Source organism: Phyllobates terribilis, unplaced genomic scaffold, assembly GCF_046119375.1.
Source record: "Phyllobates terribilis strain yellow unplaced genomic scaffold, ASM4611937v1 Scaffold_11__3_contigs__length_659146591, whole genome shotgun sequence".
Lineage (NCBI taxonomy): Eukaryota > Metazoa > Chordata > Amphibia > Anura > Dendrobatidae > Phyllobates > Phyllobates terribilis.
This window is the reverse complement of record NW_027362771.1, coordinates 374,316,061-374,377,008: the sequence shown is the minus strand read 5'-3', so window position 1 is coordinate 374,377,008 and position 60,948 is coordinate 374,316,061. Positions and strand designations below refer to the sequence as shown.

Below are 60,948 nucleotides of genomic sequence, written 5' to 3'. Positions count from 1 at the left end.
TGAGGGGTGCCATGCATAGCAGGATTGGGGACGAGGGGTGCCATGTATACCAGGATTTGGGATGAGGGGTGCCATGCATACCACGATAGGGATGAAGGGTACCATGCATACCAGGATAGGGATGAGGGGTACCATGCATACCAAGATACGGATCTGGGGGGGGCATGCGTACCAGGATAGGGATGAGGGGTACCATGTATATCAGGATGAGGGATGGGGTGCCATGCATACCATGATAGGGATGAGGGGTACCATGCATACCAGGATGAGGGGTACCATATATACCAGGATAGGGATGAGGGATGGGGTATCATGCATATCAGGATTGGGTATGAGGGAGCCATGGATACCAGGATTGGGGATGAGGGGTGCCATGCATTTCAGGATTGGGGGTGAGGGGTGCCATGCATACCAGGATTGGGGGTGAGGGGTGCCATGCATACCAGGATTGGGGATGAGGGGTGCCATGCATACCAGGATAGGGATGAGGGGTGCCATGCATACCAGGATAGGGATCTGAGGGGGGGGGGGCATGCATACCAGGTTTCGGATGAGGGGCCATGTATACCAGGATAGGAATGAGGGGTACCATGTATATCAGGATGAGGGATGGGGTGCCATGCATACCAGGATAGGGATGAAGGGTACCATACATACCAGGATAGGGATGAGGGATGGGGTACCATGCATACCAGGATTGGGTAAGAGGGAGCCATGCATGTCAGGATTGGGGGTGAGGGGTGCCATGCATACCACGATTGGGGGTGAGGGGTGCCATGCATACCAGGATTGGGGATGAGGGGTGCCATGCATACCAGGATTTGGGATGAGGGGTGTCATGCATACCAGGATTAGTGGTGAGGGGTGCTATGCATACCAGGATGGGGATGAGGGGTGCCATGCATACCAGGATTTGGGATGAGGGGTGCCATGTATACCAGGATTGGGGGTGAGGGGTGCTATGCATACCAGGATGGGGATGAGGGGTGCCATGCATACCAGGATTAGTGGTGAGGGGTGCCATGAATACCAGGATAGGGATGAGGGCAACACATAACAGGATGGAGGAACACGATTGGGGAGCACAAATACTAGGATGGGGGCAGCACAAATACCAGGATGGGGGCAGCACATAAACCAGTTAAGCTAATGTGTGCCAGATAAAAACACAGAGGAGACCAATTCACTAAAATATATATAGATTTATCTCAAAGTAAATCTTTAAAAATAACTGCAGCCACTGAGCTGTATGTAATGGAATAAAAATAACATGTGCATTGTAGTACGTAGCCTGGAGATCAGTAGATGGACGCAGTCTCTGGACGGTTTAGGGAGAAGGACGTTACAGTCCCTGAGGCTTTGGCTCAGTCAGTGACAGGATCAGTGGATATTACTGCACATGTCTGAATACCTCTGGCTTCATCTGTGTCCACTTCTCCTTTAAGTTTAATTTGATATTTTCTGGAGCAAAGATGTAATCGATGGCTCGGTTTGACAGATCCCATATTTGATGCGGGGTCAGGTTAAACGTCTTAGCGGCTATTTCATACTCCAGCGACAGATCTGTAGCAAAGACGCCTTTATCATCAGTCTATAAAATAAATAAATAATTAAATCAAATATACTGGGGTGCATTTATCACTTTGTTTGCACCATTTCATAGTCATAAATGCATAATCCAAATATACCATTGTTTTATGCCATTTGTTACACCATTTTTAGTACCTTTTTAGTATCTGTGTCAAAACTTAAAATTGATGAGTAAAGGTGGGGTGGTTAACCTTGTGGTGTGAAGCGCAACATATTTATAAATGGATTTCTACATAAAATTTGTATATTCTAGATAGATCACAGCTGCATTAAAAAAGGCAGGAAAAATACATTTATGTTGCAACTATTGTCAAATGCATATAAAGTCGCAACTCACGCAAAATTCTACATCTTCATGCAACACATTAGAATCCCTATTTTTTCCAACAGTTGGAAGTGTACCCATTAACATGTATAAATCGCAAGTTGCATGAATACATTTTTGCACTGACATGTAAAGTTTGACAGTTTTTACTCAGACACTTATCTAATATTGGGAAGTGTATTACCATGCTTAAAAAGTTGCGCTTGTATAATGTGCAACAAATTTATCACTAAGGCGTGACACCTTAAGTGGCAGTGTAGAAGCGAGTACACTAAAGATGGGGTAATTTGCACCAAATCTTTAAAGAGAATCTGTCAGCATGACTTCACAACCCAGACTATTTATATGCGCATGTATTTCTTTAAAAGGCAAGTCCAGCAATACCTTTACATGGTGTGTCCTTTCCTCCATTATTGAAACACCAGTGTTTGAATTGATATGCAAATGGCTATGGGAGATCAGAAGCCTCTGTCACACCAGCTCTATTCCCAGCCCAGCACTGCCTCCTCCTGCTTGACTGATGTCAAACAGCAAAAAGGCTGGAGTGACAGAGGCTTCAGATCTACCATAGCCATTGCATATCAATTTAGACACTGATTTCTCAGTAATTGCTGCACTGTCGGCCGTGTACAGGTATTGCTGGACTTGTCTATTAAAGAGCTTCATCCGCATATAAATAATTTGTTGGGGTGACATACTGCTGACAGTTTTCTTTTAAAACCAACAACTTGGCCACAATATCTAAAGAAGCTAACAATGTGTCTACACTGTGTGCAGAATTATTAGGCAAATGAGTATTTTGATCACATGATACTTTTTATACATGTTGTCCTACTCCAAGCTGCATAGGCTTGAGAGCCAACTACCAATTAAGTAAATCTGGTGCTGTGCATCTCTGTAATGAGGAGGGGTGTTGACTAATGACAAAGGTGTGCTTAATTATTAGGCAACTTCCTTTCCTTTGGCAAAATGGGTCAGAAGAGAGATTTGACGGGCTCTGAAAAGTCCAAAATTGTGAGATGTCTTGCAGATGGATGCAGCAGTCTTGAAATTTCCAAACTTTTGAAGCGTGATCACCGAACAATCAAGCGTTTCATGGCAAATAGCCAACAGGGTCGCAAGAAGCGTGTTGGCCAAAATAGGCGCAAAATAACTGCCCACAAATTGAGGAAAATCAAGCGTGAAGCTGCCAAGATGCCATTCGCCACCAGTTTTGCCATATTTCAGAGCTACAACATTACTGGAGTATCAAAAAGCACAAGGTGTGCGATACTCAGGGACATGGCCAAGGTAAGGAAGGCTGAAAAACGACCACCTTTGAACAAGAAACATAACATAAAACGTCAAGAATGGGCCAAGAAATATCTTAAGACTGATTTTTCAAAGATTTTATGGACTGATGAAATGAGAGTGACTCTGGATGGGCCAGATGGATGGGCCAGAGGCTGGATTAGTAAAGGGCAGAGAGCTCCACTCCAACTCAGACGCCAGCAAGGTGGAGGTGGGGTACTGGTATGGGCTGGTATCATCAAAGATGAACTTGTGGGACCTTTTCGGGTTGAGGATGGAGTGAAGCTCAACTCCCAGACCTACTGCCAGTTTCTGGAAGACAACTTCTTCAAGCAGTGGTACAGGAAGAAGTCGGTATCATTCAAGAAAAACATGATTTTCATGCAGGACAATGCTCCATCACATGCATCCAACTGTTCCACAGCGTGGTTGGCCAGTAAAGGTCTAAAAGAAGAAAAAATAATGACATGGCCCCCTTGTTCACCTGATCTGAACCCCATAGAGAACCTGTGGTCCATCATAAAATGTGAGCTCTACAGGGAGGGAAAACAGTACACCTCTCAGAACAGTGTCTGGGAGGCTGTGGTGACTGCTGTACGCAATGTTGATCGAAAACAGATCAAGCAACTGACAGAATCTATGGATGGAAGGCTGTTGAGTGTCATCATAAAGAAAGGTGGCTATATTGATAACTAATTTTTTGGGTTTTTGTTTTTGCATGTCAGAAATGTTTATTTCTAAATTTTGTGCACGGATATTGGTTTACCTGGTGAAAAGTGAGATGGGATTATATTTGTTTTTTATTAAGTTGCCTAATAATTCTGCACAGTAATAGTTACCTGCACAAACAGATATCCTCCTAAGATAGCCAAATCTAAAAAAAAAAAACCACTCCAACTTCCAAAAATATTAAGCTTGGATATTTATGAGTCTTTTGGGTTGATTGAGAACATAGTTGTTGATCAATAATAAAAATAATCCTCTAAAATACAACTTGCCTAATAATTCTGCACACAGTGTATTATTTTCTCCAGGCAGACTATTTTTCCCAATCATTTACTTTTACTTATCTAATTTTCTATTCAATCAATAATAGTTGCACTAGTTGTTTTTGTTTTCTTGGCACCCAGTGAATAGGACATCAATATATTGTATGTGCAAAAAATGGTACTTAGGCTATGTGCCCATTTAGCGTTTTTGCAGGGTTTTTATGGCCACGAAAACGCAGAGAAAACGCTTGTAAAAAGGTTTGCCATGCAAAGCAATGTGAATTCGGATGTGCTGTGCACATGATGCGCTAATTAGCACGCCAAATTCGCATTGCGTTGTAAAACGCAGCATGACCATTTCTACCGCGATTACGCTGCAAATTCGCGGCCATTGAGGAACATGGAAACGCAGCAAACCCGCAGGTATATGTGGATTTGCTGCGTTTCAATTAAATTCAAGGCCGCGAGACTACAACTCCTCTTCATCCTGGCTTCCACGCGGTGAAAAAAAGAAATAAAAAAAAACTGTATACTCACCTCTCCGGTCTTCTCCCAGTTGCGTCCTCTCTCCTTGGCGTCCTGCGGTGTACTTGCAGGACCATCAGCTGACTAAATGACGTCACCGCAGGTCCTTCCAGTACACCGCGGGACGCCAAGGAGAGAGGACGCCGCTGGGAGAAGACCGGAGAGGTGAGTATACAGTTTTTTTTATTTTTAACTTTTTAATTCTTCTTTTTTTTTACTATAGATGCAGCATTTAAAGCATCTAAGTTACTCACACAATATAAATCCATGCTGGTTGCATGGATTTATATTGTGTGACCAACTTGTCAAGCACTTTTCCAAGTGATGCTCAAAATCGCTTGGAAAAGTGCTTGAAAAAACGCATGTAAATCTGCATGCGTTTTTTTCTGCCAGAGAAAGGCAAAAATGCTCTGCATCAAATCTGCTACGTGGGCACATAGCGTAAGTGCTATTCTGGTGCATACTGCTTAGTAAATCTCCGTGGTAGTAGTTCAGTAGTAAGACTGGACATTAGTCAATAGTATGGATCAAATACCGTACTATTAATATTCTGCCAATGGCGTGCAAAGGATGGAAGTTATCAGGAGATGAATCAATGCAAAAAGCTACATTATATGGCAGAATTGGGTCTAAAGGGAATTTAGCACCAGGTTTTTGCCACCTAACCCGTGAGCAGCATAATGTAGATACAGAGACCCTGACTGCAATGTGTCACTGTGCTGCTACTGTTTTATCAGTAGGAGATCATCACTAGAGGACTAGTAAACCTGCTGCCACGTAGTCCTCCATATTCATGTACTTTGTATAACTGCGTCCCCACCAATGATTGTCCACTTTCTGCCTATGCACAGTGTACACAGAAAGCTGTCAATCAGTGGTGTGGGCAGAGTTATATAGGGCTCAGTATTCAGAGATCTGGTAGATCTGCAACATATTGAACAGCGCTTAATCAAAACAGCACCAACTAGTCAAGTAAGTGATGCATCACTGGAATCAGGGTCTTTGCCCGTACATCATGCTGCTCTCAGGTGGAGTAGCAAAAACCTGCTGACCGATTCCCATTAGGAAGAAAAAAACGCATTGACAAATGATTTTTTTAAGTAGCAGGATTTACCTGTAAATTCTTCACTCGATGCAGCCATGTTGCATGATACGTACATGCACCTTATTATCATTCTCACCTAAATAATGCTGGTTTTTCATTATACAAGTTTTATGAAGGTGACAAATAAGTATCAGACTTACACATAATACAGACGGATGATCCAGGTTGTACCAAAATCCGAAATGATGCTTGTCATATGAAGAGACAGTCTGTCCTTTAACGTTTGAGGTCAAGCAGAGTTCTAGGCAGAGTAATAATTACTTAGATTATTATATTCCAGTAGTGTCTAACTATATTCATTTCATGCTATTATTTAACACCTAGCTGGTGGCAAGGTCAATAAAACATGAAGCGGAATAACAATGGCGTAGAACAAAATGTTATCGTCTAAAAATACCCGGCTGCTCAGAGTCCTGATCACTTATCATTCATAATACATACATAGAGGAGGACTTCATATTTAGCACAGCTAACAGCCATAATGTAAAACTGCACACGGTTAGTCACGGCAGAGATTAATGGGAATGAATCGCATGTGGCATCTGACTCATTGCTTCACATCCTAGCACGGCTGACTCATTTTTCAAGAGATTTTCAGGACAAAGCTGTATATATAAAATATTATATTTGGATGTTAATATTTTGCCAACTGATCTGCGTGATAATAGTTTCTTATAACGATTTGTTAAACTTAAAGAGGTCTTGTCACTTGCTCAACCAAATTGATTTTAGTAACTTCTTAAAAATCTCTAATCTCGCCTGATTTTGCTACTTTTTTTCCCCGTTTTGCGCAACGTCGCTTCATTGTTATTCACATTTGCTTTTGGAGAGTAATATGTGAAATCTCTGCTTGTAGTGCAAGTGGGCGGTTTTTCGGTTTTCTCTAGATACACGCACTTTTAACTGTCCCTCCCAGATGCCGAAAATTACAGCTTGGCAGCGTCAGAGAATGCTAGATTGGCTGCCAAGCTGTGATTGACTCCCAGAGAAGGCTCTGAAGAAACGCATAGGTGAACTACAAGCAGAAATTTCACATAATGCACTCCAAAAGTAAAAAATGTGAATGAGTGATGCAACATAGAACGAAAAAAGCTGCAGAATCAGGGATTTTTCAAGGTAGTTATTTACATTTTTTTTTAGCAAGTGACCGGTCCTCTTAAAATGAGTTTTACCAAGGCAATGAGTTAACCTGTATTCTTAAAATAGTTGATAACTACCTGATTACTGGAGGTCTGAACACTGGGACCCACAACAATCCCAAGTGCGGGGCTCTTCAGGGCCTCATCTGAATGGAGTGGAGGTCAAGAATACTCACAATCGCTCCATTCACTTTCTATGGGACAGCTGGAGAAAGCCGAGGTGCTCATGCTCAACCGATCAGTAAGTCCACCTCTGTCTTAATGTAACATACCTGGCGGCGTCCTTGCATGGTGGTCCATCTCCCACTGTGCAAGAGCGCGCACTTGATCTCCAGTCCAGAATGTCTCTCTGGCTTCCCTCCATGCTGTCTGTTTGTGTCAGTTTCTGCTGCTTAAGGGCGGCGCCCGATCACTTCCTGCTTTTTGTACCTGCTGTGGGTCACACCCCTTGTGCGTCCTCAGCCTATTGCTGTCTGTCACCTGGTATATAGCTCAGCTGCTCCCATCTATTCCTGCCTGAGCATAGTGTTTCATTCAGTGTGTGCTTGCACTCTGAAGGTGCCAGGTCCCGTTCTGTGTTCTCTTGTCTGCCTATCCTGGAGGCTGTATTTCCAGGCCTGTCTGAACACGCTCCTAGCCTGTTCCTCCTGCCTTCTAGGGGCCGATTACCTAGACCCGTTCCTGTATCTTGTCTGACCTGTCTGAACACGCTCCTAGCCTGTTCCTCCCGCCTTCTAGGGGCCGATTACCTAGACCCGCTCCTGTATCTTGTCTGTCCTGTCTGAACACGCTCCTTGCCTGTTCGTCCTGCCTCTCTGGGGGCCGTATTCCCAGACCCGCTCCTGTATTCCGCTGCAGTGTCGGTCTCCTCCGTACACTCAGTTCCAGTCTGAACTCTCTCCTATCCTTTACCTGTTTTGCCTCTATGTCCGTTCCCTTCCTTTTTCTGCAGAGTCTGAACTCGTACCTAACTCCTGCTTGTTGTCTCTGTACTCCCGTTTGTGAGTTTGTGGTCCACTCGCTACTTCTCTGCAAGTACCCTGTGGGTGTCTGGCTCTGCCTTTCCCTTCCTGTCTGTTCCGTGTGAACAGAGCCCTGTCCCCCCTACTCAGCCTTGCCTGCTCTGACTCCTTTGCTCACCGCTCCGGCGGTTCTAGCCTGCTCTGACTCCTTTGCTCACCGCTCCGGCGGTTCTAGCCTGCTGACTCCTTTGCTTACCGCTCCGGCGGTTCTAGCCTGCTCTGACTCCTTGCTCACTGCTCCGCAGCCTTGCTCCGCTCTGACCCTTTTGCTCACTGCTCCGGCAGCCTTGCTCCGCTCTGACCCTTTTGCTCACTGCTCCGGCAGTCCTGCCCTGCCCTGCTTCTGCCCGCTGCTCCGGCAGTCCTGTCCTGCCCTGCTTCTGCCCGCTGCTCCGGCAGTCCTGTCCTGCTCTGCTTCTGCCCGCTGCTCCGGCAGTCCTGTCCTGCCCTGCTTGTGCTCGCTGCTCCGGCAGCCCCGTCCTGCTCTGTTCTTGCCCACCGCTTCGGGCGTTCCCTCTCTGCTGTGGTTGTCTACCGCATCTGCGGTTCTGTGACCCAGTCTGTACTGGGTCTTAACCTTTCTGTGCTCCAGCCCGTCCTTTCGGCCAGTACCTCCCTGCCTGCATACTCGCCTGTATCCACCCATCTGCATACCTGCCGTGTTTGCTTACATCCACCAGTCTGTGCCAGCCTAACCTGCCTGTTCCAGTAATCCCAGTGTGGGTCAACCCCCGTGTCCGGAGTTTGACCTGGAGTAGCACCTGGTCCCTCTGCCCGGTTTCTCCCTGGTGCACTGGCGTCGTATGCCGTCGTGCCACCTTGGTCGGATCGGCCAGATACTTAGTCACGCCCCTCCAGGCACTCTCCGGTCCATGGTCCAGTGGAACCACAACACCCGCACACGCCAGTCAGTCCGGGCGTGTGCATAACACTTAATAATGTGGGGGAAGTGACTTACCAACTTTGTAAAACACCTTTGAAGAAAGGCTCCATTTAAAAGCTGCTTTAGTGTACATGGAAACTCATTTTTGCTGTGATATTTTGTGTCTATCTGCATTACAACCACTCAAAGTAGCAGGCCTAAATCCAGAGCTGCACTACTGAGAGTGTCTGATGCCGTACTTATTGGTTTCCTGCCCGATGCAGTGTACGCATGGAGACCACGTGCGGATACAAATCACCAGATACCACAATACTTCCCACCTGGCTTATATAGGCATAGATATGTGTGCTCATGGATGTATCACAAAGGCAAACTTCTTATACGTACAAACCCCAGATAAGGCGCAGACAGCTATCTGGATGAACATACTACATTGTATTTTACAAGGACGATATCTAGCCTTCTTTCTTATCTATCCGCACTTTCAGTTATAACCAATCCTCTTGTATGAATTATTGAATTATGTGTTACTCAGTAATGTCTGATATTGTCACCACAGAACTGTAAAGTGTTGTGGAATATGTTGTCGCTGTACAAATAAAGGTAATTATTATTCTACATCCACAAAAAAACAAACCAATTTCCATATTTTTGTTCCGTGTTTTCATTATTATCAAATGTCAAGAAAACGGTGATGTAAATAGCACACCAGGATGTAATGTCCCGGCATCTTCCTTACCTCAGGTTACCTTGGTGGCCCTTCTTTGTCTCTCTAGATCTCTGATATTTCTAGAACAATACCTTCCTCTAGATAACACACCTATACTAATGCAAGATATAGGGCAGATTTACTTAGCGGGGTGGTCCGGCACCTAAAATGTATTTTCTAAATACCTAGCCTTACACCCTAACCACTTTTGTCATTTGCTTTATTTGACAATGTTACTGAAGTCCAGACCCAACAGGCTGCAGCAGGGCCCACATGATAAAGGCAGGGGCAGCCCATGTGCAAAACACTACTGAAACAACCACTTACTACCCCACCAGACATCCGTGGGGCGGCTGCCTAGTATTCACACAGGCCTGCACAGGATGCCATTCACACAATACATGAGATACACAGTGATAGCAGCAGTGAGTGACACCTGCACCGCCTAAAAGCTTCTAGCACTGCCCTCAAACGAATAGTCAGCAGGGGGCGGTGATAGAAGCAGTGAGTGACACCTGCAATGTCCCCTGATGGCGACTCATTGTAGGGCAGGGCTAGAAGCTGTGGGGCGGTGCTGGTGTCCCTCACGGCTTCTACCTTCGCCCCCCACCAACGTATTTTTTCACAGAAGCTATGGTGGTGGAGTCAGAAGCAGAACACTGCACTCACATCTCCCAAAGCGTCCATCACCCAGGATCCAGGACGTCTTCAGAGGGGCAGCGATGCAAGAAAGTGTAGTAAGTAGCTGCAGTGCTGCCCCCTGTTGATGTCCTGCTCTAGGATGGGCGATGGATGCTGCAGGGAGTGATTGCAGCCCTAGCCTACTGTGACGTCACTTTTGAGACTCCTCTCAAACGCAGCGTCACAGAAAGTACAGTAATAAAAACACATTTAGGGTATGTGCACACGATGCAGAAATGAAGCAGAAAATTTCTGCAGCATTTCTGCATCTCCCTGGCAGAAAAAACGCATGCAGATTGTGCATGAGTTTTTCCTGCGGAATACATGCGGATTCACATGTGTTTCCGCATGTGGATTGACAAGCGCTTTCCAGGCGATTTTAGCATCACTTGGAAAGTGCTTGACAACTTGGTCACACTATATAAATCCATGCAAACGGCATGGATTTATATAGTGTGAGAAGAGAGTGTATATACTTACCTCCGATGGCCCGCGCTGTCCTGCTCAATCTATTCTCCCTCGCCGGCAACTTTGAATTGAAAGACCTGCCGACGTCAGCGTCACGTGACCCGTCACATGACTCTGACGTCAGCGCAGGTCCTACAACTCACTGCAAGTGCCGGGAACCAAGCAGGAGCGCTGCGCGGGCCGACAGATGGTAAGTATATATATATATATTTTTTATTTTATTCTTGTTTTACAGCTTTTTAATGGTACCTGGGTGTGGATGAGACTCTCCTCTCCTCCACACCCGGGTACCATCCGCATATTAGAACGCGCCAATAACGCAAGTACAAATGCAGTCTTGCGGAATTGGCGCGTTCTAATGCAAGTCAATGGCGGCGAAAACGCCGCGTTTACGCAAAATTAATTGACATGCTGCGGATTTTTGAGCGCAGCGTTTACGCTGCGGAAAAATCCGCATCATGGGCACAGCACATGCGGATTTCAATTGGGGAACATTGCTGCCCTTCTACCATGCGTTTTTAATGCGTTTCCGCAACTGAAAAAAACGCCGCGGAAACGCATTAAATACACATCGTGTGAACTCAGCCTTAAGGATTAGCAGGATAGGAAGACGTGTGGGATATTGTGTAATAAAGCAAATTACAAAAGTAGTTAACGTATAAGGATAGATATTTTGAAAATACATTTCAGGTCCCAGACCACCTTTTAAAAGGGGTTTTCCCATGAACAAAGTTCATTTTAACCCCTTCACGCCACAGCGCTTTTCTGTTTTTGCGCTTTCGTTTTTTGCTCCCCTTCTTCCCAGAGCCATAACTTTTTTATTTTGCCGTCAATACGGCCATGTGAGGGCTTGTTTTTTTGTGGGACAAGTTGTACTTTTGAACGACACCATTGGTTTTGCCATACTGTCTACTGGAAAACAGGAAAAAAAATTCCAAGTGCGGTGAAATTGCAAAAAAATTCCACAATCGTTTTTTGGCTTTTTTTTTACCATGTTCATTAAATGCTAAAACTGACCTGCCATCATGATTCTCCAGGTAATTACGAGTTCGTAGATATCAAACATGTATAGATTCAGTTTTGAGTGGTGAAAAAAAATCCGTTTGTTTAAAAAAAAAAAATAAAAATGGCGCCATTTTCCAAGACCCGTAGCGTCTCCATTTTTGGTATCTTGGGCCGGCTGAGGGCTTACTTTTTGCGCGCCATGCTGATGTTTGTATTGATACCATTTTGGTGCAGATACGATCTTTTGATCACCTGTTGATCACATTTTATTGCAATGCTGCAGCGACCAAAGAATAATTCTGGCATCTAGATTTTTTTTCTCGCTACGCCATTTAACAATTCGATTAATTATTTTTTTATATTGATAGATCGGGCTATTCTGAACGCGCCGATACCAAGTGTGTGTATATTTGATTTTTCATGGTTTTATTTTGAATGGGGCAAAAGGGGGGGGGGGTGAATTAAACTTTTATATTTAAAAAAAAATAAGAATATTTTTAAAAACATTTTTTTCCCCAAAATTTTTACTTGCTTCAATAGTCTTCTTAGAACACTTGAAGCTGCGATCTTCTGATTGCCTGTGTTACACATAGCAACTGTCATGTGCTCGGAAAGGTGCGGACTCTGCACCAGAGCCCGCATTAAAGGGGGAGACAACATGCGCCGTACATTTACTGCGCATGTCGTGAAGGTGTTAATCAATAGATCTTGGAATAATAATAATTTCCACAATTGGATTTGTTTAGAAAAAATGTTCCTGTGCTGAGATAATCTTATAAATGTGCCCCTGCTGTGTACTGTGTAATGGCCGTGTCTGACCGTGCAGGGACATGGTCTGATCATACCACATCTCCTGGCCGGGGGAAGAAGCAAAAGAGTATACAGACAGAACAGCATGGGATCGCAAATGATTTTTTCTTTGAAGTAAAACATTTTTTTTAAAAAAGGCAGTGAAATGCTTTATCTCACAAAAAGAACCAGCTGTGATCCCATGCTGTCCTGTCTGTATACTCTTTTTCTTCCTCCCTTGCCCAGGAGCTGTGGTATGATCAGACCATGTTCCTGCACGGTAAGACACAGTCATTACACAGTACATAGCCCAGGGGCACATTTATAAGATTATCTCAGCACAGGAACATTTTATTTAAACACATCCAATTGTGGAAGTTATTATTATTCCAAGATCTATTGATTGAAATCAACTTTAACATTGACTTTGTTTGTGGGAAAACCCCTTTAAACTCTCCAAAGCCTAGACAGTCTTAGAAAGCGTCAACTTCATCACAGTGGTCCATGCTAGATGAAAAATTTTGTTCGTATTTAGACAGTCTTGCCTAACACTGCATTTAAGCGTCCTCATTTTCGACAAACAATGCACGTTAATGAGCACCGAACAACTACATCAAAGTCATTCTGCGATCGTTTACTGGACTGTTTGCACAGGCCGAAGAACAGTCATGGGGACAGAACAATTGCTAATACCATCATTCTGCCCCCTTATACAGTATCATGTTATGGACAGCACATCACGTTCACATGGGGCGAGGTGCTGCCAAAAGCAATGAATTTTTTACCAGCATAAATCATCTGATCAGCTGGCGAACAAATGTTTTGCTTGCTTGTCAGGTGATCTTTGACATTTTTGTTTGGCTTACCTTGTCCAATTGTGCCACCACATTGAGCAAGGTGCAAAAAGTATCTAAACCATAAAATAAATACATTGCAAGGCATGTAAACAGGTTTTTGATTACTGCAAACTTCCACATTTAGCTTCGTAAATCTTCCCTAATGCCTGCTCTAATTTGGTGTATTATCAAAATTGTTTTCCTCGGCATTCTCCAGTTGAGCAGTACTAGGCTTTCAGCTTGTAATTTCAAATTCATATTTCTACATAAATATTACAAACTGAAACTGCAGACACCGCACCCCTGGTGATATAGAATATGTCTTTTCAATGAGCAGCGGAGATTATGTTGTTAGCTTAATGGTACTTTGGTGCAAGTTTTTTGAGCGAGGGAAAAATTTATAACTTCTCTAGATGACCATCTGATGTATGCATTACACTGACCATGGAAATCCTCATCTACATAGTAATATGATCACTGTCGATCTGTCATGAATAGTGTTGATCGAGCACTAAAATGCTCGGGTGCTCGAAGCTCGAGCCGAGCTCGCCGTGATACTCGGGTGCTCGACCCGAGCAACGAGCCCAATGTTAGTCTATGGGAGACCCGAGCATTTTTGCGGTGGCACCCTTGGCAGTCTTTTAGAAGCCTAACAAGTGCCCAAAACGATAGTGACAAATGACATGGGGACAGCATGGGGATCGCCCCAGGAAGCATTTCTGACCCCCAGGTCACTGCTGTCAACAACGTGGTCAGAGGTATTAAGCCACTTTTACGGGCTCACAATAAAACATTCAAAAACGAACCTGAAACTGCTTTCCTGTGAATTATGTCAAGGAATTTCTTTTCCAGGGTAAAGACTTGTGTATAAGGTAAAATAAATAACCAAAAACAAAAATACTCCTCCACACCTTGGGCTATGTTCACAAGTAGCATTTTTTAGGCGTTTTTGCACTTTTGTATTGCTTTCAACTGTGACAAATGCATTCACCGGGAAATGTCATTTTAACATTTTACAACCTTATCTGGCCATCTGCTGTGTGACACATGCATAAAGTGCTGAAAAGACATGGGAACAGCATGGGGAAGACCCCTGGAAGCATCTCTGACACCCAGGTCACTGTCTAAAAGTGTGCCCATCATAAGTGATCCTTGCCGCATCAGAAGAGGCAGACTTGCAACTATCCCCGTGCAAGTTCTAGTCCCAGGGCAGTGTTCAATTGTACCTCCCCCATTCCATGCAATACAAGCGCAAGTATGCAGCCTGCCACCCACCCACCCCCAGGCTGCAATACTATACTGCTTGCTTGCTTGCACTTGAAATTGGGCCTTTTAGGCATGTGGAAGCGGAATCTGGCCACCACGTCATGGCTGCGTTGGCGGCCTGGAATCCATACTCAGTCCCCAGCCGACCGGCGGTCGGGTGTCCATGCTCGGTCCCCTGCCGCCCCTATTTCTCCTTGGAACATCCCCCCACACACTTTTCTTAGCCCGGCCTGCTTTAGGGCAGCATTGGACGAGCCCACCAGAGAACCAGACTCCTCCGGTGGGCCCTGGCTTCTCCATCAGGGGAGTTGAGAGTGCCAAGGTAAGGAGCATGATGATGATGACAGAAGTTAGCATCTGCTTTGTTTTCTTTTAATGCAGTGTAAGTGTGCAGCCTGCCACCCACCCACCCCCAGACTGCAATGCCATACTGCTAGCTTGCACTTGAAATGGGGCCTTTTAGTTTGGAGGAGGCCGAAGCTGGCCACTACCTCATGGCTGCTTCGGCAGCGAGGTATCCATACTCAGTCCCCAGCCGCCCCTATTTGTCCTGGTGTGCCTTATACATAAGATTAAGCGCGTATACCAAAACATTACCTGTGCCCTCCCCAGTGCAGAGAGCCTATTCCGCTGTAGTGTGTGCATGCCAAACCCGTTCATGGTACATGCGAAAATGCCTCCCACCCTGCACCTGTCGTTGCAGAGTTGCAACTATTCCCGTTCAAGTCCTTGTCCCAGGGCAGTATTCAATTGTACCTCTCCCATTCATTGCAATGCAAGCGCAAGTATGTTTTCCTGCTACTATCCAAGTTCTATGACTCACGTTAAAACAAAGCTTCAGGTGATAAATGATGGATGAGGTAGTGGCAAAGGAGAAAGAGCAGGAGGAACAGGGACCATTCACATCAATATCAGGCCAGTCAACCAGATATGTCTTGTAGGATATGTTTCTGTAACAAAAGGAGCGGTTCGGCTACACAGTTATAGGGCATACAGTGAGTGCAATGCCTACCAAAAATTTCGAGGCACTCCAATGCCCCTTGGAAATGACATGGAGGTCAGAGGCCCTTAACTAAACCTTTTTTCCATTTATAGCAACTGGGTCTCCTGTGCACTGTTGGCCTAAGCAGTGAATGGAAGGCTTTCCAAAAATTATGAGGAACTGCAATGCCCCTTACAAGAGCCATGCAGTACAGCATATTACAAACATAAGTCCCATTATTGGGGAGTGGGTCTCCCATAGGATTTGCTTAAGCCTTACAAGCAAAAGCTTCCAAAAATTAGGACGGAGCAACTTGCAATGCCCCTTACAAGAACCATGCAGTACAGCATATTACAAACATAAGTCCCATTATTGGGGAGTGGGTCTCCCATAGGATTTGCTTATGCCTTCCAAGCAAAAGCTTCCAAAAATTAGGACGGAGCAACTTGCAATGCCCCTTACAAGAACCATGCAGTACAGCATATTACAAACATAAGTCCCATTATTGGGGAGTGGGTCTCCCATAGGATTTGCTTATGCCTTCCAAGCAAAAGCTTCCAAAAATTAGGACGGAGCAACTTGCAATGCCCCTTACAAGAGCCATGCAGTACAGCATATTACAAACATAAGTCCCATTATTGGGGAGTGGGTCTCCCACAGTCTTTGCTTATGCCTTCCAAGCAAAAGCTGACAAAAATAAGGATGGAGGAACTTGCAATGCTGGCACCCTGGTGGTATAGTGGTGGTGGAGGCTGAGGATAAGGAGAAGAACATAAAACAGCCGAAATGAGGAAGCGTATACCCATGTGTGGGTGTGAAGCGGTGCATGTGAATACATCTCCCGAAATAACACAGTGGATTTGACTTTATGCTACTCTGCTGTCATTTGGTGGTGATGAGAAGTCTGGCCCAATCCAGCCCTTGTTCATTTTGATAAGGGTCAGCTTGTCAGCCTTGTCAGTTGACAGGCGAGTGCGCTTATCAGTTATAATTCCCCCAGCGGCACTAAAAACACGCTCTGATAACACGCTAGCGGCAGGGCAGGCCAGGACCTCCAAGGCATACAGAGCGAGTTCATTCCAAGTGTCCAGCTTGGATACCCAATAATTAAAAGGCACAGAGGAATCACGGAGGACGCTGGTACGGTCGGCAAGGTACTCCCTCACCATCTTTTGAAACTTTCCACTCCTTGTGAGAGTACCCCGCGTCACAGGGCCTGTAAGTTGGGCGGGTGTCAGAAATCTGTCCCAGAACGTTGACAGTGTTCCCCTGCCTCTGCTGGATTGGAGTTGCATCTCTCTCGCCTGTACGCCTTGGTTGGGCAACGAACTGTGACCTCTGCCGCTAGCGTGTTCAGATGGGAATTTTTTTTAAGAGTTCTGCAGCAAGGGCCTTCTGGTACTGCCCCATTTTTGTAGACCTCTCCACCTCAGGAATAAGAGAGTGAAAGTTCTCCTTGTAGCGGGGGTCTAAAAGTGTCACCAACCAGTAATGACTGTCACCCAACATTTTGACAAAGCGAGGGTCATGGTTAAGGCAGCGTAACAAAGTCAGCCATGCGTGCCAGACTGGTAATGGGCAAGATTTCCGTGTCCTCACCAAGATGACGACTGACCATGCTCTTCTCCTCCTCCTCCCCCCTGTCCTCAGGCCACCCACGCTGAACCGACGGTATGACACTTGTACAGGTACTACCGTCTACAGCGCATGATAGCAGCTCTTGTTCTTCCTCCTGCTCCTCCTCCTCCTCCTCTCCCTTATTGTCCCCCAATGCACGTTGGGATGAGATGAGGCTGGGCTGTGTGTAATCGCCCACTACGGCTTCTTGATCCATCTCATCATACTCTGGCTGCAATGTCTCCTCTTTAATTCTCTGCAGAGAGCGTTGCAAAAGACAGACAAGTGGGATGCTGACACTAATGATGGCGTCATCGCCACTCACCATCTTGGTGGCCTACTCAAAGTTTGTCAGGATGGTACATATGTCAGACATCCAGGTCCACTCCTGAGGTCTTATGTGTGGAGTCTGACCTGAATATCGACGGCCTTGTTGCATCTGGTACTCCACAACTGCTCTCTTCTGCTCACAAATCCTTTGCAACATGTGGAGGGTAGAGTTCCAACGTGTGGGGACATCACACACCAGTCGGTGTGCCGGAAGCTGCAAACGCTGCTGCAACACAGCAAGGGCGGCGGAAGCTGTAGCCGACTTGCGAAAATGAGCTGACAGGCGGCGTACTTTCACGAGCAGATCTGGCAACTCGGGGTACGATTTAAGAAACCGCTGAACCACGAAGTTAAGCACATGAGCCAGGCATGGTACGTGTGTGATCTCACCTCGCCTCAGAGCCGCCACCCGGTTACGGCCATTGTCACACACGACCATGCCGGGATGTAGGTTCAGCGGTCTCAGCCACAGATCTGCCTGCTTTTTCACAGCTGTCCACAACTCACAAGCAGTGTGAGGTTTATCACCTAAGCTTAAGAGTTTCATCACAGCCTGTTTCCGCTTGGCGGAGGCAGTACTGCAGTGCTTCCAGCTTGTAATTGATGTGGTGATATCTGAGATGGAGGCTGAACATGAGGAGGAGGAGGAGGAGGATGATGCGCAGGAGCTATACACTGTGGGGGCAACTATGACTGACATAGGGCCCGCAATCCTCGGTGTGGGGAGGACGTGTTCCGTCCCAAGGTCCGACTGGGTCCCAGCTTCCACTATGTTTACCCAGTGTGCCGTCAGAGAGATGTACCGTCCCTGGCCACAAGCACTTGTCCACGTGTCTGTTGTCAGGTGGACTCTCTCCCAGTAACTGCGTTGTTGAGGGCACGGCAGATGCTTTGGGACACGTGCTTGTGTAGTGCGAGGATGGCACACCGGGCAAAATAGTGTCGGCTGGGGACCGAGTACCGAGGGACGGCCACCGCCATAAGATTGCGGAAGGATTCCGTCTCCACCAGCCTAAAAGGCAGCATTTCCAATGCAAGCAGTCGTGAAATGTGCGAATTTAGGACTGTGGCCTGTGGGGCGTTAGCTGCGAATTTCCGCTTTCGTTCAAAGGTCTGGGATATGGACAATTGAACGCTGCGGTGGGACGTGGACGTGGATGCTGTTTCTTGAGAAGCTGCCATAACAAGTGAAGACTGAGAGGAGGGGGCATCTTTACATGCAGTATGGACAGGTGATTGCCTTGCACACACAACAGGGGGTTCTATTGCATGCACAACAGTGGAAGAAGCAGTGGTGACACCCGCTGACACTGGTCGTGGACCCTGGGTTTCGCCCCACAAAGTCGGGTGCTTTGCTGCCATGTGCCTGATCATGCTGGTGGTGGTCAGGCTGGTAGTTTTGGTCACCCCTGCTGATGCTGGCATGGCAGGTGGAACATATGGCCTTTTTGGGGTTATCAGCAGAGTCTTTAAAAAAATTCCAGACTCTGGAAGACCTACCGCTTGTACTGGCAACGTCCCTCGTGTTGGTGTTACGGGGAACGGTTGCCCGCCTTCTGTCTGCAGCCACCACACTGCTTCTTCCTGCCTGTTGGGGTACTCTGCCTCCCTCTCCCTGTGTGCTGCTGTCCTCACTCTGCATGTCCTCCTGCCACGTTGGGTCAGTTACTAGATCATCCACCACCACCTCCTCTTCCCCTTGCGCACCACGATGCTCCTCCTCACTTCCTGGCAATTGTGTCTCGTCATCGTCCACCTCTTATGACAAATTGCCAGCGTCGACTTCCTGTGGCCGTGGCTGTTCAAATATTTGGGCATCGCTACATGGGATCTCCTCTTCCACCACTTCAAGCGTATCAGGAGAGGGGCACAAATATGGAAATGGACCAGTGAACAGCTCTTCAGAGTGTCCAAGTGTGGGATCAATTGCTGTCTGACGACACTCGGCATGGTGGGAGGAAGGAGCATCAGGTCGAGACTCACGGCTACTAAGAGTTGACCGTGTGGAAGACAGACCGGAGGGGATGGTGCCCAGGTAACTGGAAGTATTGTCTGCTATCCAATTAATAACCTGTTCACACTGATCAGTTCTCAATACTGGTGTTGTTCTGTGCTTCCCTAGTAATTCGGTCAAGAAGTGGGAGAGAGAAGATGTGGCTGTTGGTTGTGGCACATTTTCACCTTGGCCACGGCCCCGTCCTCTGCACGAACCATCACCAGAATGTCCACTTTCGCGTCCCTAGCCACGCGCCTTGCCCATTGTAAAGAAAGTAAAGTAGCTTACACTTGCACTATCAATGGAAAAAGGGTAATGAAAAGTAGATTAGAAACGTGGAAGAGGAAAACCACAGTTCTATTTCTCTGGCCTACACCCGACTCTTTTAAACAATCTGAACAATCAGGGAGAAACTATTACTGTTTTTCTTTACGTAAAAAATACCAAAACCTGAATAATAGAGATTTTTTACCGTGGGATGGCAAAACCACAGTTATTGTTTACTGGGGTATACCAGACTTTTTTAAATATATAGATTTGCGGCTGAACAGTGAGCGACACACTCAAACTGTGTTTTTTTAGATACCAAAGGCCCAAAACTGGATAGTACAGAGATTTGACCCGTGGAACTGCAAAACCACACTGGGATTTGTCTGGCCTACACCAGACTATTTTCAACAGATATATTTTTGTGTCACAACAGTCAGGAGACACTACTGTTTTTCTTTACGGAAAATATACCAAAACCTGAATAACAGAGATTTTTTTTAGCGTGGGATGGCAAAACCACAGTTATTGTTTACTGGGGTATACCAGACTTTTTTAAATAGATATATTTGCGGCTGAACAGTGAGCGACACACTCAAACAGTTTTTTTTTTTTTAGATACAAATGGCCCAAAAGTGGATAATACAGAGGTTTGAACCGTGGAAGTGCAAAACAACACTTCTGTTTCTCTAGCCTACACCAGACTATTTTCAACAGATATATTTGTGTCTGAAAAATCAGAGACATGCTTTTTTTTTTTGGGGGGGGGGGGGTGGGGGGACACCAAAAGGTTAATAAGACGGGTATTTGTACAGTGTGAGGAAAAAAAAAAAAAAGAGGATTTAGATGAAAAAAAAAAGGATTTTTCCTGTCCCCTGAGACCTGGAGCTAAGTCCAGCAATTTCAGCAACAGGAGCAGCACACAGGACTGTAATGCAGCGTTTGCTGGTATAACCACTGCGTCTCCTATACAGCCTGCCTGCCAGATATCTGGGATGGATATTAGTCCTGAGAAGGACTGTTTGTTTGATCTGGCAGCCTTTACAGACCCTACACTAACTATTTCGCAGTTTATATCTCTCCCTAAATCAGCAGCGCTGTCCCTACACTGTCTGATCCGGAGCGACTGTGTCAAAGATGGCAGCGCCCGGTTTTAAATACTCGAGGTGACGCTGTGCGGCCAGCCAATCACTGTAATGCCCACAAACAACATGGCTGCGGCATTACAGTGACTGGCTGGCAATCCCTGCATGTTCATTGGCTCTGTAAAGAGCGCCAAACATGCAGGGCGGAGACCCGAGCTCCCGCCCGAGTAACCCGGAAATGCTCGGTGCTCGCCGAACATCCCGAGTAGCGTGATGCTCGGGCGAGTACCGAGCAGTGTCGAGCATGTTCGCTCAACACTAGTCATGAAACATAAAATCCCTGCAGATTTATCTCAATGTATCATACAGTACTATTACTTGATCTACACAGCATATCATTAATGGCGCATAAAGCAATGATGTACTTTACTATCATACAACGGTATATGCCATTTAAATATACAAAAGCAGAAAGATAATACCTACCCATGGGTATGCGATGTTCCTTAACCACTTCAACAATATTTGGAGAGTTACAAAGGAAAGTTCCGTGTCCTATTCTGTCTGGTGGAAGTCCAAGTAGAAGCACAGTCTCCTCTTCTTGACTGGGCACCTATAATCATTAAGTTACCGATATATCAGGAATCAGCATCAATCATTCTACTGCAGTCCAATTACACACTTACAATTACAATGTTCCTGCCTATCATTTGGAAACATGAGTTATATGGCCTTGTTTTTGGGTGGAGGTTTACTTATTGAATGCTAGGACAAAGGCCTTTTTCATCTTTAGGAATGATACATTCTTAATTTATTATTTTATACTTTATCAAAATATTTTGTTTCCTTTTCTGCAACCAAGATTTTAGCAATAAACACTTAATTATGGTATCACAATGCAATTAGTGTCTTATATTTTTTTTGGTGAAAATGGGACAAAACTGCAATAGTGATACTTTTATAAAACTGGGTGGGGAAGAGGGATTTTCAAAAACAAGAAAATCCCTTCAATATATACATACAGTATATACAAATCTAAACTAAACATACACACATCTATCATATCTTGAATATATGAAATACCTCAGACAAGTGAAGAGCTAGTTTGAGGCCAGACCTTCTAGCTTCAGTGAGTGGACCCATGAAGTCTTTTCCATGTCCAACCTAAAGTCATTAAAGCCATCATTATCGTTCTACACCCATCCAGTCTACTCAGATACCAGTGACACAACAGAAACACCACTCAAATCAGAAAACTTTCCCACATTGATATATTCTTCTGAATTCAAAAAGATTTCCTATAGTTTTAGACAGTTTTATCATAAGAGGTTTCTCTTGTTTGTTTGTTTTTCTTTGTAAGGAAATGAGCCATACTTACCCCCTGCCGATCCAGTGCTGTCCCCTCAATCACTGGCGGTACCGTTCACGTGCTGGAGTTGTATTGTCACTGAGGCAGCAATGTAAAAATAAAAAAGTTAAGGGGCTCAAAATCTGGCGACCAAAAAAACCCTATTTTTTAAAGTTATTTTAAAAACAGTAAAAAAATATACACTGCTCAAAAAAATAAAGGGAACACTCAAATATCACATCCTAGATCTGAATGAATGAAATATTCTCATTGAATACTTTGTTCTGTACAAAGTTGAATGTGCTGACGTGGAGGCAACACACACACAATACTGAACCTCATTTTGCCTTGTTTTAAGGACATTACATCAAAGTTGGAGCAGAGTGTAGTGTGTTTTTCCACTTTAATTTTGGGGGTGACTCCAAATCCAGGCCTTCATTGGTTAATAAATTTGATTTCCATTGATGATTTTTGTGTGATTTTGTTGTCAGCACATTCAACTTTGTACAGAACAAAGTATTCAATGAGAATATTTCATTCATTCAGATCTAGGATGTGTTATTTGAGTGTTCCCTTTATTTTTTTGAGCAGTGTATATTTGATATAGAAAAAAATCATACTGAACTGCAGAATAAAATTAACAGGTCATTTTCATAAACACAAAAACTCAAGCAAGAATGGCGAAATGGTTCTTTCTTCACCATTCCACCATACACAGAAATTTTTTGGGGTGCTGCTATTTGAGAGATATTAACCAAATCCACATTATCACAAGGGTTCGAAGTTTAGATTCAACTTGGCTGATGGCAACTAAAGCCCCCACCCCCTATACACATTAGTTGGCTAGTTGGTTAGTTTGACCGGTGGCTCTCTAGCCCGACTGTCCCATATACAGTCATGGCCAAAAGTATTGAGAATGAGACAAATAGTAATTTTTCCAAAGTTTACTGCTTCATTTTTTGTAATGGCAATTTGCATATACTCCTGAATGTCAAAGAGTGATCAGCTTAACAGCAATTACTGTACTTGCAAAGTCAATATTTGCCCAGAAAATGAACTTTAACCCCCAAAACACATTTCAACATCATTGCAGTCCTGCCTTAAAAGGAGCAACTAACATCGTTTTAGTGATTGATCCATTAACACAGGTGTGGGTGTTGATGAGGACAGGGCTGGCGATCAATCGGTCATGATTAAGTAAGAATGACATCACTGGACACTTTAAAAGGAGGCTGTTTCTTGGTATCATTGTTTCTCTTCAGTTAACCATGGTTATCTCTAAAGAAACATGTGCAGCCATCATTGCAATGCACAAAAATGGACTAACAGGGAAGAGTATCGCAGCTACAAAGATTGCACCTCAGTCAACAATCTATCGCATCATCAAGAACTTCAAGGAGAGAGCTTCCATTGTTGTCAAAAAGGCTCCAGGGCGCCCAAGAAAGACCAGCAAGCGCCAGGACCGTATCTTAAAACTGTTTCAGCTGCGGGATCGGACTACCAGCAGGCTGGTGTGAGTGCTTCTGCACGCAGTGTGAGGCGGAGACTCTTTGAGCAAGGGCTAGTTTCAAGGAGGGCAGCAAAGAAGCCACTTCTCTCCAGAAAAAACATCAGGGACCGACTGATATTCTGCAAAAGGTACAGGGAGTGGACTGCTGAGGACTGGGGCAAAGTCATTTTCTCTGATGAATCCCCTTTTCGATTGTTTGGGACATCTGGAAAACAGCTTATTCGGAGAAGAAGAGGTGAGCGCTACCACCAGTCTTGTCTCATGCCAACTGTAAAGCATCCTGAAACCATTCATGTGTGGGGTTGCTTCTCAGCCAAGGGAATCGGCTCACTCACAGTCTTGCCTAAAAACACAGCCATGAATAAAGAATGGTACCAGAATGTCCTCCAAGAGAAACTACTCCCAACCGTCAAAGAGCAGTTTGGCGCCCAACAATGCCTTTTCCAGCATGATGGAGCACCTTGCCATAAAGCAAAGGTGATAACTAAATGGCTCATGGAACAAAACATAGAGATTTTGGGTCCATGGCCTGGAAACTCCCCAGATCTTAATCCCATTGAGAACTTGTGGTCAATCATCAAGAGACGGGTGGACAAACAAAAACCAACAAATTCTGGCAAAATGCAAGCATTGATTATGCAAGAATGGACTGCTATCAGTCAGGATTTGGTCCAAAAGTTGATTGAGAGCATGCCAGGGAGAATTACAGAGGTCTTGAAGAAGAAGGGGCAACACTGCAAATATTGACTTGCTGCATTAACTCATTCTAACTGTCAATATAACCTATTGGTACTCATAATATGATTGCAATTATATTTCTGTATGTGATATAAACATCAGACAAACACTAATAAAAACCAGAGGCCAGCAGATCATGTGAAAATATAATTTTGGTGTCATTCTCAAAACTTTTGGCCATGACTGTACAGTAGCGCTTACTCTGCGGAGCACTCCTGGGTTCTCTATAAGAGAGCTGCTGCCAGACGCGTGTGTATGCGGCTTATCTTAGGAAAAATAAAATAAACACCTTAACTTCCCTAACAATCAACTGTCTGAAGCGCAGACTGTCAGCTGATCCCATAGTCATCAGTGGGTTCAGCCAACATTACTCTAATATGTATGGGGGGCTTAAGTGTGATAAATAAGATAAGAAAATGAATTGTTACTTCCATTTATTCATGATTCTTCAGGTCAGTACGATTACAGCGATACCAAACGTGTATAGTTTTTTTTAACTTATTTTAGTGGCTTAAAAAATTTCTCAAAAAAAAAAAAATTGGTTTGTGCTGCCATTTTCACGAAACCCATCATTTTTTATTTTGATGCCAGTGAGCTTTACGAGAGCTTGTTTTTTAGTATGTGGAGCAGCAAGAAGTAATTTTTGTTGGTATCATTGTGGGGTACATAAGACTTTTTGATCACTCTGCATTACATTTTTTGGGAGAAGAGAGTTCACCGAAAAAAATGGAAATTCTGGCAATTAAATTTATTTCTTTCCTTCTGATGGTTGCCTTTTTGGTTACCTTATTAATTTAATAATTTTATACAGTACAGACCAAAAGTTTGGACACACCTTCTCATTTAAAGATTTTTCTGTATTTTCATGACTATGAAAATTGTACATTCACACTAAAGGCATCAAAACTATGAATTAACACATGTGGAATTATATACTTGACAAAAAAGTGTGAAACAACTGAAAATATGTCTTATATTCTAGGTTCTTCAAAGTAGCCACCTTTTGCTTTGATGACTACTTTGCACACTCTTGGCATTCTCTTGATGAGCTTCAAGAGGTAGTCACCGGAAATGGTCTTTCAACAATCTTGAAGGAGTTCCCAGAGATGCTTAGCACTTGTTGGCTTTGTCTTCACTCTGCGGTCCAGCTCACCCCAAACCATCTCGATTGGGTTCAGGTCTGGTGACTGTGGAGGCCAGGTCATCTGGTGTAGCACCCCATCACTCTCCTACTAGGTCAAATAGCCCTTACACAGCCTGGAGGTGTGTTTGGGGTCATTGTCCTGTTGAAAAATAAATGATGGTCCAACTAAACGCAAACTGGATGGAATAGCATGCCGCTGCAAGATGCTGTGGTAGCCATGCTGATTCAGTATGCCTTCAATTTTGAATAAATCCCTAACAGTGTCACCAGCAAAGCACCCCCACACCATCACACCTCCTCCTCCATGCTTCACGGTGGGAACCAGGCATGTAGAGTCCATCAGTTCACCTTTTGTGCGTCGCACAAAGACACGGTGGTTGGAAGCAAAGATCTCAAATTTGGACTCATCAGACTAAAGCTCAGATTTCCACTGGTCTAATGTTTGGGCTAAAGAATACAAGGAATGGACAAGTCTCTTCTGCTTGTTGCCTGTCCTTAGCAGTGGTTTCCTAGCAGCTATTTTACCGTGAAGGTCTGCTGCACAAAGTCTCCTCTTAACAGTTGTTGAAGAGATGTGTCTGCTGCTAGAACTCTGTGTGGCATTGACCTGGTCTCTAATCTGAGCTGCTATTAACCTGCGATTTCTGAGGCCGGTGACTCGGATAAACTTATCCTCAGAAGCAGAGGTGACTCTTGGTCTTCCTTTCCTTGGGCAGTCCTCATGTGAACCAGTTTCTTTGTAGCGCTTGAAGGTTTTTGCAACTGCACTTGGGGACACTTTCAAAGTTTGCCCAATTTTTCGGACTGACTGACCTTCATTTCTTAAAGTAATGATGGCCACTCGTTTTTCTTTACTTAGCGGCTTTTTTCTTGCCATAATACAAATTCTAACAGTCTATTCCATAGGACTATCAGCTGTGTATCCACCAGACTTATGCACAACACAACTGATGGTCCCAACCCCATTTATAAGGCAAGAAATCCCACTTATTAAACCTGACAGGGCACACCTGTGAAGTGAAAACCATTTCCGGTGACTACCTCTTGAAGCTCATCAAGAGAATGCCAAGAGTGTGCAAAGCAGTCATCAAAGCAAAAGGTGGCTACTTTGAAGAACCTAGAATATAAGACATATTTACAGTTGTTTCACACTTTTTTGTTAAGTATATAATTCCACATGTGTTAATTCATAGTTTTGATGCCTTCAGTGTGAATGTACAATTTTCATAGTCATGAAAATACAGAAAAATCTTTAAATGAGAAGGTGTGTCCAAACTTTTGGTCTGTACTGTATTTTGATAGATCGGACCTTTTCAAATGTTGTGATACCGAATATGCTTGTTTTTATTTTTTTTAAAGGGATTAACCAGATCAAGCAATTGATGACCTATTCACACCCATCACAACCACAGCTCTGCTGAAATGTTCTGCAATAGCCGGATGTCCCATTTACTTAAATCGGAGATAAGGTGCATTCCTCAGCGGAGGCCACTAAACAGTTTACATTGCATGTAGCCGCTACCGGAAAAGATTTCAGCTTACTGGTGTCGGTGCCGAGTGTGAGACCCCTACCAGTCTTATATGGTTGACCTATCCTGCAGATATGAATTGTTTAGTCCGGCACAGCCCCTTTTATTATTTTTTAGTATTACTTTTCACTTTATTTTTTAGTCTTTAGTGTCAGTCAGTGTCTGATACATGTTGCCTGCTAATCGGACAGTATGTATCAGACGTCAGGTTCCCTTTAAGTTGTTAAACAGCAACTTATGTTAGTTCCATACATACTGGTGTTAAAACATACATATAGTTATGACCAAAAGTGTTGGCACCCTTGAAATTGTTCCATAAAATGAAGTATTTCTGACACAAAATTATTACAATTACACGTTTTGTTATACACGTTTATTCTTTGTATGTATTGGAACAACACAAAAAAAAAAAAAAGAGAAAAAAAGCAAAACGGGACCTAACGTAAAGATTGGACCTACAGACACACAATGCAAAGATTGAGTCAAGTTCTTCCCTTTTTATCTGGTGTCAGGTGTGATTTTCATATTACTCACACCTGTTACTTGCCACAGGTGAGTTTGAACAAGCTTCACATGCTTGAAACAAAGTGGTTTACCCAAAATTTCGGAAAGGTGCCAACAATTTTGTCTGGCCCATTTTTGGGGTTGTGTTCGAAATGATGTCCAATTCGCCTTTTTTTCCTCTGTTGTTTTGTGTTGTTCCAATACAATATTGCAATAATTTTCCGGCAGAAATACTTCATTTTCTGGAACAATTTCAAGGGTGCCAACACTTTCGGCCAGGACTGTATGTCTGGAACCACGAAGCTGTATTTTTATGTCTGAATAATGAAGAATAGGTGCTGGACATTAGACTTTTGATCTATCTTTTTCTGCCTTGTTTTTTTCTATTTAGCCACACTTGTATTTAGAACCATAGATATGATTTCACACCAGGGTCGGACCTACCGCCGATGTAGCTGGTGCAACTGCACCGGGGCCCGGCGGTGCAGAGGGGCCCTTGCCAGGCAGCTAATATTGAGGGCAATCTGGCCTGCTTCTCGGAGCCTCAGGCTCCGGGGGGCCCATGGCCAGACTGCCCTCATCATATGCGGCGGGCAGGGAGCGATCCCTCCAGCTCCGCTGCTGACAGGAGAAAAATGGCAGTGGAACTGGAGGGATCCGTCCTCACCTCTGCTTCATGCCCGACACAGGCCCGCACTGCTTGATGACGTCATCATGTAGCGCGCGACTGACTGGGTCAGAGAGAAAGTTTCCAGCAACGAGGAGGATGCTGCATGGGAGCGGGCTGAGAGGTAAGTTGTGTTTTTTTTGTTTTTTTTTTATACTGAAACACTGGGGAGAGGAACAGGAGCATGTGGGGGAGAGCAATGGTGGCAATAGGGAGAGCAATGGTGGCGATGGGGAGAGCAATGACGGGGCCGGGGAGAGCAATGACGGGGCCAGGGAGATCAATGACGGGGCCGGAGAGAGCAATGACGGGACCGGAGAGAGCAATGACTGGGCCGGAGAGAGCAATGACGGGGGTTGCTGGGAGAGAGCAATGATGGGGATGGGGAAAGCAAAGATGAGGATGGGGAGAGCAAAGATGGGGATGGGGAGAGCAATGATGGGGATGGTGAGGATGGGTAGAGCAATGATGGGGATGGTGAGAGCAATGATGGGGATAGCAATGACGGGGTTGCTGGGAGAGAGCAATGATGGGGAAAGCAAAGATGGGGATGGGGAGAGCAAATATGGGGATGGGGAGAGCAATTATGGGGATGGGGAGAGCAATGTTGGAGGTTGCTGGGAGAGAGCAATGATGGAGCTGGGGAGAGCAATGATGGGGCCATCCTTAGCAATATAGTTTCATCATCTTCGATACTATATAACACCGTACCTTATTATGCACCATCCTCTCTAGCTATATATGGTGCCGTCTCTTATTATATAGCTTCCTCTGCTTTTATGTACAGTGCTGTCCCTTACATAGCGCATTCTTGTTATTTTTGTTATTCACAGCGCCCTCTTTCATTAAAGTCGTCTCTTGTTAGATTTAAAATGACGGCTGATGGAGCAGCCGGTGACCAGAAGACCAGTCCATCAGCTCCTCCATCAGAAAAGAAGCTTTCCCATGCTCCATCAGCCGTCATTGCATTATATATCTAACAAAAGAGGACGGTGTGTAATAAAGAACAGGGGGCTATAGATAATCCAATATGTAAGGGACGGTGCTGTACATAACAAGAGAGGGCAGTGTGTAATAAGGGGCAGCAATATACATAATAAAGGAGACTATGTAAGAGGTATATATGTGTGTGTGGCTATATATACTCATCTGTAGCTTTGTCACCATAAAAGTTGGGGGGCCCAGACACATTTCTTGCACAGGGGCCCCAAGCAGTCAGTTTCCGCCCTTGTTTCACACGTATGTACCTTCACATGATGCTGATAAAATAGCTTGTGTTTTACGCACATTCTTGGATGCAAGACATAGTATACAGAAAACAAACATCGGTTCTATCTCCCTCACCCTACATTCTAGGAACAGATGGTACATATGAGATAAGGCCACTTTTGTCATGAAGTTCTTCTATGACACTAGGCAACAAGCTCAGGGGCCTCCACAAGGATAAGAGCTCAGGAATACATTTTGTCTCTGTTCTGCAGGAAGGTACAACGTTGCTACATGGGCTATTATCTACCATAAACATCTCAAACTTAGCATTTCAAAACAAAAAATGTATTCCTATAAAAGCTCTTCTGTGTTCAGGTCAACATCGAAAACAGAGTACATGGCTCTGGCCTTGATCGGTTTCAGGTTCGTAGAATTTTTCGCTTGCTGTTAGGAAATAGAAACAATAACTGTTTATACAAAGAGGCTGAAAACTGTCTAAGTCTCCTTAGGTGATTTATGGTTAACCCTTTAATTAACATTTAAAAGGGGTTTTGCTGGGATTTAAAAAAAAAAAATCTAAAAAGGATATTACATTATAAATAAATTCCTAAATACTTATCATTAATAAATCACAATCAATTTACATAGGGAGGTAATATAGAATTTAAATATTTGCCTGTTACACTGACAGAAGCCTGTCTGAGAATGTAAGGACAGGTGCCTGTGGAGTAGAAAGCTCCACTGCTGTGACCTGGAGATAATGTATTGTCATTCAGAAAGAGAGCAGCCTCTTTTTACTTCAGCAGCCATGGTATTTACAGAACTGTATCAGAAAAACAGGTTGGACAGCATTGTGAGCAGCCTGTTCTTACCTCAGTACCCCTGGTATCTGCAGTGTTAAATCAGATAGACAGGGTGGACAGCAGTGTGAGCTGCCTCTTCTTACCTCAGCATCCACGGTATCTACAGTATTAGATCTGATAGGCAGGGTGGATAGTAGTGTGAGCAGCCTCTTCTTACCTCAGCATCCACGGTATCTACAGTATTAGATCTGATAGGCAGGGTGGAGAGCAGTGTGAGCAGCCTCTTCTTACCTCAGCATCCACGGTATCTGCAGTATTAGATCTGATAGGCAGGGTGGAGAGCAGTGTGAGCAGCCTCTTCTTACCTCAGCATCCACGGTATCTACAGTATTAGTTCTGATAGGCAGGGTGGAGAGCAGTGTGAGCAGCCTCTTCTTACCTCAGCATCCACGGTATCTACAGTATTAGATCTGATAGGCAGGGTGGAGAGCAGTGTGAGCAGCCTCTTCTTACCTCAGCATCCACGGTATCTACAGTATTAGATCTGATAGGCAGGGTGGAGAGCAGTGTGAGCAGCCTGTTTTTACCTCAGTACCCCTGATACCTGCAGTATTAAATCAGATAGACAGGGTAGACGGCAGTGTGAGCAGCCTCTTCGTACCTCAGCATTCATGGTACCTACAGTATTAGATCAGATAGACAGGGTGGATAGTAGTGTGAGCAGCCTCTTCTTACCCCCATTATTAGATTAAAATATTCACTGGGAGTATGCCTTCCTACACATGAATGGAGGGATGGATCCTTTACCACACATGGTCATTGACACCTGTTTTGTTAACATTCTAGAACAGGTTTCTATCAGTGTAACAAGAGAGTAATCATGTTAATTTTATATTGCTTACCTTTTTGGAAAAAAGGATTGTTATTTGCTAATTAAATGTATTCAGGAAATTATTTATAATGACAATTTAATGACCGGCAAGTCCCTAGTAACATCACTGCATGAAAACAGGCGCAGGTAAGTTTCCTTACCATCATAAAAAGACAGGGATCCTGCAGAGAAAATAAAGGTGGTTTATACACAACTTCTGTCTTCTCTTTTTCATCTTATATAGTACTTGATGAGTGACATGTAGTGAATAGTAGCATGGGAAATGTCACTCATGATCGTCAGCTTCCTACATGGCACAGCAGAGCTGCTGGTTCTTAGCAGACGCAGATCAGCTCTACCAGTGACAAAAAATTTCAACTGCTCAAATGAAAAAATGACAAAAAAAAATTGTTTGTCATTTTCATTAAGGTCTGGCCATTAGAAGGTCATGTACCTGTGTCAAGGTCAGTATCCTATAACTCAGGCAGGATTTCAGGCCCTAAAAACACATACTTGATGTGTGTTTTTTTTCACACATTTTCCTTCGTAAAAATAATCGCATTGTACAGTGGCAGAAAAATGGACGACATTGCTAAAATCTCATGTTGCATACTTTTTCCTTGTGATTTATAGCTTTCGGTGCATTTCAAAACACAGTATATAAATTCTTTCAGCCTATTTGCAACGCTTGTGCTGAATTTTTTACCCATTTAAATCAACAAGGGTCTTAAAAAATGCAATTGAAAGTTTACATGCTTTTTTGTTGTTGCCTTTCCACCTATAAAAACACAAGTATATTTTTGAGATAGAATGATATTGGATGTCACGCCGGTGACTCGTCGCCTTACTCCCTGCGGTCACCACTCTGCTCAGCATATACAGGATGGGAGAAATATGGCTAAGCAACAGCACGTGAAAAAGACTTGGGTATCCTGATAGATCACAGACTGAACATGAGTCAACAGTGTGATGCAGCAGCAAAAAGGCAAATACAATTCTGAGTTGCATTAACAGAAGCATAGAGTCTGGATCACATGAAGTAATTATCCCCGTCTACTCCTCTTTGGTCAGACCTCATCTGGAATACCGTGGCCAGTTCTGGGCACCACATCTTAAAAAAGACATAAAGAAACTGGAGCAAGTTCAGAGAAGAGTGACCAAAATGATGACCGGTCTTCTAACAATGTCCTATGAGGAACGGTTAAAGGATCTGGGAATGTTTAGCTTGCAAAAAAGAAGACGGAGAGGAGACTTAATAGCTGTCTACAAATATCTCAAGGGCTGTCACACTGTAGAGGGATCAGCTTTATTGTTATTTGCACAAAGAAAGACTAGAAGCAATGGGATGAAACTGTTTGCAAGATACAGATTACCGTATTTTTCGGACTATAAGACACACCGGACCATAAGACGCACCTAGGTTTTAGAGGAGGAAAATTAAAAAAAAAAATTTAAGCAAAAAATGTGGTCATGATGCACTTTTAAGGGGGAGGGGGTCTTCTGCTGACACTGGTATAGGGGTAATGTGCCCCAATTCTGACAATATCCCCCATCCTGGTATATATGCCCCCCCCTTCCTTTTATATGTGGTCCCCATCCCCATCCTGGTATGCCTGGCATCCCTCCATCCTGGTATGCATGGAACCCCTCCATCCTGGTATGCATGGCACCCCTCATCCTTATCCTAGTATGCATGGCACCCCTCATCCCTGTCCTGGCATGCATGGCAACCCTCATCCCTATCCTGGTATGCATGGCACCCCTCATCCCTGTCCTGGTATGCATGGCACCCCTCATCCCTGTCCTGGTATGCATGGCACCCCTCATCCCTGTCCTGGTATGCATGGCACCCCTCATCCCTGTCCTGGTATGCATGGCACCCCTCATCCCTGTCCTGGTATGCATGGAACCCCTCATCCCTGTCCTGGTATGCATGGCAACCCTCATCCCTATCCTGGTATGCATGGCACCCCTAATCCATATCCTGGTATGCATGGCACAGCAATCCCCATCCTGGTATGCATGGCACCCCTCATCCCTGTTCTGGTATGCATGGCACCCCTCATCCTTGTCCTGGTATGCATGGCACCCCTCATCCCAGTCCAGGTATGCATGGCACCCCTCATCCTTGTCCTGGTATGCATGGCACCCCTCATCCCTATCCTGGTATGCATGGTCCCCCTAATCCCCATCCTGGTATGCATGGCACCCCTAATCCCCATCATGCTGCACATAAAAAAAAAATAAACACTCCTACTCACCTTTCTTCTCTCCACCAGCGCTGCGTCCTGTCTGTCTGCACTGATCTCTCCATGTGAGCCGCGCATGACGTCACTGCCATGCGTGGCTCACAAGGAGAGATCAGCTGCCGGAAGTCACTGCTCCCCACGCCGGGTCTGTGTGCGCGGGGAGCAGTGACTTCACTCTCCTTCATAGCCAGCACACAGCGAGCTGCGCTGCGGGTCCTGCTGCTGCTATCTCGTGTGCCCGCTTATTAAAGGGCATGAATATTCACCCCTCCCCACGCCCATGGGTGTGGAGAGAGGTTGAATATTCATGCCCTTTAACAGCGGGCACAGGCGATTCCGGCAGCAGCAGGGTCCGCAGCGCGGCTACACTGTGTGCCGCTATTAAGGAGCATGAATATTCAGTGCTCCCCACACCCCATGGGCGTGGGGAGCAGTGAATATTCATTTTCTTTAGCAGCGGGGACAGTGTAGGCTGCAGCCTCTTGTGCCCCGCTCCTCCACTGCTACCGCTCCCCCCCACACCCCACATATATATATACCCCAGCCCCCAACATTCGGACTATAAGACGCACCCCCCATTTTCCTCCAATATTTTGGAGGGAAAAAGTGCATCTTATAGTCCGAAAAATACGGTAGATATCAGAAAAAACTTTTTGACAGTGAGGGTGATCAGTGAGTGAAACAGGCTGCAACGAGAGGTGGTGAGTTCTCCTTCAATGGACGTCTTCAAACAGAAGCTGGACAGACATCTGTCTGAGATGGTTTAGTGAATCCTGCATTGAGCAGGGAGTTGGACACGATTACCCCGGAGGTCCCTTCCAATTCTAACATTCTATGAATTCATATTGCCTGCCCTGACCTCGAATTGTCTGACCACGTCTTTGCCTCCGTCCACCTGTACCACATACCCATGTCTCTGAGCCTCTGGTCAGCTGCTGCCAACTAGGGAACTGCCATGGAGTGGTACTTGGTGACTACCAGCGGCCAAGCTTATCCTCACCATAAAAGGCTCTAGTGAACACCCAGTAGTCACGCACCTAGAGGGTAAGCCTGGCCCGTGCGCAGTGGGTCCACACCCACCAGTGTTACTCCTCCTCCTCTGGGTGATACAATGTAAATCATTGGCACTTGAAGAAAGCATCAAAAACCTCATCAATAAGAAACGTATGCAGTGTTTTTCCTACCAATACTCCACTTATTTCATGTGGGGAAAAAAAGCAGCAAAAAAGATACGTGTGAACAAACCCTAACTGTAAATAAAAATGTTTGAGCTAACTGACTGCAAGGATAGATCATGAACACTTTAAATGGATTGAAACATCAATTACATTAGTTGCATAACTAGAAAAAGTTAGAAAACACCTTTAGTCAAGCACAAAGTAGGGATAAATATCATCTGTAAAACTGGTCAACAACATTAGTCATGAGGTATAGCAAATGTCAGCACATGGAGTACACAGAACTCACAGTTGGGTCGCCGCTGAGGTCCAGGCCTAGAACAAGGTCACTGGTAGAATGGAAAAATTCTTCAGCTAGTTTTACAGTTTCTTTTGCAACTGTTGGACCACCTCTTCTGTCAATTGCGAGTAAGAATCTGAAAAAAGTGAGAAACAGAGAAATAACAAGGTTATATAGAAATTTATATGATGAAAACATACAAGGCCCTTTGCATTAAAATACGCCCTGGCTTTCTTTAAGTAACAGAACAAAGTGAGTACTCTTAATAAGTGAAAATACCCACAAAGAGTTGTAATAGAGCGAAACCGCTGAGCGAGGCGTACCTAACATCGATGTCCACTTCCTCAGCCTTACACTGCTTTATCCCTTCAAGAACAGTCTCCACATATGTTCGCTTTGTCATCCCTGCAAGGAGATTAAGTAATTGCATGAATTCATCCATCCGGTGAACACACGGGCCAGACAACATATCAATTGTCTGTTGCTTTGATCATAAGGTGATCACAACATTTATGTAATTCTTCCTAAAAATACCTACAATGAAATAGACAAAAGATGGTACCTGTGGAAGACTCTCTTGGTGTGCTCCGTAACTCCAGGTATTTGACACCATCTGCAGCAAACTCTTTAATAACATCCTTTGTAACCTAAATCAATAACAGGTAAAACCAGGAAAACTTCATTTTAAAGGGAATCAGAAAATAATATACTGCTCATAATCAGGTGTTTATTATTAATATATTTTGAAAGCATATTTAATATATATATTTTTTTTCATATCATGATTTATATTTAAAAAAAAATAAAAATATTCCAACTTTCATTGTGGCCACTGGGGCTTTTCCAGACTCATGCTTCTGGTTCTTTCATGAAATTCACATGCACATTAGCAGCAACAGGCTGACTCAGACATTTTTTGTATCAAAGCATCTAATAAGCGTGTGCAACGATCATTGTGAAAAAACTGAGAGCAGGAGTTGTGACATCATCTATTGTGAATGGTAGATCCTGTATCATCAGCTGTGTATACAGCTATTTTCAGTCATTGTAATCCTGCCTCTGACGATTATGAGGCTTCTGAAAAGTCTTTTCTAAAGAACAGGAAGTCAGAGTCTAAAATGTCCTGTGTGAAAATTGAACGATTTGTAAGGCTATGTGCCCACGATGCAGAAATGCTCTGGATTTTTCCTGAGCATTTCTGCATCTCCCTGGCAGAAAAAACGCATGCGGATTGTACATGCATTTTTCCTGCCAGGGACAAGCGTTTGTCAAGCGATTTGCACATGCGATTTCGCATGCGGGTTGACAAGGGCTTTCCAAGTGATTTTAGCATCACTTGGAAAGTGCTTGACAACTTGGTCACACTATATAAATCCATGCAACCGGCATGGATTTTATATAGTGTGACCAAGTTAGTTAAAAAAAAATGGAAAAAATAAAAAATAAACATTATACTCACCTTCCGATGGCCCCCAGTCTCCTTATCCGATGCATCCGGTCGCCCCGGTGTCTCGCGGTGGTGTAAAAGGACCTTCCATTACGTCATTTAGTCATGTGACAGGTCACGCGACAGCTGACGTCAGAGGTTGCATCACCCATCACATGACTAAATGACGTCATGGAAGGTCCTTTTAGACCATCGCGAGCCGCTGGGGAGCCAGGACGCATCACTAAGGAGACCGGGGGACATCGGAAGGTGAGTATAATGTATTTTTTTATTTTAAATTCTTTTTTTTACAGGTACTATGGTACCCGGGTTTGGATGAGAGTCTCCTCTTCTCCAGATCCGGGTACCATCCGCACATTGAATCGCTTAATATCTGCATGTGCTCATGTAGTCATGCGGATATTAAGCCATTCAATGCAAGTCAATGGCGGCGAAAACGTCGCAATTACGCAAAATAATTGGTTTTGCTCCGGATTTTTCCGCAATGATAATCCGCAGCGGAAATTTCCGCAGCGTCTGCACAGCACATGTGGATTATCATTGGGGAACATAGCAGACCTTCTACCAAGCGTTTTTAAGCGTTTCTGCGGCAGAATTGCCGCTGCGGCACACAGCCTAATATGATAAACATTATACCAATATGTGTGTTTAATTGAGCAGGACTGCATTGAATATTAATATGTTAAAGAAGTTATGCAGTTACATAAAGTTTTTTTTTAATGTGTGTCAAAGCTACAATAAACTACTAATATAATCTAATTAAAAAAGTGCAGTGCCCTGATGTAAAGAATACAGCACTAGTCCTGAGGGGTAGTTCAGGCTCATTTCAAAAAGCTAAGCCAGGTCCTTTTCTGTCTATGCATCAGCAGTGATGGAAATATGAAGATGGGTGTTGGTGTAACATACCTGGCGGCGTCCTTGCATGGTGGTCCATCTCCCACTGTGCAAGAGCGCGCACTTGATCTCCTGTCCAGAATGTCTCTCTGGCTTCCCTCCATGCTGTCTGTTTGTGTCTGTTTCTGCTGCTTAAGGGCGGCGCCCGATCACTTCCTGCTTTTTGTACCTGCTGTGGGTCACACCCCTTGTGCGTCCTCAGCCTATTGCTGTCTGTCACCTGGTATATAGCTCAGCTGCGCCCATCTATTCCTGCCTGAGCATAGTGTTTCATTCAGTGTGTGCTCGCACTCTGAAGGTGCCAGGTCCCGTTCTGTGTTCTCTTGTCTGCCTATCCTGGAGGCTGTATTTCCAGGCCTGTCTGAACACGCTCCTAGCCTGTTCCTCCTGCCTTCTAGGGGCTGATTACCTAGACCCGCTCCTGTATCTTGTCTGTCCTGTCTGAACACGCTCCTAGCCTGTTCCTCCCGCCTTCTAGGGGCCGATTACCTAGACCCGCTCCTGTATCCTGTCTGTCCTGTCTGAACACGCTCCTTGCCTGTTCGTCCCGCCTCTCTGGGGGCTGTATTCCCAGACCCGCTCCTGTATCCCGCTGCAGTGTCGGTCTCCTCCGTACGCTCAGTTCCAGTCTGAACTCTCTCCTATCCTTTACCTGTTTTGCCTCTATGTCCGTTCCTTTCCTTTTTCTGCAGAGTCTGAACTTGTACCTAACTCCTGTTTGTTGTCTCTGTACTCCCGTTTGTGAGTTTGTGGTCCACTCGTTACTTCACTGCAAGTACCCTGTGGGTATCTGGCTCTGCCTTTCTCTTCCTGTCTGTTCCGTGTGAACAGAGCCCTGTCCCCCCTACTCAGCCTTGCCTGCTCTGACTCCTTTGCTCACCGCTCCGGCGGTTCTAGCCTGCTCTGACTCCTTTGCTCACCGCTCCGGCGGTTCTAGCCTGCTCTGACTCCTTTGCTCACCGCTCCGGCGGTTGTAGCCTGCTCTGACTCCTTTGCTCACCGCTCCGGCGGTTGTAGCCTGCTCTGACTCCTTTGCTCACCGCTCCGGCGGTTGTAGCCTGCTCTGACTCCTTTGCTCACCGCTCCGGCGGTTGTAGCCTGCTCTGACTCCTTTGCTCACCGCTCCGGCGGTTGTAGCCTGCTCTGACTCCTTTGCTCACCGCTCCGGCGGTTCTAGCCTGCTCTGACTCCTTTGCTCACCGCTCCGGCGGTTCTAGCCTGCTCTGACTCCTTTGCTCACCGCTCCGGCAGCCTTGCTCCGCTCTGACCCTTTTTGCTCACTGCTCCGGCAGTCTCGCTCCACTCTTATCCTTTTGCTCACTGCTCCGGCAGTCTTGCTCCACTCTTGCTCACCGCTCCAGGCGGTCTCGTCCTGCTTTACTCTTGCTCACTGCTCCGGCAGTCTCGCTCAGCTCTGATCCTTTGCTCACCGCTCCAGGCGGCCTTGTCCTGCCCTGTTCTCGCTCACCTCTCTGGGCGGCCTCACTCTGCTGTGTTTGTCCGCCACATCTGTGGTTCTGTTCCTGAGTCTCAGTGTGTACTGGGTCCTATCCCGCCAGTGTCCCTACCTGCTAGTGCCTCCCTGTCTGCACTCTAGCTGTGCTTGCCTGTACCCCTCTGCCTGTATTGTTCCTGAGTCCCAGTGTGTACTGGGTCCTATCCCGCCTGTGTTCCTACCTGCTAGTGCCTCCCTGTCTGCACTCTAGCTGTGCTTGCCTGTACCCCCCGGCCTGCATACCCGCCTGCCTGCATACCAGTCGTGCCTGCCTATACCCACCAGTCTGTGTGCCAGCCTACCAGTCTGTTCCTGTATTCCCCTGTGTGGGTCAACAGCCGTGTCCGGGGTCTGTCCTGGAGTAGCACCTGGTCCCTCTGCTCGGTTCCTCCTTGGTGCACTGGCGTCGTATGCCGTCGTGCGACCCTGGTCGGATCGGGTGAATACCTAGTTACGCCCCTCCAGGCATTCACTCTCCGGCACGGTCCAGTGGAATCACTACAATCACACGCACACGCCGCTCAGCCCGGGCGTGTGCATAACAGCTGGCTTCGCTACTGTAAGAAGCCAGACAGTCAGACCCCTTTAAACACTTGACAAATTGACAAGGAGGAAGCTCGTTACATGTTGAAACAAGTCAAACTGCAGCTAAATGGACCACTGGACATTTCTTTTTTTAAAGTATAGTAGGAAGATTAAAAGTATGTTCACATTTAGTTTTTGTGATGCATGTTTTTTTATACATGTTTGCAACTAATCCATTTTAATCTCAAGAAGGAAAAACTGCAGTAAAAAGGCTGAAAAAATTGATATGTTGCATTTTTATTTTTTTAAAACACACTACAGGTCTAAAAACGCAACTTATGAATGAGATTTCAGAAATCTCATTCATTTTGATGTTATTGTAAAACACTGTTTTTTTCTGCAACAGCATAAAAAAACACGTGTACGGGCATTCATTTTCAGTTTTAATTTAAAACGCATTACAACCATTTCTCTTAGCTGCACAACCCCAGAGCTCAGCACTCATCCTTGGCTTGCTCTCTCCATCTCCCTTTCTTGGTTGCTTCAAGCCACTATGTCGTGTCCATGAACCCAATTCTCCCTATATGTGGTAACCCCAGATGTGACTTTCCCACCCATCTGTACCCTACCCAGCAGTGATTGCTTATATAAATCATGGTGCCCTAGAACTATAAATGAATGAGCAATCCTGGAACGTTATGTATAACAAGCTTGGGTCACTTACATCCCTGCATGATTATAAAGGAAGTTTCCTAATCCCTGTGTGTAACAGACAAAGGCAAATTGCCGAAACGCACATTGGGGCAGGCGCCATTCCAGCAGGAGAGGACCTTTGATGGGTTTGTGCTTAATATGCTTATACTTCATTGTTATACTTGTGTATTGTAATCTTATTGTACTTTTATTGCAGGAGCAGCGCTCCACAGTGAGAGGCCGCAGGGCTCCACAATGAGAGGCCGCAGCGCTCCTGTAACATTCCTGGCGGCGTGCTTGCATGGTGCACCACCTCCCACCATGCAAGACCGCAATCTTACTTGTCAGTCCATGCTGCACTCTTTGTTTCAGTTCCTGCTGTGTCCATGTCTCTTGTCTGATTGCTTAGGGCGTCGGCGCGGCTTTCTGCTTGTTTCTTATAGCTACCGTGTGCACAGTCCTAATGCGTCCCCAGCCTATTGCTGTGAGTCACTGGATACTTAAACCCCCTCCACGCAGTAGGAGGTGCCTGAGCAACACTTTCACTCAGTTTGTCTTTTTCAACTGAGGTGCCAGGTCCTGACCTGACTGTAGCCTGTCCGCCATCCTGAGGGCTGAGTACCCAGGGCCTTTTCCTGTACCTGTGACTTCTAGTCTGTTTCCGCCACCATGGGGGCCGAGTACCCAGGGCCGCTACCTGTATCTCTGACTTCTAGTCTGTTTCCGCCACCCTGGGGGCTGAGTTCCCAGGCTCGTTCCTGTATCTTATTCCCGGTTCAGTTCCTGTCTGAACAGTGTCCTAGCCCGTTACTTGTTTCTCTCTATGTCCGTACCTTCCCTTTGCCTGCAGTGTCTGAACTTGCACCTAACTCCAACTCGTTGTCTCTGTACTTCTGTTTGTGAGTTTTGTGTCCACTCGCTACTTCATTGTAAGTACTTTGTGTGTATCTGCTTCTGCTTGTCCCCTTTTCCTGCCTCCGTATCTACCTCTTGTGACTTAACCATCCTCCTGTATTCTCCGGTCTGTTCCATGTGAACAGAGCCCTGTCCTGTCCGCCTTCACCTTATGCTCTGATTGTTCACCGCTCCGGCGGTTCCGCTCTGCTCAGCTCGTCTACCGCATCTGCGGGTTTTGCTCTGCTCAGCTCGTCTACCGCATCTGCGGGTTTTGCTCTGCTCAGCTCGTCTACCGCATCTGCGGGTTTTGCTCTGCTCAGCTCGTCTACCGCATCTGCGGGTTTTGCTCTGCTCAGCTCGTCTACCGCATCTGCGGGTTTTGCTCTGCTCAGCTCGTCTACCGCATCTGCGGGTTTTGCTCTGCTCAGCTCGTCTACCGCATCTGCGGGTTTTGCTCTGCTCAGCTCGTCTACCGCATCTGCCGGTTTTGCTCTGCTCAGCTCATCTACCGCATCTGCCGGTTTTGCTCTGCTCAGCTCGTCTACCGCATCTGCCGGTTTTGCTCTGCTCAGCTCGTCTACCGCATCTGCCGGTTTTGCTCTGCTCAGCTCGTCTACCGCATCTGCGGGTTTTGCTCTGCTCAGCTCGTCTACCGCATCTGCGGGTTTTGCTCTGCTCAGCTCGTCTACCGCATCTGCAGGTTTTGCTCTGCTTAGCTTGTCTACAGCATCTGCGGGTTTTGCTCTGCTCAGCCTGTCTGTCTGCATACTGTCTGCATACCAGCCGTGTTTGCCAGTACCCACCTGTCTACATGCCAGTCTAACCTGCCTGTTCCTGCATTCCCCGGTGTGGGTCAACAGCTGTGACCGGGGTCTGACCTGCAGTAGCACCTGGTCCCTCTGCTCGGTTCCGCCTTGGTTCACGGAGTCGACTGAGCCGCCGTGCGACCTTGGTCGGATCGGGTTGATACTTAGTTACGCCCCTCCAGGCACTCCTCGGTTCATGGTACAGTGGGATCACTAATCACGCTCACGCCAGTCAGTCCGGGCGAAAGCGTAACAGCTCCACAGTGAGAGGCCGCAGCGCTCCACAGTGAGAGGCCGCAGCGCTCCACAGTGAGAGGCCGCAGCGCTCCACAGTGAGAGGCCGCAGCGCTCCACAGTGAGAGGCCGCAGCGCTCCACTAAGCTTCCAATGGGGAAAAAAAGTATTTAGTCAGCCACTAATTGTGCAAGTTCTCCCACTTAAGATGAGAGGCCTGTAATTTACATCATAGGTAGACCTCAACTATGAGACACAAAATGAGAAAAGAAATCCTGAAAATCACATTATCTGATTTGGAAAGAAATTTTTTTCAAATTTTGGTGGAAAAGAAGTATTTGGTCAATTACAAACAAGCAAGATTTCTGACTCTCACAGACCTGTAACTTCTTCTTTAAGAGGCTCCTCTGTCCTCCACTCATTAGCTGTAGTACTGGCACCTGTTTGAGCTTGTTATCAGTATAAAACACACCTGTCCGCAACCTCAAACAGTCGCACTCCAAACTCCACAATGGTGAAGACCAAAGAGCTGTCGAAGGACACCAGAAACAAAATTGCAGCCCTGCACCAGGCTGTGATGACTGAATCTGCAATAAGCAAGCAGCTTGGTGTGAAGAAATCAACTGTGGGAGCAATAATTAGAAAATGGAAGACATACAAGACCACTGATAACCTCCCTCGATCTGGGGCTCCATACAAGATCTCACCCCGTGGGGTCAAAATGATCTCGAACGGTGAGCAAAAATCCCAGAACCACACGGAGGGACCTAGTAAATGACCTGCAGAGAGCTGGGACCAAAGTTACACAAGCTACCATCAGTAACACACTACGCCGCCAGGGACTCAGATCCTGCAGTGCCAGATGTGTCCCCCTGCTTAAGCCATTACATGTCCGGGCCAGTCTGAAGTTTGCTAGAGAGCATTTGGATGATCCAGAAGAGTATTTGAAGAATGTCATATGGTCAGATGAAACCAAAGTAGAACTCTTTGGTAGAAACACAACTCTGTGTGTTTGGAGGAGAAAGAATGCTGAGTTGCATCCAAAGAACACCATACCTACTGTGAATCATGGGGGGTGGCAACATCATGTTTTGGGGCTGTTTCTCTGCTAAGGGACAAGGACGGCTGATCCGTGTACATGAAAGAACGAATGGGGCCATGTATCATGAGATTTTGAGTGCAAACCTCCTTCCATCAGCAAGGGCATTGAAGATGGGTCTTTCAGCATGACAATGATCCCAAGCACAGCGCCAGGGCAACGAAGGAGTGGCTTCGTAAGAAGCATTTCAAGGTCCTGGAGTGGCCTAGCCAGTCTCCAGATCTAAACCCTATAGAAAAACTTTGGAGGGAGTTGAAAGTCTGTGTTGCCCAGCGACAGCCCCAAAACATCACTGCTCTAGAGGAGATCTGCATGGAGGAATGGGCCAACATACCTGCAAGTGTGTGCCAACCTTGTGAAGACTTACAGAAAATGTTTGACCTGTCATTGCCAACAAAGGATATATAACAAAGTATTGAGATGTACTTTTGTAATTGACCAAATACTTATTTTCCACCAAAATTTGAAAAAAATTTCTTTCCAAATCAGACAATGTGATTTTCAGGATTTGTTTTCTCATTTTGTCTCTCATAGTTGAGGTCTACCTATGATGTCAATTACAGGCCTCTCTCATCATTTTAAGTGGGAGAACTTGCACAATTGGTGGCTGACTAAATACTTTTTTTTTCCCACTGTAAGTGGTGAATATCAGCCAGATGGCAGAAACTAATACCCAGCCTGGTAGGGTAATGTACAATTTACGTAATAACAATGAACCTATTAACAATAATGGTACATACCAGTAATATGTCTTCTGCTGTATCTGTAATCTGGTGAATTATTCGGAAAATTTGAAAACATCTAGAAGTAATGAGATGAGATTAGGAACAGAAGACTGATGATCAATTGTAGTAATATATCTGTAATAGGTATGAAAACAATGCTATACAATAGAAGCTAAAAATACCAGAAACCACTGAAAAATGAAAAACAAAATTGCCACCATGGTGAAGACATAGTTTAAACCTAGATTTCAGTAGAAAATTAAATATAAACTGATGTAGACATATTGACAAAGGCCATGTTCACACGTTCAGTGTTTGTAAGCCAAAATCAGAAGTGGAACAGTCAGAGGAAAAGTATAATAGAAACAGGGCTGTGGAGTCGGTAAGCCAAACCTCCGACTCCAACTCCTCAATTTCTATGACACCGACTCCGACTCCCTCATACATGGCTCATGTCTAAATGATAAATTTACTGTAGCACGGATTCATCTCAGCTAAAAGTCTAGACCCTTAGATCAGGAATAGGACAGATATTTATAGGACATTTCATAATTTCTCAAATTCTTATGAAAAAAATATTCCCCAGAAACTGCATTAAACTACTGTACCCAATTTATTATATATTTTAGGAGTCGGAGTTGGTCCATTTTATACTCCACCAAAAGGGGCTCCGACTCAGACTCCACAGCCCTGAATAGAAACACGTCACCACTTTTGCATTTCTTACCCACTCCTGGGTTTAGCTTACAAATACCGATGTGAAATACTGACCAAATACTGAACATGTGAGCGTGGCCTTATACTGATACTGGGCCTCATTTATCAAAAGTGTCAAAAAGAGAAGATATTTTTTAAACTGCTTTGGTAAAATGAAAGCTGTGAAGTGATTAGTTTCTATGGATCAAAAAACAAAAACTCTTTCAGACACTTTTGATAAATCTGCCTCATTGTACATCATCTAGTATACAGTGGGTACGGAAAGTATTCAGACTCCTTAAAATTTTTCACTCTTTGTTTCATTGCAGCCATTTGGTAAATTCTAGAAAGTTCATTTTTTTTCTCATTAAAGTACACTCTGCACCCCATCTTGACTGAAAAAAAAACAGAAATGTAGAAATTTTTGCAAATTTATTAAAAAAGAAAAACTGAAATACCACATAGTCATAAGTATTCAGACCGCTTGCTCAGTATTGAGTAGAAGCACCCTTTTGAGCTAGTACAGCTGTGAGTCTTCTTGGGAATGATGCAACACATTTTTCACACCTGGATTTGGGGATCCTCTGCCATTCTTCCTTGCAGATCCTCTCCAGTTACGTAAGGTTGGATGGAGAACGTTGGTGGACAGCCATTTTCAGGTCTCTCCAGAGATGCTCAATTGGGTTTAGGTCAGGGCTCTGGCTGGGCCAGTCAAGAATGTTCACAGAGTTGTTCTGAAGCCACTCTTTTGTTATTTTAGCTGTGTGCTTAGGGTCATTGTCTTGTTAGAAGGTGAACCTTGGGCCAAGTCTGAGGTTCAGAGCACTCTGGAAGAGGTTTTCATCCAGGATATCTCTGTACTTAGCATGCATTCATGTTTCCTTCAATTGCAACCTGTCGTCCTGTCCCTGCAGCTGAAAAACATCCCCATAGCATGATGCTGCCACCACCATGTTTTACTGTTGGGATTGTATTGGGCAGGTGATGAGCAGTGCCTGGTTTTCTCCACACATAGGTCTTAGAATTATCACCAAAAAGTTCTATCTTCGTCTCATCAGACCAGAGAATCTTATTTCTCAGTCTGGGAGTCCTTCAAGTGTTTTTGAGCAAACTCTATGCGGGCTTTCATATGTCTTGAACTGAGGAGAGGCTTCAGTCGGGCCACTCTGCCATAAAGGCCCAACTGGTGGAGGGCTGCAGTGATAGTTGACTTTGTGGAACCTTCTCCCTTTTGCATCTGTGGAGCTCAGTCACACTGACCTCGCTCACCAAGGCTCTTGTCCCACGATTGCTCAGTTTGGCTGGATGGCCACGTCTAGGAAGACTCCTGGTGGTCCCAAACTTATTCCATTTAAGGATTATGGAGGCCACTGTGCTCTTAGGAACCTTGAGTAATGCAGAAATTCTTTTGTAACCTTGGCCAGATCTGTGCCTTGCCACAATTCTGTCTCTGCACTCCTTGGGCAATTCCTTTGAGCTCATGATTCTCATTTGGTCTGAAATGCACTGTGAGCTGTGAGGTCTTATATAGACAGGTGTGTGCCTTTCCAAATCAAGTCCTACCAGTTTAATTAAACACAGCTGGACTCCAATGAAGGAGTAGAACCATCTCAAGGAGGATCACAAGGAAATGGACTGCATGTGACTTAAATATGAGTGTCTGAGCAAATGGTCTGAATACTTATGACCATGGGATATTTCAGTTTTTCTTTTTTAATAAATTTGCAAAAATTTCTACATTTCTGTTTTTTTCAGTCAAGGTGGGGTGCAGAGTGTACTTTAATGAGAAAAAAAATGAACTTTTTAGAATTTACCAAATGGCTGCAATGAAACAAAGAGTGAAAAATTTAAAGGGGTCTGAATATTTTCCATACCCGCTGTATGCAGGTTTGATATGTCCTGCACATAGGCTGTTCTTATTCTTCTAGACATATACAACATTATCCAGCTCATCAAACAGGATTTTGTAAACAAGTTACACAATCGCATTAAGCAGATAATTACTTAGGACATGTTCAGCTTTAACCCACATGCTGCGTTTTTTTTTTCTAGCTGTTCTTTATCTGGGAGTTTTCTGCATGAGTCTGCGCCAAAATATACAATAACAATCTTCTCTGATTATTGTGGCTTTTTGATGCATAATTTCTTTCAATTGATGCGGTTTGGGTGCACATTTAAAGCTACATTTTTATGCATTTTTTAGTGCAGAAATGTTGAGATTCTGCACTTAGAAAGACAAATGTGTATTCTTATATGTGTTTATTTGCTTGGGTTCCCCACAGAAGCCTATAGATAAAAAATGCATAGTTCATAGCATCATTAAACATACTGAACGTACGTGCGCTTTCAAGTAATCACATCCCCTTTTGTTGAGTTAAATGCAGCAGATTTTCTTTAACAAAGTATTTATGCTACATGGGAACATGGCCTTATATGCACTCAGACATACAAGTATTTAAACCTATATATTGGCAATATACTCTAGACAAACATAGAATTAAAGGGGTTGTACAATATCTTATTCTAATTTCCTATCAAATAAAACTAAGTATTCCTCTAATTTACATCAGAATTGCCCTGTCTGTTTCTTCTTTTTTTACACTTCCAATGAGGTTTTGTTTGAAACTCCATGGGCTAGTCCTCCTGTCCCTTCCTCTGGCTCATTCCCCTTCACTGCCCCTCTACCCTTAGAACAGAAGCTCATCAATGACATCTGCTCCAGGGGCTGGACTTGCCTTACCTTGTACTGAGCATGTGTCGGCTGTTTGTTCTGACACATGCTCAGTGTGTTCTCACTCTCGCTCATTCATCCATTCCCCCCTCTTTACTACTAATATATGAGGCCTCGCTTTGTATCCAACGACCATAGAGCGCTTCTCTTTACTGTGCATGTAGCGATGTCTTTTAGACAGACCCACATGCCCTGTGAAGTGCAGGAAGAAAGCTGGCCATCATCTACTTGCCTGGCTCGCTGGTATATAAAAAGTCCACGGTTCCATTCACTCAGTATATACCCTTCCTGAGGAAGCATTGATGCGAAATGCGCATCAGAGGGTCTATTTTGGTAACTATTATGTATTTACTTACCTTCTAATGTGTTTTCCCTGACTATATTTCCCCAGACCACTGGGGTGTATCTGACATTTGTGTGCTTTTGTATTTACTGTCTCAGTAGTGTTATAGTATTGGAGCACTAGCACTTTATTCATTTTTACTATGTGACATTCCTGGGGCGGTTTAGCATTTGCACACAAAAATGCCAGTTCAAAACTTTTATTGATTATTCACTTTGTACTTTATTTATTTCATTTTGGTTTGTTTTTTGCATTTTGTATAAAATCTTGTATTAGGTGTGTTCAGCATTACACCACTAGGGGGAGATATTATATGATCTTTGACAGCACTTAGCTCCTGGTCATAGGTTATGCATTTCTCCATGTGGGCTATAATACCCTTTATTTATGCAGGATTCTTATTCGACACAAATATGTTCTTCTGAGCACATTATTTGAAGGGCACAGAAACTTGTTGTAGATTTACCATTCTTATCAGTCTCTGCAGTTAACCTTTTTTAATTGTGTTTTATTGTCGGTCTAATTATATTTAATAAAGATTAATTATTGTATTTTCCAAGGAAGTTTATCTTTTTGGCTAGTATTGTATTGTTGTCTAAACTTCTAGATATTTATAGGTTCTAATTAGGTTACTGGTACAATTGAGCTGGGAGGAGAGGGATAGGCGAGTGGCACAGTCAGAGCAATCTAGCACTGTTGGACAGCAGAATGGACAGCCTATTCAGCTAAGCACTACATGCACCATTTCTATTAGCCATTAAAGGGGACCTGTCACCTCTCCTGACATCTGTCTTTTAGAATATGATGGCTTTTTCTAAGAAATAACAATTCTGGATCGTCTTTTCTAAGAACTCTGGATTGCACTGTACCGCCATTACTCCTCCTAAAAATGTTTGAATAAATTGACAGGATGCTATCACCCCCACCCCTTTGTCAAAGGGATGCGTCACTACACTGGTAGCACTTATTGGACAATGGCAATTGTTAAGAGACACATACCCAACTGGTGACACTCAGTTATTCACACATTTTTAGGATTAATAACAGAGAAATGGCACAATGTAGTTATAAAAGTCTGAAGAAAAAGTGTTCCAGAATTGTTTAGGAAGCGCATCATGGCAAGAAGTACCTACAGGTGCTTCTCACAAAATTAGAATATCATCAAAAAGTTAATTTATTTCAGTTCTTCAATACAAAAAGGGAAACTCATGTATTATATAGAGTCATTATAAACAGAGTGATCTATTTCAAGTGTTTATTTCTATTAATGTTGATGATTATGGCTTACAGCCAATGAAAACACAAAAGTCATTATATCAGTAAATTAGAATACTTTATAACAACAGCTTGAAAAATGTTTTTAAAATCTGAAATGTATGTTCAGTAAATGCCCTCAATACTTGGTCGGGGCTCCTTTTCCATCAATTACTGCATCAATGCGGTGTGGCATGGAGGCGATCAGCCTGCGGCACTGCTGAGGTGTTATGGAAGCCCAGGTTGCTTTGATAGCAGCCTTCAGCTCGTCTGCATTGTTGGGTCTGGTGTCTCTCATCTTCCTCTTGACTTTACCCCATAGATTCTCTATGGGGTTAAGGTCAGATGAGATTTCTGGCCAATCAAGCACAGTGATCCTGTTGTTTTTAAACCAGGTATTGGTACTTTTGGCAGTGTGGACAATTGCCAAGTCCTGCTGGAGAATGACATTTCCATCTCCAAAAAGCTTGTCGGCAGAGGGAAGCATGAAGTGCTTTAACATTTCCTGGTAGATGGCTGCGCTGACTTTGGTCTTGATGAAACACAGTGGACCTACACCAGCAGATGACATGGCTCCCCAAACCATCACTGATTGTGGAAACTTCACACTAGACCTCAAGCAGCTTGGATTGTGTGTCTCTCTACTCTTCCTCCAGACTATGGGACCTTGATTTCCAAATGAAAACTGGAACTCTGGGACCTTGTGGAGAGTGTCAATGACTGCCTTCTGGACATCTGTCAAGTCAGCAGTCTTCCCCACGATTGTGGAGCCTACTGAAACAGACTAAGGGACCTTTTTAAATGCTTAGGAAGCCTTTGCAGGTGTTTTTTGTTAATTGTTTTAATTTACTGAGATAATGACTTGTGAGTTTTCATTGGCTGTGAGCCTTAATCATTAACATTAACAGAAATAAACACTTGAAATAGATCACTGTTTGTAATGACTCTATATAAAATATATGAGTTTCACTTTTAGTATTGAAGAACTGACATAAATTAACTTTTTGATGATATTCTAATTTAGTGAGAAGCACCTGTATGTGGCACATACTGTCCCTGACCGTCATCTCGTGGAGGCTGTAAATGTAGAGATAAGTGACTCCAAGGAAAACGCTCAGCAAGTCGTACTCGGCTGATTACGTCAAATAACGAAATACAAAAACATGTTACATGTCCTGTGATGAGATCACATACTTACTCTTCTAGACTCCTCTTCTGTCCTTTGTCTATCATCGTCATTCCATTCTGAACTTGAAGATGAGGTTTTTGTGCCATGAGCTTTTTCATGGTGGAAGAACTTATCGAGCCATTCAGGTGGGCATGCAGCTCCTAGAAGAGGCAACCCAGCAATATCAATGATCAGATTATATTGTGAACTTCAACTGAATTTGTTGATTTTCCCGTATTCTAGAAACATTCAATGACTGAAAACACCTTCACATATATGTGATTGTTACCCTAAATAGATGCACATATTGTCTTACGTACTGTTCACATCTGTGCTGTGGCTTACGACTATGACGTAAATCACAAAACTCTGCTGAACCCACTGTATAGTGCCTGACAGAATGAATCATAAAAGGAACATTAATGTGAAAATAGCACTGCCAGCATTGGTTTTATTCCCCATCAAAACAATGGGCACCTTAATGGAACCAGATTGGCCCCCATCTACCAGAGGCAGTGCCAACCTCTCACCCTCCCGGATCTTGTGACAGTGTCTGCAATCTGATGATGAACACTTATTGCTTCATATTGCATTTTTATATTTTTTTGGGGGTTGTACAGTTATATATAAAAAAACAGTGACAACCCTCTGGCTATTTATGTTGGGTAATGATATCTCCAGATTCACACAGTACAGTTTTCTATGCAAGAATTGTAAAATTTCCCTCACAATTTTACATTATTTACACAGGAAATATATATATTATATATATATATATATATATATATATACACACACACATAAATACATATGTACATTTATTATTTAATTATTTAGACCCTCCAAACCTCATGGAGTCCAGTCTTGTGAGCAAAGAATTAAAGTGCGTGTCTGAGTATGGCTGTAAACATTAGAAATATTAAGTTTGAAGAAGTCATAATTTAGATTATGAGATTAATAATTAGTCACTTATACTACTGTAGGTATTGACACTTTTTTCTAACCAACCCATGAGGCCTCCAGTATCAGGGAGAACATTCATGTTATCAGTAGACCATCTGCACTGAGAGTTTAGGTCATGTATGAGCATCAGTCGCCTTATGTTACCTCATGTTGTGTTCACAGAGGCTTACCGGCTAAGGCTGGCCATACACGAGACAACTACCTCCCCAGGACCCAGCACTCGGCTGAGCGCCATTTGGTTTCAACAGGGAAAGTGGTGAAAGCTGCCAGACAACACGGGAAGAGGCTTAGGTTCCTTAAAAGCGAAAACAGATTGGGCATTGAAATTTCCATAACTTAATTCTTCTCTACCCTGACGTCTTTGTCGTCTGATGAATTAGACCACACATGTCAAACTCCAGCACGTGGGACCCATTATTCTGTATGGAGGACTGTGTGGAGCCATTATTCTGTATGGACGACTGTGTGGGGCCCATTATACTGTATGGAGGACTGTGTGGAGACATTGTGTATGGAGGACTGTGTGGAGCCATTATTCTGTATGGAGGACTGTGTGGAGACATTGTGTATGGAGGACTGTGTGGAGCCATTATTCTGTATGGAGGACTGTGTGGAGCCATTATTCTGTATGGAGGACTGTGTGGGGCCCATTATACAGTATGAAGGACTGTGTGGGGCCCATTATACAGTATGGAGGACTGTGTGGGGCCCATTATACAGTATGGAGGACTGTGTGGGACCCATTATTCTGTATGGACTGTGTGGAGCCATTATTCTGTATGGAGGACTGTGTGGGGCCCATTATACTGTGTGGAGGACTATGTGGGGCCATTATACTGTGTGGAGGACTATGTGGGGCCCATTATACTGTGTGGAGGACTATGTGGGGCCCATTATACTGTGTGCAGGACTATGTGGGGCCCATTATACTGTGTGCAGGACTATGTTGGGCCCATTATACTGTGTGCAGGACTATGTGGGGCCCATTATACTGTGTGTAGGACTATGTGGGGCCCATTATACTGTATGAAGGACTGTGTGGAGCCATTATTCTGTATGGAAGACTGTGTGGGGCCCATTATACTGTACGGAGGACTATGTGGGGCCCATTATACTGTGTGTAGGACTATGTGGGGCCCATTATACTGTATGAAGGACTGTGTGGAGCCATTATTCTGTATGGAAGACTATGTGGGGCCCATTATTCTGTATGGAGGACTATGTGGGGCTCCTTATACTGTATACTGGTTGGCCTGCGACTTTGTCCAAGTTTTTCATTTTGGCCCTCTGTGTGTTTAAACTTGACATCCCTTTAGACGAATGGGCATCACCACTTTCGCCCATTTTTTCAAAGATGGCCGAAAGTGACATGAAAATGCCTTTCCACAATGATGAAACCGCAGAAGCTTTTTCCAAGCAAATATACTGGTAAAACGCTCAAAAAGACGCCTCTTCTGACCCTATTAACTTGTATTGTAAAGCATTTTGTACGGGTTTCTTTTATATAGTTTTGGTTAATAAATGCCTAATCTAGACTAACACTGTAGAATCACTTTGGCTTTGTTCGTGTTGGATCCATGATGAACGACTCATCCAGATGGCTATAAGTTATGATCTGTTTTGTCCCCCTTAATTGACATTTAATCTGTGAAGTACACACCATTTTAAACAAAAAAAAGAGAACCATGAAGAGGAATAAGTACCGTACATGTGAACAGAAAATGTCGTCATGTCCCGATCTATACATGCCAGATGCTCAATGTAGATCACGACGGTTTTCAGACAGATATTTAGGTAGTCCCTTCTAAATTTGGATATTTATAAGATACTCTATCCTATTAGTCCTAGTATTACTAAGCACAAAAAATTACCATAAGAAAAAAAAATCCACACAACTACCAACAGCGCCACTCCATAGCGTCTGATGTCTCACAGAGAAGTAATAATTCAGTCATGCACAGTCACAGGTGTCTGTAAAGAGATGCAGAATATGTAAGTGCTATATAAGCGAGTAACATAAATGACTGTCCCAAAATGGACCCCTATAAGAAATAATGTTGAAGTATAACTTACTGCTCTCTCCAGTAATATTGGGGAATGTATGTGGAGGATCACTATGGTCCCCAAATCCTGAACTGCTGATTTGGTCAATAGTAATCATCCTTTCTGTGTTCAGTCACTAATAGGTCACTACGAATAGCCCTCAGGTTATTTGCACTTACAATGTACCCAGTAAGGTGCTTAGGACTGTGCTGCTGTGTAATAAGGACCAGTGCAGGAATGTCAGCAGTAGACACAAGTACCCAGTAAGGTACCCAGGAGAGTGCTGCCGTGTAACAAGGACGAGTGCAGAGACTGTCAGCAATGGCTACAAGGTGCCCAGGAGAGTGCTGCCATGTAAGGGACTATCAGCAGTGGCTACAAGGTGCCCAGGAGAGTGCTGCCGTGTAAGTGACTATCAGCAGTGGCTACAAAGTGTCCAGGAGAGTGCCGCCATGTAAGGACCAGTGCAGGACTGTCAGCAGTAGACACAAGTACCCAGTAAGGTGCCCAGGAGAGTGCTGCCGTGTAACAAGGACGAGTGCAGAGACTGTCAGCAATGGCTACAAGGTGCCCAGGAGAGTGCTGCCGTGTAAGGGACTATCAGCAGTGGCTACAAAGTGCCCAGGAGAGTGCTGCCGTGTAAGAAGGACCAGTGCAGGACTGTCAGCAGTAGACACAAGTACCCAGTAAGGTGCCCAGGAGCGTGCTGCCATGTAAGGGACTATCAGCAGTGGCTTCCATGTGTCCAGGAGAGTGCTGCTGTGTAAGAAGGACCAGTGCAGGACTGTCAGCAGTAGACACAAGTACCCAGTAAGGTGCCCAGGAGAGTGCTGCCGTGTAAGGGACTATCAGCAGTGGCTATAAAGTGCCTAGGAGAGGGCTGCCGTGTAAGAAGGACCAGTGCAGGACTGTCAGCAGTAGACACAAGGTGCCCAAGACTGCGCTGCTGTGTAACAAGGACGAGTGCCGGACTGATATAAGGCTATCACACGCAGTGAGCTGAAATCAGGCCTGTGCCGGTAATATCGGAGGTCTCACCACTTTCGGCAGCTGTGTATAGAAGGGTCGCTCCGCTCCTCCAGACATTGCGCCTCAGCTCCGTGCTCCGGTCCGGTGTGTGAGCAGCACCGGCTTCTTCCTCCTACTCCACGTACAAGAGCCGCGCTCATTGGCCCCGGACCCGGGACCGTCATCTTCTTCCTCCTCCTCCTCCATGTGGGCGGCAGTGTCACCATGCTCCCCGGCTTCTTACTATCTGTGCAGTCAGTGGTGCTGACAGGATGGGCAGTGTGATACCACCAGCATGGTGGCACAATGCAAACACCAGGCATAACATTATGTATAGTCGAGAGAGTTTACATTTCGGCTGCTGCAGAACCTCTTTGTAAAGAGGCAGTGGGCGCCTCAGTTTATATTTAAATATTTAATTACCATTTTGCATTTCAGGTACCACAATGCGCTCATCAAAATCATGCCCATCCCAATACCCCCCCTATACAGAGGCAGCCACAACGCCAGCCTAGTAGTCCAAAAAAGTGGCACCCTTATACATCACCAGCCACAAATACCTGTTCTGCTATAAAAGTCATTCACTGCATGCCACACTGCTCACCTTACAGGTGCCAACCAAACAGTGAACCCATAATACTGTATTACCATAACATCCTGTGCCAGGGGCGGACACAGACTGCAGAGGACCACTGTGCAAGAAATATTTCTGGGCCCCCCACCTTCATAATGCAACAATGTTACGTAAACATATAGATTGTTCTACTTATTACTAGTTTAAAGCTCGATATTTAATAACTGAATATGACACAGAGCAGTCATGCCATTGATACGTCATATTTGGATGTGCTTATCGTGGCCTATCACTTATCAAGTGGTCCAGACTCGCACTACTTTACATATTGGAGGAAATAATACTGTAGTTAGAAGAAAATGGATTTTTTTTTTCAAAACTCTAAGGGATTATCCAGAATTTGTTTCTTTTTTTTATTTTTTATTTACTATGGACCTATGAGCTAACAGGCAGATTGTTGGTAACTTCCTGCCTGTCCTACCCAGTGCTGGCATAGAGGGGTCACAGACGGCTCCTGCCTGTGATTCTGCTGCTTCACATAAACAGAGCATCTTTTTTTTTTCCGGGCTGCTCTGTTGATGGGAGATCACTGCCAACATCATGATGATTGACAGGGGCGTCTCCCTGCAGAAGCCACTGAATCACTGGCAGGAGCCGTCTGTGATCGCTGTCTGACAGCAGAGATCTGCATTAAAATTAATATAGTTCTTTAAAGTGTACCAGTCATTTTATTTAGTATTATAACATTTTTTTTTTGTTAAATATACAATAGGTACCGCAAGTAGCTTGTGATCAGTGGGCGCCTGGGTCCTGAGACCCCCACCAATTGCTCAAAACACGGCTCTGAAGTACGCTGATCTTGTAAGAAGCACATGCATAGAGAATAGTAATCCTATGGGTTCACACACTGTGTACATGCTGCTTACAAAGCAGCGCACATACAAGCGATCGCGCCACTGCCCACTTGCACTGGGAATCAGGACTGCAATTTATTTTAAGGGTTGTAACAGGCTCATTTGAACAATTGTACTGTACATTGGGTCAGTATGATGCCCATGTTCAACAGACAGGTAACTGACTCCATAATGATCAGTGTACCAGGGGACTTCAGCGATTCTTCATACAGACTTATGGTCTACTAGATGGTGGCCCGATTCTAACGCATCGGGTATTCTAGAATATGTATGCGGCCATGGATCACTATGTGGGGCAAATTATACTGTATGGAGCACTATGTGGGTCCATTATACTGTATGGAGCACTGTGTGGGGCGCATTATTCTGTATGTAGCACTATGTTGGGCCATTATACTGTATGGAGCACTATATGGGGCCCATTATACTGTATGGAGCACTATGTGGGGCCCATTATACTGTATGGAGCACTTTGTTGGGCCATTATACTATATGAAGCACTATGTAGAGCCCATTATACTGTATGGAGCACTATGTTGGGTCATTAATCTGTATGGAGCACTATGTGGGGCCATTATGCTGTATGGAGCACTATATGGGGCCATTATAATGTATGGAGCACTATGTGTGGCCATTATACTGTATGAAACATTATGTGGGGCCATGCTACTGTATGGAAGGAAATGCAGGGCCACTTTATACTGTATGGAGGAATATGTGGTGACATTATACTGTATAGAGCACTATGTGAGGCCAATATACTGTATGGAGGATTATATGGGGCCATTATACTATATGGAGAACTATGTGGGGCCATTATACTGTATGCAGCATTATGTGGGGCCTTTATACTATATGGAGCACAATGTGGGGCCAATTACACTGTATGGAGGACTATGTGGTGTCATTAAACTATATGTGTTATGATCTGCTACAAGAACTAAGGAAAGATAGGAAAACTGTCCCTACAATAGGACTAAGCTGATTCCCTACGATCCAGCGGGGGACCTGTTCCTTGTGAACAGACCCGCCTTCGTCCTATAGATATAAGGAAGGGGTCCCTAAAAGTACTAAGGACTGGGACAAAATTGGACACCTCCTAGCAGAAGTTGTAGCGGAGCAAAAAGACAAACAGACAAAAAATACTTAGAGGTCCAAGGACCTAGCAAACTATAGAGATAGGTACAAAGCACCTGGCTAGATTAAGGCTGTGTGCCCACGATGCGTTTTTAATGCGTTTCCGCAGCGTTCTTGCAGCTGCGGAAACGCATTAAAAACGCATGGTAGAAGGGCAGTAATGTTCCCCAATGATAATCCGCATGTGCTGTGCACATGCTGCGGAAATTTCCGCTGCGGATTATCATTGCGGAAAAAAACGCAGCACTACCAATTATTTTGCGGAAGTGCTGCGTCTTCGCCGCCATTGACTTGCATTAGACCGCATGGATTACGCATCACTGTATATGTAGATGCGTAATCCAAGCGTTCTAATGTGCAGATGGTACCCGGGTGTAGATGAGAGGAGAGTCTCCTCCACACCCAGGTACCATTAAAAAATCTGTAAAAAAAGAATAAAATAAAAAATAAATGTATACTTACCTTCTGTCGGCCCGCGCTGCGCTCCTACTTGCTTCCCGGCACTTTGCAGTGAATTGAAGGACCTGCGCTGACGTCAGAGTCATGTGACGGGTCACTCGACGCTGACGTTGGCAGGTCTTTCAATTCACTGTTGCCGGCAAGGGAGAATGGAGTGAGCGGGACACCGGGGGCCATCGGAGGGTAAGTCTATGTTTTTTTATTTTTACCACTCTCTCGGGTCACACTATATAAATCCATGCTGTTAGCATGGATTTATATAGTGTGACCTAGTTGTCACAAGCACTTAAGTGATGCTAATCGCTTGGAAAGCGCTTGTCAATCCACATGCGGAAATGTCAGTGGGTAACCGCTCCATTTCCGCATGTCCCTGGCCGGAAAACGCATGTACAATCCGCATGCGTTTTTTTCTGCCAGGGAGATGCAGAAACGCTCAGGAAAAAATCCTGAGCATTTCTGCATCGTGGCCACATAGCCTAAGACTCAAAGTAACACTGAAGTCCAGCAAAGCCAGAAGGGCGGAGCTGGAATAAATAGGCAGCAGGTCACGTGACCACAAAATAGAAAAAAACTAACAGGAGGGTTCTAACAGTACCCCCTCTTCTATGAGGATCCTCCGGATCCTCCAGGCCTATCAGGAAACCTCCTGTGAAACGCTCTGATAAGTCTAGGAGCAGAGACATCATCTGCCCTTACCCAGGAGTTATCCTCAGGACCAAAACCTTTCCAAGCGACAAGATACTGCAATCTCCCTCTATGCCTTCTGGAATTCAGGATACGAGAAATTTCATATTCACCGTCTTCCACCAGCGGAGGAACTGTGACAGTGGCATCCCTATCCAATACATCAGCTTTTTTCAACAAGGAAACATGAAACACCGGATTAATCTTCCAGGAGGAGGGAACCTCCAACCTAACAGCAGACTGGTAAACCACCTGAAGCACCTTAAATGGTCCCACAAACTTCGGACCCAATTTCTTAGAAGGAATCCTCAACCGCAGATTCTTTGAGGACATCCAAACCATGTCAGTAAACGAAACCTCTTGACGTTTCCTGTTAAAATACTTCTTAGACTTTTTGTTAGCCTCTTGAAGGTTACAATGTACAGTACAGACCAAAAGTTTGGACACACCTTCTCATTTAAAGATTTTTCTGTATTTTCATGACTATGAAAATTGTACATTCACACTGAAGGCATCAAAACTATGAATTAACACATGTGGAATTATATACTTAACAAAAAAGTGTGAAACAACTGAAAATATGTCTGATATTCTAGGTTCTTCAAATTAGCCACCTTTTGCTTTGATGACTGCTTTGCACACTCTTGGCATTCTCTTGATGAGCTTCAAGAGGTAGTCACCGGAAATGGTTTTCACTTCACAGGTGTGCCCTGTCAGGTTTAATAAGTGGGATTTCTTGCCTTATAAATGGGGTTGGGACCATCAGTTGTGTTGTGCAGAAGTCTGGTGGATACACAGCTGATAGTCCTACTGAATAGACTGTCAGAATTTGTATTATGGCAAGAAAAAGCAGCTAAGTAAAGAAAAACGAGTGGCCATCATTACTTTAAGAAATGAAGTTCAGTCAGTCTGAAAAATTGGGAAAACTTTGAAAGTGTCCCCAAGTGCAGTTGCAAAAACCATCAAGCGCTACAAAGAAACTGGCTCACATGAGGACCGCCCCAGGAAAGGAAGACCAAGAGTCACCTCTGCTTCTGAGGATAAGTTTATCCAAGTCACCAGCCTCAGAAATCGCAGGTTAACAGCAGCTCAGATTAGAGACCAGGTCAATGCCACACAGAGTTCTAGCAGCAGACACATCTGTTCAACAACTGTTAAGAGGAGACTTTGTGCAGCAGGCCTTCATGGTAAAATAGCTGCTAGGAAACCACTGCTAAGGACAGGCAACAAGCAGAAGAGACTTGTTTGGGCTAAAGAACACAAGGAATGGACACTAGACCAGTGGAAATCTGTGCTTTGGTCTGATGAGTCCAAATTTGAGATCTTTGGTTCCAACCACCGTGTCTTTGTGTGACACAGAAAAGGTGAACGGATGGACTCTACATGCCTGGTTCCCACCATGAAGCATGGAGGAAGAGGTGTGATGATGTGGTGGTGATTTGCTGGTGACACTGTTGGGGATTTATTCAAAATTGAAGGCATACTGAACCAGCATGGCTACCACAGCATTTTGCAGCGGCATGCTATTCCATCCGGTTTGCGTTTAGTTGGACCATCATTTATTTTTCAACAGGACAATGACCCCAAACACACCTCCAGGCTGTGTAAGGGCTATTTGACCAAGAAGGAGAGTGATGGGGTGCTTCGCCAGATGACCTGGCCTCCACAGTCACCAGACCTGAACCCAATCGAGATGGTTGGGGGTGAGCTGGACCGCAGAGTGAAGGCAAAAGGGCCAACAAGTGCTAAGCATCTCTGGGAACTCCTTCAAGATTATTGGAAGACCATTTCCGGTGACTACCTCTTGAAGCTCATCAAGAGAATGCCAAGAGTGTGCAAAGCAGTCATCAAAGCAAAAGGTGGCTACTTTGAAGAACCTAGAATATAAGACATATTTTCAGTTGTTTCACACTTTTTTGTTAAGTATATAATTCCACATGTGTTAATTCATAGTTTTGATGCCTTCAGTGGCCTTCAGATGCCTTGAGTGTTTCATAGTCAAGAAAATACAGAAAATCTTTAAATGAGAAGGTGTGTCCAAACTTTTGGTCTGTACTGTACATCAGTCCAAACTCTCTCCAATCACCGGAAAAATTCTCCTCCTCCGGCACAGCCGACACCAATTTGGAGAACGAACCAAACGACGGATGTCTCCCAGTACAACATAAAAACGGAAAACACCCAGCAGAAGAGGAAGTATGGTTGTTAAGAGCAAATTCAACAAGTGGCAGAAACTCAGACCACCCCTTTTGATTGTCTGCCACAAAACAACGCAAAAACTGCTCAACATCCTGGTTCTTTCTTTCTGTCTGTCCATTAGACTCAGGATGATACCCAGATGAAAATGACAAATGGACTCCCAACCTGTCACAAGAGGCACGCCAAAAACGAGCCACAAACTGAGGTCCCCTATCAGAAACAATGTCGGTGGGAACGCCATGGAGTCTGACAATTTCCTTGACAAAAGCCTTAGCGAGTGTCTTAGCGCAGGGTAGTTTAATGAAAGGAACCAAGTGACACATCTTGCTAAAATGGTCCACGACCACCCAGATGACAGTGAAACCCTTGGACACAGGAAGGTCAGTAATAAAATCCATTGCAAGATGCGTCCAAGGTACACTAGGAACCTCCAGAGGGCAAAGCAACCCCGCAGCAGGAGCATGTGAAGCCTTTGATCTAGCACACACCGTACATTGATGCACCCATTTAATGATTTCTTTCTGCCACCCAGGCCACCAAAAACTGCGACCTACCAGTCTCTTAGTCTCAGAAATTCCTGGATGACCTGCCAACCGAGACTCATGATACTCCACAAACAACTCTCTCCTAAAGGTTCTAGGTACACACAACCTCCCATGGGGAGTGTTAGATGGAGCATCCTCCTGGGCTTTCAGAATCCCATCTTCCAAAATGGAGTCCAATGCTGCTATCACTACTCCTTCCTGTAAAATGCTCTCCTCCTCCTCGGTACCAACCATGGGAGAAAAGCTGCGAGATAAAGCATCAGGTTTAACATTCTTAGTACCCGGGATGTAAGTAACAGAAAAATTAAACCGCTAAAAAAACAGTGCCCACCTAGCCTGACGGGCATTCAAGCGCTTGGCAGCATCTAGATAGATCAGATTCTTATGATCAGTGAAAACCTGAATGGGAAATTTAGCACCTTCCAAGAAATGACGCCAATGTTCGAATGTGAGTTTGATAGCCAGCAATTCCCGATTACCAACATC

At 44.6% G+C, this 60,948-nt stretch overlaps 1 protein-coding gene across 2 annotated transcripts; it reads right to left on the bottom strand.

Moving 5' to 3' along the window:
• Positions 1-1,182: 1,182 nt before the first annotated feature.
• On the bottom strand, positions 1,183-54,137 carry MAPDA (N6-Methyl-AMP deaminase). Of its 2 annotated transcripts, XM_073650814.1 has the most exons (10): positions 53,981-54,137; positions 49,967-50,097; positions 43,760-43,820; positions 35,492-35,576; positions 35,253-35,334; positions 34,939-35,065; positions 21,983-22,063; positions 21,386-21,512; positions 5,965-6,065; positions 1,183-1,591 (listed from the first exon to the last, which is right to left on the bottom strand). In XM_073650814.1, exons 1-10 carry the CDS (start codon positions 54,026-54,028, stop codon positions 1,391-1,393), a joined length of 1,044 nt encoding a protein of 347 aa, XP_073506915.1. In that variant the 5' UTR covers positions 54,029-54,137; the 3' UTR covers positions 1,183-1,390. The 2 variants fall into 2 exon arrangements, with proteins under 2 accessions (XP_073506915.1, XP_073506916.1); XM_073650815.1 differs by lacking the exon at positions 21,983-22,063.
• Positions 54,138-60,948: the final 6,811 nt, after the last annotated feature.

Coding starts and splice junctions, on each gene's coding strand:
- MAPDA (XM_073650814.1), bottom strand. CDS start 54,028: ATGTCTGGAGGAGCGGAGCGACCCTTCTATACACAGCTGCCGAAAGTG. Junction 43,821..49,966: donor CAGAAGAGGAGTCTAGAAGA/GTAAGTATGTGA, acceptor CATTACTTCTAG/ATGTTTTCAAATTTTCCGAA. Junction 35,335..35,491: donor ACCAAGAGAGTCTTCCACAG/GTACCATCTTTT, acceptor ATCTCCTTGCAG/GGATGACAAAGCGAACATAT.